Source organism: Fringilla coelebs, assembly GCF_963513975.1.
Source record: "Fringilla coelebs genome assembly, chromosome: 12".
In the NCBI taxonomy this organism is placed as follows: Eukaryota; Metazoa; Chordata; class Aves; order Passeriformes; family Fringillidae; genus Fringilla; species Fringilla coelebs.
In genome coordinates this window covers 20,786,238-20,857,190 of record NC_140038.1, presented here as the reverse complement: position 1 = coordinate 20,857,190, position 70,953 = coordinate 20,786,238, and the positions used below count along the sequence as shown (strand labels likewise).

Genomic DNA, 70,953 nt, shown 5'->3' with positions numbered 1-70,953 from the left:
CAGCTCAAAGCCACGACACTTCCCTGGGCTCCTCGGGTGAACCGCGGGGAGCTTGGATGTCTGCAGAACAAAAGCCCTGCACAAAGAATTCCTGCCCGACTTGAACGGCAGCCCCGGGTGCTGATACAGTCTCAAACGCAGTAATTATTGCTGGCTTTGAAGCCTAACGTGTGCAGAGTGCACTTTCCACACCTATTTCACCCAAACGACAGCACTTACCTCATCCCCGGCGTACCTGCTTCTCCAGAGCCCTTTGTAGTCCTGCCAGGGCCTCTCATTTGTGCTCTCAAATGCTGCTGCTCCTTCTGGAACAGAAGACAGGGACTTTATGCAGGGGAAAATGCAAAATTAAAAAAGGCTGCCCTGAATTACAGCTTGCATCTCCATGAGAAAGCCTTTATTATATTATTTTGACCCGCTTGATGAAGGGAAATTAAAGGATTAAGTTTTCAAATGGGTGTCTATTGTGCACAACTCCCACATGTCCAGCCCCGGCTCATCCTTGACCTGCCACCCTGAAGGACCTTTCACTCCCAGGCCTTCCCCCACGTCCTCCCCAACAAACCCTCTGTTCGCTTTGTCAGTGCCACTCAGATAAATCCAACCCAAGTCCTTGTGGAGATGGAGACCTCTTGCCATTTTACCATGGAAGAGGCAGATCCAGAGCAAAGCTGTAAATCCAAGGTGGGCTTTCCCAACATCAGCCTTGCAAGACAGCAGCCAGACACAGAAATCCCCCCTGCCAAACCCCCAAGGCGATAAGGAAGGTAAACTAACTCGGAGATAACATCAGAAAGCCCAAATAGCTCCGAGCTGGTGAAGAAGCAAAGCCTGTTTGCCCAAGAAAATGTTCCAAGGATATCCTAAGGATGGCCTCAGCCACGTGGAGCTGAGTGTCAGCAGTGGAAATAAGCTCAGCAGGGCAAGCCCACAGCACCGGGGAGCCAGAGCAGGGCTCAGCAGCCTCTGCACAGCAGCACAATCCAATTTCCCTTCCCAGAGTCTGGTCAGGGCCAGCTGATCTCACCACACTCTGCTCATCCCCACCCAGAGCACGTTCAGACACACAGGGTGGCCTTAGCAGACAAGGTACAAGAGATAAAACTCCTTCATCAGATAAAACAGGACAGATAAATTTGGTTTATCTCGTTCTCTAGGAGCTGGAAGAGTCCTTCACAAAAGACTTGGCACCCACACACATAGCCAGTGCCACCAGAAAGGGCAGGAGGTGACACACAGACCCTCCAGGAAGGAGAATTTTGGGATTCTGGTTAAAAAAAGAGCATCACACTGCCCACAGCTGGTGCTGGCAGAGGAGCTGCAGTGCCTGCCTGGCACGGGTGCAATGAACAATGTTGTGTCTGTAAAGCTCTGACAGCATTGGTGACAAAGGAAGCACACAACCCCTGCAAGCATTTCAGATTTTTTTCTGGCCCCACGGAGCCCTGGTTAGGGAATAAATCCCACAAAGGTTTTCCTTATCCAGGCTGATGCCTGGCAGAGCTGAGAGGTGCCCAAATGCTGCTTTGGGGCTGCACCAGCTACTCTGGTGGCGAGCACAGCAAATGTGCCAGGGCAGCTGTGCTCAGAGGGCCAGGACCCTGCAGGGCTCAGGCAAGCACAGAGGGCACAACACTCTTACCAAAAGCAAGGAAGGGAATTTGAGGGGAAAACCCATAAATCACTATTTAAAAGGAAAACACTCCATAGAGTTTGCTGGTTTTCCTTTGGTTTTTTTTCTACCCTGAGTTTTTTGAAGATGTTCAGAAGGGCAGAATCAATTGGGTTGGAAGGGACCTTAAAACTCTTCTCATTCCAAACCCTGCCAGGGGCAGGGGCACCTTCCATGAGCCCAAACCCCACCAACTCCCACAAATTATAAAGAAGAAAACAAAACAGATGCTCTTCAATATCATCATCTGTCCTCAGCAGTAACAGCTGCTGACGCATTATTGAGTCTAATTAACAGAAATGCTGCCCATCCACCACTACTCGGCTCTACATTTTCAAGTCCTCATTGATGTTTGGATTTTAGAGCATATTTAAAACCCCCTTCTAACTCCATACACCAAGCATAAAATGACTTATTCCAAGTAGAAAAATAGCTCTGAGGCACAGCTTGGTTTAACATTTTAGGGATGACACCTTGAGCTCTCAGAAGTCATCTCTGCTCCCCAAACCAGCTCCCATCCCTGCAGCTCTAATCCACAGAGACCAAAAAAATCCTCTAGGTGTCTATCAATACAATTTCAGCCTTAATTACAGAGCACTACTAAGTAACACTATTGTTCCCTGACAAAGCCTGTTGAGTTATTTATTAGGGAAGGATTTGGCAAATTGAGCCAAACTGCCAAACCTTTGATCAGCTGAACAATTCAGCCTCTTTGAACACTTTCAGTTATAAATTTCTCCCACCCCATCAGGGCAGAAATGCCTTTCCCCCTCAGCAAGTGCTGGGATGATGATGACATTCCTGAATGGAATCACTGGTGGTTGATGCACTCAGCGTCCCATGAGGAGTCCTACAGTAACTGTCAGGAAGACAAATGGGAAAGGCTGGATTTCCCTTCCTGCACTGCCCAGGACAGGGTGGACCCTGATGGGCAGCTCTGCTTCCACACAAGGAGCTGCTCTGCACTGCCAACAGCTAATTCCTAAGCAAATTCTTTTCAAATGTTAATTACAGTCCAACATGCTTGAATTTTACTGACCCCATCAAATTTGACAGGCAACTTCTCATGTTACCCAGAGCCACTTAAAAGCAAAATCAAGTTGAATATATCTTCAGGCTAAAATATTTGTTAGTCTAAAACCCTGCAAGCTTCAACCATAACCTTGCAATTTCCCTTGCATGTATCTCTGTTGATAACAGGTTCAGGACAGCAATTACTGGGCTTGTAAACACAGGCAAATCTCAGGTCTCAGGGCCAAAGGCTGGAACCAGAGCCTGTCTGGTGCTCAGAACACTGGAACTGATTGTGCTCAGTGACACACAGACAAAGGATTTCCCTCCTGGATCAAGGCAAAGTATGAGATAAGAAGTTGTCTGAAGATCAGGCAATAATATTTTTAAGAGGGTGCTCTTGGAGTCAAATCTTTGCTCTTTTAGGAGCCAAAACCCCACAGGATCAGGCACCTTCCCTCGAGGGCATGGAAGGGGCTGACAGAGCATCCTTTTGGGGTTGTACTTTTTAAACAAAAAGAGTAAAGTTAAAGCCCCAGCCACCTGCCCATTTACCACCAGCATCTCACTGGGCTGTGAAGACTCCATGGGACAAATCCTGCAGGAAATACAGGGGGTAACCAGGACCTAACAGTTCTGATATTTAAATCCATTAGCCTGCCCCAGGGACACTCCAGTGCTGTACAAACAGGACAAGAAGTCTCTCCCAGCCTGACAGCAGCAGGTGGCCCAGTCCAAACTGGTCCAGATGGGCCCGTCCCATTCCTCAGCACTGGCCACACAGGCAGCTCTCCCACCACAAGCCCCAGCATCACCCTACAAACCCCAAAATGCCTCCAGGAGTCCACTCACATGCCCACATTTGACACTCCTCCCACCTGCCAAACTGAGCGCCAGAATTTCCCTCCTCCTTTTCCCATCTTTGGAAGAAGCTGCTCTGTGCAACCACCCCAAAACCACCCTGTGACCCCGAGGCTCACCCAGAGCTCCCCACACGCTCTGGGGTGCCTCCAAAGCCTCTCCCCTGCTCAGGGTGCCAGATCAAATGCCAAAATCCCAACTGCAGACATGCCCTGTGCTTCACCCACATCTTTCACCCTTCCACAGGACAAAGGTCTCTGCTTGTCCCCTAAACCCCAATGATTCTGACAGATGCAATAAAACCCTGCCCAGTAAATCTGCCCCAGAGCAGCCCTGCAGCTGAAGTGAAGTGACAATTTCTCATGGAAATCCACAGCTGACAGAGGTGTGGGAGCAAACAGGACATGATATCCCTGGAAACAGCTTCTCTGACTGCCAGCTGCAGATCCCTCCATTCCCAGTTCTCCATCACTGGGGTTCATGTGACCTCCAGCCATGAGCTGCTGCCCCATTCCCAAGGCTCTCCCACCCCAAGGGCAGCACAGGGAAGCTTTTCCTGCTGCCATCCATCCTCACTTCTTTTCACTCCCATCTTCTGGGAGGTAACAGCTGCAGGTAACTTCCATGACCTTCATGAGTCTGGTTCCTCCTGGTGATGGGCAGAGCCCCAGCAAAGCTCCTGATCCCAGAGCCCAGGAATGCCCCTCTCCCAAAGGGAAAAGCACCAGCTTTTGTGAAATTGAGATTATCCCCCCCACACACCTATTCCCAAAGACTGCTGACCAACATCTGTCAGGAATCCCACCGGCTCCAGGCTGTGCAGCACAGCTCCTGCCAGAGCTCCCATCTCACCCTCCCCATCTGATCAGGAAGAATTCAAACCATCTGCACAGTCACTGGCTGTGAGCTAATGGCAACTGGCAGAACACGTTCCTGGTTTATCTCAGAGGCTTCTGGTCTCAATGTGAGGCGTTGGATCCATCATCAGAGCTTCCCACCGGGCTTCCTGCACTGTCACTGTACAGAAAAGCTTTTCCCACCAAAAAGGCAGCCCAGCCCCTCCCTCTGCACATTCCCCAGCCAGGCTTTGCTCTGCCCCCTCCACAGGGAGAGGTTTGGAAGCATCAGGCACTCACTGCTTTGCCTTCTGATCTCTCCAAAATCTAATCCCAGCCTAAAATTCCTCCAGGACCTAAAGGACAACTGATGACATCAGCCCAAACTGATTTAAATAAGTTATTGCAACTTGCACACGGAGGCGTGGCCTGAAAATGGCATTTTTGGCTTTCTGACAGGAAAAGGGAAATGCAAACCATGAGATGCCTTTTTTTGAAGCTTGATAGGAACGAATTTGGGAGTGGTTTATCAGACATATGCACGGCACGTGGCCTCTGGGTTTTCCCGTGGCTGAATCCTTTTTTGAGGTTTCTGGTTTGGGCTGAGCAGCCTTTGAAGCTGCTGGCTGAGGCTGCTCAGCAGGAGGAAACGTTCAGGACCCAGAACCTGGGGGAGCTGAACCCATTCTGTCAGGAGAAGCCACATCAGACACATCCCAAATGCCACTTCCATCATCCCTCCATCCTTCAGCACAGGATGTCTCTGCCACCAGCACAGGGAGCACTGTCCTTGTGCCAGAGTCCCTCTCTGTGCACTCAATGTCTTTATCCAAGCCTCCCCAAAGAGAGCAGGGTTTCCTCAAGTTCATTTCCAAAAGGTTTTTCAATGCTGACCACAAGTGAAACGGGCCAAGAACCCCCCAGATTTATACTGGCTGGTTTAAGTGTTCACTTCAGGCTCAAGCAAAAAAAAGGGAAAACTCCCAGAAATCTTTGAGAAATAATTCCACTCCGGAGTTTTCCCCTCTAGCCCCTGACTGACCTTTCTGGATTGTTACCCAGGTACCTTTTTTACCTCAAGCTGCAGCTTGGTTGTTCACATTCCATGTGAAAGTGCCAATCTTCACCCCAGCATCTTGATTTTCCATGGGGATCCCTAAACCCACCCAAACCAGAGGTCAGGAAGCAGAAGTGGCTCTGCCTCCTTCCAGTCTTGCTGTCACTGCTTTGCTTTTGACATTGCAGCCTCTCTGTACAAATAAACCCTGGTTCCACGCAGCTGAAATGTTTTGTAAACAGCTCCCAAGAGAAACAGAATGTTTTTGCTGCTGGTTTCATCGGAGCTGTTTGTACACGAGTGAGTTCCTGAGAACTGCAGAACTCTGCAGCCCTAAACAGCCCAGACTGCTCCTGTCACACCCACCAGCCTCAGTGAAATCACTCCAGGGATGACTTTGGTCCAGGAAGAAACATTTTAGACTGAATGTTTCAAAGCCAAGCCCAAACACCACCACGTTTGGGATTATCAAAGAAGAAATCCATATTAGAAAAGCCAGGTTTATGTCTCCAAAATTTTTTAAATTGGAAAAAGAGCTCCAAGATCATCAAGCCCAGCCATTCCTGAGCCTTGTGCTCTCAGATGACTCAAGGCTTCATTAATACTTTTATCTTGTATGAGATCACAAAAAACCTCAAAAAAATCGTAGAAGAGATTTCTGTAAAACACATCAGCTGCCTCATTTATAATGTCAGGCTTCAAAAAAAATCCCCATGGGGACAAGAAAAGTTGTGAACAATCCCATTGGCATACTGGGATTTCACCCTGAGCCACAAAAGTCAAGACACCACAGTTTTAGGCTCATTCACATTTGCTCAGCAGTCAATTTTGTCAACTCAGGTCGGGCCAGTTTTTGTTAATTTTGGAACAGCATTCTCTGTGAGGCTCCATTTTTATCACCCAGCTCCCAGCACGGATCCTGAGCCTCAGGAATCACCCCTGGGACAGTATCAGTGTCACAGCAAAGGCAAGTCCTGTGAGTGGTGACAAAGCTATAAATGAAAAAATCAAATCCAACAAAAACCAGGAGGTTTGTCCCGTGGAGTTACTACTCATGCAACATCCTCCAAGCCAGGAATCCTAAACCGAAGGTGACATCCTCAAAAAACCAAGCAGGACAGCATCTCTGCCTCACACAGGACAGCAACACCACCCTGACCAGGGGAAGAAGAACTTCTTGGGGATCCTTTCCCAAAATATGGAGAGAAATTGTTTCAAGCCTGCTGGGTCCATCCCAGCCCCTCATTCCCTTGAGACAAAGTTCCCCTCTCATTCTCTCAGTTCTCCCTCTCAAAGGTGAGTTCTGCCCCATCCCCTGACTTCCCAGATGGAAATCCAAGCTGCCCCTGGGCACCTACTGAGCTAAACAGGTTTGTAAAGGAAAAAAAAAAAAATTAAAAATCAGGATTTCAAGCCCAGCACTGCCACAGCTCAGGAGGTGAGATCCCAGCTCTCCTGTCCACACCCAAGAGCTCCATCAAAGCAGAGCTGGTGGGCAATAACCATGGTGCTTTTCACCAACCCTGCCCTGAACCACATCAATCTCCTGTCCCATTTATTCCATACCCAGTCTGCAATCAAACACCTTGAGGCACTCCTGCTATTCAAGGGTTAAAATATTTGCTGCTCACATACCTGATGAGGTTAAGACAGAGGCTTTGGTGCTGATTAATCATTAGCAGTTTCCTCAGCATTATTAAAAAAACCATTCACACCCAAGCAGCTGCTCTAAGAGCTTTTGTGGTGCTTTAAGTAGCAAAACATCACAAGAGCAAAAGGAGCTTTTGGGGGATAATTTAAACTGGATTAAATGCCCTGCAGGGCCACCTCAGGTACAGCAAAGTTCGGCTGAGATAATGCACCTTGCAGCACGTGGCTGTTTGCTCCAGGAGGGATTTTGCAGATGGATTCTCACGGTGATTTCTGCATAAACATGCTAAGAAATGTTTTTGGTTTGGTTTTTTTTTTTTTTTGCATTGATGTTGTTACCAATTGCTGGCAAATATTATTGTTATCAATAACAATACATGATATTTTTATATAATTGTTATATAATGTTATATATATTGTTATATATAGTATCAATAACAATAAATTATATTGCCAATTGATATTTTCAAACGCTGGGAAATGTCTTTTTGGCATTGTTATTGTTAGTATTTTGCCTTTTTTGTATTGATATTGTTACCAAGGACATTCCTGGCCTCCAAGTACAAACCTTGGCTCCAGAGGGGACCTTCAGCATCCCTGGAGGAGCAAAAGCATTTCAGTGGATTAATTCTCATGATGAAGCTCTATCAGCACTGGAGCTGAATTCCATGGGAGACTCTTTGCCGTTTTTAGCAGACAGATGGTTCTAAAAAAAAAAAAATTACTTTTAAAATCTCTTTGGATCATTAATACAACCTTACACTTCCTGGAGGCTTTTCTGGGGCACCTTCAGAGAGCTGTGTGGGTACATTGCAAACAAATGGGCTGGAAAGTTGGGTGTAACCTCCATCCTGGCAGGGATGGTTCTACAAAAAGGGCACTTTGCTCCTCCAATGCCACAGGCTGCACACCAGGACAGAGCTGGAACATTTACCTGTCCCTACAGGCACAGGGAAAAGGAGGTGACTGATCTTATGAAATCTGCTAATTAATGTTTGTGATGATTCCGAGATGAGAGTCCCGAATTATTTCACAGCACACCCAGTTCTTTATCAAGGGACCTGCTCATAACCCCACAGCCCAGAATGCTGCTCTGCTTTCATCCAGCCCTTTTCCAGCCCAATTTGGGAGTGCCCAGGCTGGTGTAGTGCAGAACATGATTCAGCCAAGGCCTTGAAGAACAAATCAGGGTTTTAGAGCCCAGCCTAGGCAGGAAGAGAAAACCAAATTCAAAATGCAAGATATGCTCTCCATGAAGAGAGCTGGGACCACATAACCTCACTAATCCCATCCAAACCCAGCAAACTCCTGCACAGCCCTTTTCTTTCCAGTGTCACTGATTAAAATTGTGACAAGTTAGGTTCAATTCAATTCACTTGAGCCTGGGTAGTCTCCAGTTTTCTTCTCGAGCTGCCCAAGCACAGGGAAAAGAGAAGCCCACTCATCATTTCACAGAATGACCAGGTGGGAAGAGACCTTTGAGAGCATTGAGTCCAACCCATGCCCCAACACCTGAACTAAACCATGGCACTGAGTGCCACATCCAGTCTGTTTTTATCCCCAGCCAGCTGCAGCCTGGTGGGACTGGTAGCAATTCCATTGGGGTGCCTGCCCTGGCATCCCTGGAGAACCTGCCCAGCTCCAACCCCAGCTGTTCCAGCTCAGCTCCAGAGGGTCCCACAGGGACAGAGCCCATCGTGCCTGGCATCTGCTGGAGCTGCCAAGGGCGGAGGGCAGCGAGCAGGATCCTGCCCAGGGAACATCACAGGTGGGCTCCCAACCTTCTCCATGCTCTGTGAACATGGGACACACACCCTGGGATGGACACAGCAGCCAGGTGCTTTTGAGGGGAAGGTGGTTGCTCAGGTGAAGTTCCTAATTCCCAATTAATTTTTCTTGCACTGCTCAGAACACCTCTCCCTCTGCTCTTGGGAAAAAAGGCAGCATCAAATTTTCCAGCAGGACAAGCCCTGTGTGTCAGGAACATTTTCTTTCAGCAGTGTGCTAAAGAAGTGCAAAGGGTCACGGGAGCTCTGGGATGACATCAGCCTCTTTACTATTAATCCTGTGTTGAATATTATCCAGGAGAGAGTAATTTTTAATGGGGCCCTGGTTCTTCTTGTTTAAACTTGCACATACCTGAGCTACTTTTAGGCCTAAACACACTGAAAAGAAAATAATGCAGCTTGGCTTTAGTGCAAGCAAGAGAAGTGCTAATTCCACCTTCTTTTATCTCCACATTTACTCAGTAGTACAGAGTAAATAGACCAAAATGGAGATTGTTACATTAAGGCACACCTAATAATACTACACCGTCCTTAATGCCAATTAACTCTGGGGCCTTTCAACATTGCACTCACTCAGAGCACCCTTCAGATAACACAGCTGATAGATAGAGGAGGTGAAAAAAGTGGTGTGATCAGCAGCAGTGGGGAAGGCTGAGCTTCCAGGAGCAGAATGAAAGCCTTTCTCCTGGCAGCACTCAGAATTTTTTGTCCGGCAGGTCTCAAGGGCTTTATCAATCTCTAACCCATTTCCAACCCCTCCATGATGTTATTAAATACAAGAGATGAGCCCCAAGCTGCAGGAAAGGGATTCAGGAACCCAGTTTTGGTGCTAATCCCAGATTTACAAATAAAGCTGGGTGCAAAGGAGCTGAGCACCTGTGCTGGGCTTGCCCAGAGTCACAGAATCACAGCATGGTTTGGGGTGGAGGGGACCTCAGGAATCAGCTCATTGCACTCCCCTGCCATGGGCAGGGACACTTCCACTGCCCCAGCTGCTCCAAGCCCTGACCAGCCTGGCCTCTCAGCTGGCAGTGAGGAAAGGAGGGAATCAGGCATCCTGTCCCCAGCACAGCCCAGAGTTCTCTTATTCCACAGCAGCAGAAACTGCCAAAGGAGCCACAACCCTTTGTGTGAGCAAGGCACCAAACTCCAGACACCAGAAATGGGTTTTCCCTGCCAGGATGGAGGTTACACCCAACTTTCCAGCCCATTTGTTTGCAATGTACCCACACAGCTCTCTGAAGGTGCCCCAGAAAAGCCTCCAGGAAGTGTAAGGTTGTATTAATGATCCAAAGAGATTTTAAAAGTAATTTTTTTTTTTAGAACCATCTGTCTGCTAAAAATGGCAGAGTCTCCCATGGAATTCAGCTCTAGCACTGATGCCCAGTGACACAGCTGGACACCAGCAGCAGTGCCAGCAGAGGAGACCCTGGTCCCCATGGCTCCTTCCAGACCTTCCTGCTCCCAGATAAGCCCAGGATGCCCAGAGCTGACCAAGAGGAACCCCCAGCCAAGTGGGGAAATCAGAGCTGACAAGGAGAAGGCTGCAGGGCCTGAATGCTCCTCAGTCAGAGAGGGAGTTTTTAATTTTCATGCTCTAAATTAAGTCATCATCGGTTATTCCTGAGATGGAAGGTATGATCTCCCTTTCTAAATATACACCTGGAAGGCTGCCAGGGGAACACAGCCTCCAAAACCAACAGGCAAGCCAGCCTGGAGGAGAGAAGCCCTTGGAGACCTCGGGAGCTGCTGGAAAGGTTTTCCACAGCAGGGAGAGGAAGCCTTGGTTGGATTGTGGACCAGGAGAGCCCGTGGTCCTGATGAGAGGAGCAGCCCTGAAGCTCAAAGGAGCTGCAGAGCCCTTGGTGCAGAGGGCTCCTGGCATGGCGGGACACTCCTGAGGAGGACAGGAGGAGTTGGAGCTGCTCCTGAGGAGGACAGGAGGAGTTGGAGCTGCTCCTGAGGAGGGCAGGAGGAGTTGGAGCTGCTCCTGCCTCACATGGGGTGAGCTCAGCTCCTTTCAGAGCTGCTCATGGCAAGGCCACAGCTGGCACTGGCTCCCCAGGGGGACAGGAGCTGTCTGACAGGCTCCAGGCTGGGACAGAACCCAGGGGAGGCAGACCCAGGATCCTCCCAAGGGTGGGATGTTCCAGGTGCCACCACACCAGGGGCAAGGCAGTGCTGTGGGCACTGCAGGTGGCCCTCCAAAACAAAACTCCCAACTTCTTCCTTGCTCATCTAGCCCAAAGAGTGATTAATTAGGGTAATGATCACTAATGGCACCCCCCTACAAGGACTCTGAAATTCTAAATATCACTTTCATTTTACAGCTCCTTAAAAGGAAGGGACTTGCCTGAAACCAGATTTTGGATTTGGACCATAGTCCATTATTTCCCAGTTAACCAAACTGGGGCATGGCTCACTCCAGATTTCCTATCACAGCAGCTCCCCCCATTCTGTGCTGCCAAAAAGCTTCTCCTCCACACTTGCAAGTGAATTAATGTAACGAATAATGCATCTATATTTCCATTTTAAGAACGATTCTTCCAAATGATGGCTGGATTTCTAAAACTGCCCCAAACCTAGGTAAGAGACAGGGCCACTCCAGCTCCCTGCTAACAGGGTGTTAAATGATCCCAATTACAAGCGCTGCAATGTCACATCTTTAGCTCCATAACAAGCAGCAAAATCTTGGCAGGGCTTTTGGCCAAAGGCAATTGCTTATCAAAGCCAGTGCCAGAGAAGAATGATTACTATTTCCTAATGCATCAGAGGAATGCTGCAGTGGGATGCAGAGCTTCATTAACCAGAGACAAGCCCATTGTGGTGGCGTGGCTTCCACCGTGGCAGGGAGGTCTGCGGGAAGAGGCTCCTGTTGGAAGGAGAGGAGCAGAGCCCAGCCAGGGCCACTGGGCCATGTAAATTCACTCCCTGCTCCTCCTGATTTGTTTAGAAAGCTCAGGGGTTTGTGTTCACCGAGCTGAATTCAGAGAGAGGCCAGCAGCAGCACGGAGAGGATTGCTGAGTGGAGGATTTATGGAATTATGGAATCCTTTAGGCTGGAAAAGGCCCCTAAGGTCAAGTCCAACCATTAACAAACACCACCAAAAGCAGCCTGGCTGCAGGAGGAGCCAGCCAAGCTGGGACGAGGGTCCCAAGGGCTGTTGTCTTCAGCATCAAGCTCAGCCCCACCTGGAAAAGGAGGGATAGATATCTGCTACCCTGAGTAACACCCAGACCTTTGCAGGATACACAGCACAGCAACTGATCCTGTTTGGAGGGCCAGGAGCACATCAGGATTGCTCTAAGTGCCACAGACTCCCAGATGTAGGTTAGACTTGTCTGGAAATCCTGCAGCACTCAGGCAGCCCTGCATCCCAGTCCTGCTGGAACCTGGATGAGCAGAGCTTGCACTGAAGGGAAAAATAACACGGGGGGAGGAAGAAAGTCAGCTGAACTTTGTTTAACCCCACAACGAGTGCAAAGGGATTTCTTATTTTCTTCCCTCTGGTTTGTCCATCCCTAATTAGTATCTCAGAGAAAGCCATGTTGGAGTTGTGTAACCCCACCAGAGCAGGGAGGCTTGGCCAGGACTGCCTGGGGTTGCAGAAATTCAGAGTTTTTGCTCTGTCCTCCCAGCACTTCTCCCAGGCCAGACCATGGGGTGTGCCAGGGACCAAACTACCAGACACCACAGCACTCTCTGGCCCAGAAAGTCCTCAAAGGGTGACCAAAATTGGAATGTCTGGGAGGCTGGAGCTCCCTGGCCTGAAGCCAGCTCTGGGAACACGCTGGATTGGAACAGGCAGGAGGGAAAAGGAAAGGGTGGCCCAGAAAAGATGTAACTACAGCCTGCAGCTCCCAGTGGGGACAATTCCCCCATGTTTTGTCCATTTAATCTCAGGTTTGCACCCACCTCAGGCACAGCTCCTTGAGGGGCAGGAGACTGAGACGGAATGGGAAGGATGCAACCCCCTCTCCATCCCAACCCCAGGGCCAGCAGCTGTCTCAGGAGATGCAAATATCAACTATCAACCACCAAAAGTCTGGATTTCTCACCCCAGTGGGTATTTATGGGTGCTTCCCAGGAGCACTGAGGCAGGGAACCATAGACATTGCCTGGAAAGCTCAGGGAAGGCTGAAGCACTCTGAGCTGCAGTTGGATTTTAAAGGCTATTTCCTGGCACTGGGTGTGTCAGGAATATTCATTCATAACAGCCAATTCACACCAAAAATCCCAGACTTGCCATTAGATATCCACAACAGAAGTCAGGTCTAAGAGCACAACCAGGCCAGGGAAAAAAGTCAGTGCTGAATGATCCATTATCCAGCCAAGGGAGTTAAATAAAACCACCGTGACTTCCTAACAAGCCAAAATATGAGACTGCTTACACAGAAACCTTTGATCCTGGAGGACAACAAGTGCTTAAAAGGAATCTTATCCATTCACCAATTCCTCCCACTCATGGGCTACCAAACCTGGCCAGAACATTCCTTTGTGGAGAGATGAAGATTTTACACCAGATGTTGGAGACTGAGCTTCAGGGCCCCACAGAGCCTGGTTCACTAGGACTTGGTGCTGCCTGGAAGGTTCCAGGGGTGTCCCCACCCCACATCACCCCCCCAGAGCACATCCACCACAGCAGGGCTCACAGCTGGCTGCTCCTAGAGCCACCAACAGCCAGAGGAGGGGGCTCCTTGGGAGGGATTTACTCCAAAGGAGACACATCCTTCCTGATAATGTGTTCCAGCTTCCTTTTCCCTGTTCACATCTGGGCTGTATTTCTAGGTAGCCAATTTAGCTCCGTGGTTCCACACATGGCACTGCAGCATCGCCCTCCCCACTCAGAGAAAACCCTTCCTCTGCTGAGAAACAACCCCCAGCAGCTCCTAAAGCTCGACAAGGAGTGGCCAACATGAAGAAACAACAGAGCAGGGGGGAGGAAAAAGGAATAAAACACAGAATAAAGCGGTGTGACAGCTCTGGAAAAAAGCAAGCAGCAATGATCCCGTTTGTATAAGATATTCCGAGAGCCGGTGTCAGTCCACCATGGTTTGTATTAAAGCCAGATGGAGATCATCTCCTCTTCAAAGAGAAGTGCCTGTAGTTGTTACAGTCGGCCAGCTGGTTCTGAGCTCCCCTTTTCCCTGCAGTGTAATATATCCCGTGCTCGTTGGAGCTCACGTCCCATGGAATATCTGTGCAATTTGTAACCAGCACACAATGCGGCTCAGCTGCAATTCCATAAATCACCCCGCAGCCTCCGTTTGAGAATAAATCTTCTGATGGCTCTGCCTTGCAAAGGACCAAGCAAAGGTTTGAAAGGGTTTGGGGTTTTGGTTTTTTTTTTTCCCCTCGCCTTCCGAAGAGGAAAAGAGATTCAAAGACATTTGCAAAATCCACAAGGGGTCAGTGTCTTGGCAGAAATCCTCCTCCAGCGCTGAGGAACACAGGCATGGCCCCAGCTCCAGGATGTTTTTAATACTCCGAGACAAGGGAAGGATTTGTGGGGGCAGGGGGTTGATTTTGATGTTTCTCCCTGCCTCCTTTTTTAATGAAAAAAAGCAACTCAAGCAGCAATTCTGCTTTGCTGCACTGTTTTTCTGCTTCGGCACGAGTGACCTCTGAGGAGTGGGAGAGCCCTGGGGGGGATGCTGACCTTGGACCTGCCCTGCTCAGCCAGGGGGATGCTGGGGCCGGGCAGGGAGGGGGCCCAGCCCCAGCATCTTTCCCAGGGCTCAGAAACATCCCCTGTGGGACCGGGGTGGTGCCCCAAAGGGACAGCGGGGTCACTGGGCAAGCTCAGGGTGCTCCAGTGCAGTGGTGTCACCCCCACCGTGCCTGGGGACAGCACCCAGGCAGGACAGAGCAAGGTGAGGCTGCACAGCAAAGTGAAAAGGGTCAGTAACACTCCAAAGCTCAGACCAAACCCACATCCCATCATGGGGCTGGTGTTGCACTGAACTTGTGCACACACAAAGCCTCAGAACCCTAAAGAAAACCTGGTCCCTAAATCCTTCCCTCTCCTGATCCACCTGAGGGGTCTGATACCAAAAGCAGGTCTAGAGGAGGGACGGAAACTCCAGCACCCTCAAGGTCCTTTCCAACCCAACCCATCCTTGGGGGAGCACAGAGCATTTCCCTTCTCTAAACAATGGCCCCAGAGGTGTTTCTAAAATAAAGAACATGTCCAGTGTTGCTGCTGAAGTCAATTCATGACCACATAAGAAGTAGGCTGAGCTTCCCAAGCCCATCTGCTGCATTTTGCTGCCCACATGGAGGATTCAGGGCTGTTTTGCTGATTTTCCCCTGACTCAGAGGCTGCTGCTCCAAGAGGTGATACCCAGGGGCTCACAAACCTTGACTTGGTCTCCCTTCCTCAGGTGTGTGGCACCAGATCTGCCCAAAGGCACAGGAGGGGTCTCTGAGGGGGGCTGTAGGTTGGTGAGAGAGGAAGGATTGCCCAAGTCTTACTCAAGGAGCAGCTCTGACCTCCCACCCTCCCTCCACATACCACCACTTACTTATCTTGGAGGAAACATTTCACAACATCACATTAAAAAAAAAAAATTACATTTAATAAACCAAAGTTTATGACCACTAAGCTGCTATCAAAAGCCTTCTGGAAATCTCAGCTTGTCTAATTTCAGGCTAAAAAGCTCCAATCATGTTGGTTAGCTCCAAAAATCACCACAAACCCCCTTTCATCTTGCTTGATCCCAGTTCACGTGCACATTTTTGTGAGAGGTTTCCTAAGCAGGAATTCAAGGCTATCAAGGGATTTTTTAAAAAGGGAAAACCAAAGCTGAGCTCAGTTTCCATCAGGGCACCTCACATGAAGCCACCTCAGGTGCTGGGAGGCTCCTGCCCGAGTTCCTACAGCTGCACCGCAACCCCACAGGTTACTGATCCCAACAGCAGCAAAAATCCTGCTCATTTAACCCCAGCTGGGCCATATCTCCAATTTCAGGGATTGATAAAACCAGGAAGCAGAGAGGAAGAAAGCTCTGCCATCATGTTGCTACAAATGGAGGGCGATGTCAGATGCTTCCTCCAGCCTTTCTGGAGAGCTGAGCTTGGATCCTACCGGGGATTTTTCTGCCAACACAACCAGCTGGAGGAGGGGAGGATTTGCCCTCATGAAACAGCAGAAGCCACGCACAGATGGGATCTCATGCAGCAGAAACACAACTCAGCAGGGACTTTCCTGTGGGAGGCTCAGAAAAGCACAACAGCCTTTGTTACTGACCATCCTCATGTACCTGCACCTTCAGATCCAGCAGCAAACCTCACACCCAGAAATCCACACCTTGGGCAGTTCCCAGAAACAATAATGGGTTAATTATGGACTTGCCAAGGCTATTTTTAACTGCTGCTGTGACAGAAGAGCTGCAGAAGCTGCTCCAGCACCAGCTTCCCTGGGCTGATGTTCCCACTCCGTCCCCACCATGAGAGCTGCACCAAGGGCTGGCTCAGAGTCCTCAGAAGAAAGAGAAAAACATGCTGAATTCCCCAGCATTTGAATCACGGAAGTGTTTGCCAAGAATGGGCCTCCCTCGTTCCAGTTTCATAATTCCTCAACGCTCTCAGCCCCACTCAGACCCCGTTTGGGTAATAATTAACTGTTCCCAGCACAGCTCCATCTTGGCACACAGACCTTCCAAATTAACAGCACTGAGGAGTTTATTTCTGTTAATTACACTGTTTTGGAAGGAGAAGAGGAAGGAAAGCAATTTCCAGAGACGTGTGGGGGTTTTCTTCTCACCCTTCCCCCCGGCATCCTTTGGGAGAAGGCGCTTCACGCCCACCATGGAGCTTCCCCAGCAATGGGCTGTGGTTTCAGTCCTGCATCCCCAAAGCAAACACAGATCCCTGCTGCCAGGGTAGGAGGCCCAGCCCTGCTCCACACACAGCCCTCAGGGGGTGGTGGTGATTCAGTTCCCTTCCTGGAAGGGTTTGTGCCACCAGCCTGGAGAGCCTGGTGTCCCAAATGCCACCCATGACCCAACTTGCCCAGTGCTGGGACCAGCAGAGATGGACAAGGACAGAGGATGGTGGATGGACGAGACCAGCAGGGACCAAGCAGAATCTTCTCCCTCCAAAACCTGCCAGGAAAGCCCTGGGGACTCTTCCCTTTGCTCCCATCCCTGTTCTCTCCCACTGCCCATGCTTGTCCCTGGGATGCCAGGTTGGAGGGCACACCATGGGGACAGAGCCAGGCTGTGACCTGCTGCCACCGTGACTGAATCACACAGGCAGGTCATAAAAAATGGTTTTTGGCCACTTCATTTGGTTCCTGCCCCACCATGGGGTGCAGAGACACTGGGGGACCCAGCAAGTGCCACTGTCTCCTGCCCCACTATCACACATTTTATGGCAATGGAAAATCCATCCTGGATATTCTGGGAAGAGGCAAGAGGTCAAAGACACTTTATTATTTAAAAAAAATTAAAATTAATCAATAAAGAAGCTTCTGTGAGTGTTTCATAGGAGAAAACAATCTCATTTCCTCTTCCCTGTGGCATAAGCTGGTGCCCACTCTCTGTCAGCGCAGTGGAGTCCCCAGACAGTCCCACCACCCCTGGCACAAGGCCACCAGCTTGTCACCCAACCCAAAGTGGCAGCTGGAGGGTGCTGACGCTCCCAGCACTGCCAGGGCTGTGGAGGGAAGGAGCTGGGAAGCACCAACCTCTGAGGAAACTGCTGGCAGCAGTTTGAGAGCAGCAAGGAAACCCTGAGCTCTGGGGCTCCTCTCTGACCACAGCACAGGGAGATGCCACCAGCCCATGGCCCTGGCATTCCCAGAGCAGCTCCCAGTGCCAACCCCTCCCACAGATGCGATCATACCAAGCACAATCCCATAAACAGCATCCAGATGTGCTTTGGGAGGCTCCATAAACCTTCTTGATCTCCTGACAATGGTGCCCAGAAGGACTTGGAAAGCTGACAGAATGCTTTGAAGTTCTATGTGACGTGCTTTGGACATCTACAGCAACAGCTCCATGGTCCCCATCCCACCAGGCTGAGCACCCTTCCCACCTCCCCAGACGCTGCTGGGGCAGGAAACACGAGCCTGACACTGGCTGGATTCAGGAACTGGAGAGCCTAGAGGCTGCTCCACCCTTCTTCTCCACCATGGGGGTCTGGAAATCACTCTGGCATCACTCGAGGAAAGCAGCACTTAGGACACTTCCTCTGCTTCCCTGTCCAGGCTGAAAATACTGTGAGAAAAAATATTTCCAGGGAGAAATTTGGTATTTCCAAGCAGTGAGCAGAAATTGAGAGGCAGGAGAAGCAGAGGAGCAGCACTTCCCAAATCCAGAGGGAAGCTGGAGGGGGGATGTAATTTTCAGCCAAGTTTCCCAAGAAAACATGGGAATGAGCCACCCTGCCTGTCCATCCCCACAATTCCTGAACCACTGACTTGCTTTTAACCACAGCTGTGTGAGGATGAGCCCTTGCCAAAGCCATTCCTTGGGGTCTGACGTGCCAGCCCACAGCCCCTCCTGTCCCTGCAGGGAAACAGCACCAAAATCCTGCTTCAGTGAGGAACCACCAGCCTCAAAGCCACAACCAGAGCTGCATCTTCTCAGGCAAGCAGGAAAATCCAACCCCCAGATGCAATTCCACAGCAGCTGGAGCCCCTCAAGGCCCTCCTCAACAAACTCCTTTATTTTCTCCAAAGCTTTGCCTCTCCACCAGTCCCCACAAGTGTGGTGCACTTCCCACCACCCTCCCACAGCTCCATGCCACTCCCCAAGGTCCATTTGCAGCTTTGTCCCCCTCAGCCCCATGGCAGGGCTGGAGGAAGCCTGGGAGAGTCACATTTCCCCAAGAAATTCCAGGAAAAGCACTCCTGCTTTTAATGAGAAGACTTTTTTTCCCCCCTCTGCTCTCTTCCATAGCCAAGCTAATAAAAATGGAAAGCACTAAGAAATTCCAGCAGAAGGGAGGTGTGGGGGAGGAGCAAAGGGAAGATCCCACTCGTTTAAACCTATCCTAAGCAGAAGATAATTAGCCACATATATCCCAGAAAGAATAGCAACAGTATATGCAATTATTGGGAATGCACACTTTAAGAGCATTTGCCAAAAATGCCTGTTTTTATTAAAAAGGAATGGTTTCACAAAGGCCCAACTGTAAGAAAGGTTGTAATTTGCCCAAATAAAACTTAATTTGATCCATGAAATAGCTGTGGTTTATTGTGTAATATATGTGCTATGTGTTTTAATTTAATAGAATCCAATATAATTGTAAGCCAGTCGAGTTTCAGAGCAATTTTGGGTTGTTCCCACAGTGTGCAGAGCACAGATGCCACTTTGTGCATCACACTAGCACATCCATAAATCAGGACTATAGGAAGGATTATCCACAAAGCAGCAAGAAATGCTTCATCACACCCCAGACAGAAAATAAGACCTTTGAGGGGAGCAAAAGGAGTTATTCACAGGAAATATCTCGGGATGCTCTGCACTCAGCCAGACTCCTGGATGCAGTTTTGGGGTGCTGGACCAGCCCCAGGTATCACCCAGCAGCCAGTGATGCCATGGGCCCCCTTGCAGAGCCCCCCCAGCCCACCCCAGGTGAGGAGAGATGGAGGTGAATCCTTATTTTTGCTTTCTAGCAAGGTCGTGGTCCCTGCTGGACACTCCCAAGAGCAGATCCTGTTCTCCCACCAGGCAGCTCAGGACACACGGAAGGGGAGGTACAGGATCTCTCCTCCCCAGCACAGCTCTGCAACACCCAGCTCCCATTTCCTCCAAAGCTGAGCTTAAACCAGCCAGGGAGCAGCAGATTCACCACCAGCATCTCCCCAAGCCCCCAGCAATGCCCTGCACCAGCAGCAGTTCCCCACAGCCCTGTCCCCTCACCAGCTCCCTCCACAAGGCATTTGGATGGATGAGAGACACATTTGATTTTTTTGTCCTGGGGTTTGTCAGGGAAAACCCCACAACCCCCCTCTGGCTCCTGAGGATCATCCCACACCCCTGAGAGGCACCAGCAGCTCCATCCTCTGAGCCAGCACCACCCTGGGCAGCTGTTAAAGCTCTTCCTGCACCTCAGTGCTAACCCAGAGCAGGCAGAGCCCCAGCCTGGAGCATCCAGGGCTTTGGGAAGCACAGGTTGGTGTGTGAGCAGCTCTGCTAAAAGCATTAACCCACATCCCAAAGAGCTGGAGACCTTCCACCACTCACAGCCCATGAAGCCAAGCAGCATCACACCCCAAACCAAACCTCAGCTCCCTATTCTGCCCCGAAATTGATTTTTGTCCTCTCCCTTGGTAGCTTACACAGACCCCTGAATTTGAATTCCAGCTCTGAATTATGCATTGAATAAGCCCCCCCAACTTCCACTGTGGAGATAAAGCCCTGAGAAGGAGGGTTATGGCCCAAAGACTGGCAGCCCCCATAAAACTGTGGCCAAATCTGTGCCACAAAGGGCTCTCGGCCTCTTTTTCATGAGAGCTGAGAGTGGATGAATTTAGCAATAATTTCTTTTCCATTCTGGCTGCTGAAAAGCATTTCTCAGTCATAGCAGCAATGAAGTCAAGGACTGGGATGATGAATGTCTGCTCACAGGAGGAGCAGCAGCCTCTGGGACCCACTGGGAGCAACTGGCTGCTCCTCCCCAGCCCAGCGCAGAGTTTTAAACCCCATTATTGCTAAATTAAGAGGATCCTATCAAATAAACACAGCCCACACACCAAAGCCCGCAAGGACTCAGGTCCAATACGAGAATTAGTAATTCAGGACTTCCACTACAGTGGACTTGGGGTACGCCCACAACACCAGGAGAACCCAGCTGGTGCCTCCAGCCAAGCTTTGACACTCACAGAAAAACTGCCCAGTGAGTTTCACTGCTCAGACACCAGCTCAGAACATCTCCCTGTCCCACCACCCCCTCATGTGACCCATGAAGAGCCAGGTGAGCCACACCACCCACCCCAGGCTCTGCCTGCTCCCTGCCAAGGCCGTGCCCTGGGGCAGCTCCACCCAAGGATTCACAGCCTTGGAGGGGGGACGGCCACCAGCTGAGGCACCAAACCCACCCAACAGCCCTGTCCTGCGATAAAACCATCCCCTCTCACCCATAAAGCAGAGCGGCTCTGGGTCAGTGCTCAGCTGGGCCCTCAGCACCAGGACAAAGCTGTGTTTCCTCAGGGATCACTGTCCCAGGCCTGGGCCTGAGGGCTGCCCCGGGATCCCGGCCCGGCGATCCCTGCCCCGAGGGGCTGCCCCGGGATCCCGGCCCCGAGGGGCTGCCCGGGGATCCCGGCCCCGGGATCCCTGCCCTGAGGGCTGCCCCGGGATCCCGGCCCCGAGGGGCTGCCCGGTGATCCTGGCCCGGAGGGGCTGCCCCGCGATCCCGGCCCGGAGGGGCTGCCCCGCGATCCCGGCCCTGAGGGGCTGCCCCGCGATCCCGGCCCTGAGGGGCTGCCCCACGATCCCTGTCCTGAGGGGCTGCCCCGGGATCCCGGCCCCGAGGGGCTGCCCCGGGATCCCAGACCCCGGCCTCGAGCCTGAGGGCTGCCCCGGGACCCCGGCCTTGGCACCACAACAGCAGGGGCAGCTCCCTGAGCTCAGTGTGACCCCTGCATGGGAAAAACCCTCTCATTTCCCCACTGCACTGCCCCAAATAGGCCCCTGGTGATTTGTAAGCACAGGGGGTGTCCCAGCAGCCTCCTCAGGACAAAGCTGAGCCAGCTCCAGCCCCAAAGGAGCCACAGAGACCCCACAGATCAGGCCAAGCACAGGCCAGCACCTCCTGTGAGGGGGCTCTTTAATTTCTACCCTTAAAATGCTCTAACACCACACAGACCCAACAACAGGGAATGTTCCACTTACCTCGGGTGCTGGGAGAGCACAATTCCTGCAGGAAGGAGGAAAATCCCTCTCGGAGAAGCTCAGGAGGCGGCTCAGAAAGGAGCAGGGTACGGAGCCATCCCGCTCCCATGGGGCTGGGGCAATCGGCAGCAGCTGTGGGCGCTGCACAGCAGGATCCCATCAGCTGCTCCTGCGAACCTGGCAGGGAATGAACGCCTCCCTTCCCACAGCCACCCCAGGGCTGCTCCAGGTGACAATTCCCAGCCCCAGGTCCAACCCCACTGTGGGGAAGGCTCCAGCTGAGCTCTGAGAGGGTCCAGTGTGGAGCTCAATGGCTTTGAAGTCCTAAAGCTCACATAAAGAGTCCTAAGTTTCAATGATTATAAGGTATTAAAGGGCCAAAATGAGACAGAAAAGGACACTTGATGTCTTATTTCGTTGCCTCACCATTAAATCCTTTTTTATTCCCTTTAAAGCCCCGCTGTCAACTGAAATAAAACTCCAGATTTATTCCTGGGGAAGTGCATGAGTAATGAAAAAAACTAGAATTAAGCACCATCAGTGGATTGCACAAGGATTGTGGATTGCCCAGTTAACCCTCAAATCCATCCTTGGTGCTGTTTTGTCCAAAATTATGGATGAAGTGGGTAGAAAGTGGAAAATGGTGGCACTGCTCCACAAGGAGAACAGGGAGCAAAGGTGTGAATGTGGTGTGGGAAATGCTGGGAAAAAGAAAACAAAACAGGGAAAGCAATTTTTGCTGGTGATTCCCAGGTAAAATGAGGACAGTATTGAGAAAAATCTCTTTTAAAAGCCCCCAAAACATAAAAATGGCCTCTTGATAGACTTGTGTGAAAGTGATACAGCAAGGGAGGTGGATGGTTTGGCAGGACCCACCAAACCTAAGCCAAAGGGATAAAAAAACCCCTGCAAAGCTCTTGAAAGCTGCTTTAAATGAGCGTGACATGTTTTGACACTGTTCCCTAAGAATGGCTGTAACACAAACAAAAATTAATGATGTCAAGTATTAATACTGATGCTGCAGGAATTCAACCAATGTGGTCCCAATTAAACATCAAATATGGTTATAATTTGAAAAATGACTGCGGGAATGTCATTGCAACATTCCCTGCTCAGATCTCTCCAGCATCCACTCAGGTTCCTGTGGGATGCAGCCCCCACCTTCCTCCATCCCTGGAAGTGTCCAGGGCCAGGCTGGATGGGGCTTGGAGCACCCTGGGATAGTGGGAGGTGTGCAACAGGATGACATTTCAGGTCTCCTCCAACCCAAACCATTCCAGGATTCCACAATTCTGTGATTCCCCATCCTCAGGAACATCAGGGCAAGGTGCTAAAATGCAGGACCCTGCTGAGGCTTTGGAGTGGTAAATTCAGGCCCTATTTAACTCTTTAAGGTCTCATTGCATCTTTTTCTCTGCAAATATGAAGGTGACAGAAACATCCTCTGCAACCTTGAAAGCTTCCCAGTCACTGGGCTCCAGAGGCTGGGATTTTATGGAAATCAAAGGCACAGATTGGAAATTGTAGCAGAACTCCAGGACCTGGCAGAGCTACTCCCTGGCAATAAATAACTTCCCTGACCAAGCAAAGCCCGTGTCCAAGCTGCCCCTGCCAGGCCCAGCACAAGTCAGAGCAAAGGAGCTGATTTTATCCAGGATTTCCAGGCAGAGTAAATCAGCTGAGACAGGCACATCTGACCAGGACATTTTTTTGGCTGCAGCTGCTCCTCAGAGTAAATATATTCCTCCCTAACACTCCTGGATCATTTATTGCCGGGATGACAGACTGGGAGATCTACGGGACAAAGCTGCTCATGGCTCCTCCGAGGCACTGGAGACATTTCCAAAATCCAGGCCATGCTCCAGTGGAGGATCCACCCAACCATGAGTTGTCCAAAACCTCCGTTTGTTTCTCAACCATCAAACACGTCTGGGACGTGCAGGGCTCACAGACAACCCCTGGGTAAGGCCAGAAATCCAAACTGGTCCTGCTGGGCAGCTTTGTGGCCATGCAATATTCTGCTTTTCTCCAAGACCTACTGATTAGCACTGATGAAGAATAATCTGCACAAATATGTATGTGCACCCTTGTCCTCACCATGTTCTGTGTTATCAGAGAGGTCAGACAGCCCTGGGTGAGAAGAGCTACAGATCTTCCTTTCACCTCCTCCCAAGTGCTCCCTGGCTCTCCAACTGCCCTCACTCACCCTCCTCTTGGAGCCAGGTGCAGCCTTCCAACTCATTTATTGCTTTTCCAGGGTCCTGGCTGAGATGGGAGACAGCAGCTGCCCTCTGGAACCCCCCTGACTGCTGCCAACTTCAGCTGGGGGGGGGGGGAAGAAAAAAGACAAATCCCCCCCCATAATGCGAATACTTTATTATCAATGAGTGACTGGTATTAGCTTTTTGTCTGGGTATTAATAATATTTCAAAAAACCATACATCAAAATTAGGGCTTTCTCCTATTTTTGCTGTATAATTTTTGTTGTTTTTTTTCTTTTTTTTTAAAAATCTGTATTGAAAGAATTATATAAGCCAAAGTGCATTTTCTGTTTTTTGTCCATATACACATTGCACCATACATAAATAATTACATTGTAAAAATGACTCCATAATTACAAGTATAATATATATTTTCATATAATATATAAAACTTTATATTAAATCTAGGTAGATGATATTTGGGATAGTCTGTGTCTTTTTTTTTTTTTTTCTTTTTTTTTTCTTTTTGTGTGTGTGTGTTTTGCTGCTGTTGATGTTTTCCTTTCCTCGGAGGGTTACCGGTTGTTGCTGAGTAAGATCTCCAGCCAACACGGACACGACGTGATGAACTGTCTGGAATAACAGGGCCCCCAGCCCTTGGCGAAGCTGATCCGGACGCTGTTGGGGTCGTAGGGCCCGTCTGCATAATCCAGCTCGGCCGTGTGCTGCAGCAGGCAGGACTTCTCGTAGTCAAACACCTTGATGGAGTAGCCCGGCATCACCTTGCGCACGATCAGAGTCCTGCAGTTGGGGATGTCCAGTGTCGGGGAGTTGACGAAGATGGGATGCTCGCTGCGGTTGTAGGCCCACACCCCGTCCGGTTCCTTGCTCAGTAAAATCCCGTAGCCGATTTTACTTCGAGTCCTTCTCACAGTCTCGCTCCTGTTGTCCAGGTTTAGCTGTCCGAGGCAGAAGCCGTTTCCTTGAGGTAGGTCGTAGAAGATACTGACAGACTGTTCGTACACTGTGTAGAGGCGGCCCACGCGCGTCCGGTGCTCCCAGTAGGCCACGTTGCACCAATGGCTCCTCTTCACGGCATCGGGCGACGTGCTGGCGTCTGTGGGGACAGAGAGGGGGTCAGGAGTGCTGGGATCACCTGGAAACCGCAGGGATAGAGCCTGGGAAACAGCTCCTCACACCCCTCAGCTCTGCTCAGTGAGAACTTGAACCTGTGCTCAGCCCAGCCCTTGCGTCCAACAAAAATCTCATGTTCAACCAAAAGACGGTGCTTGACCCAAAACTTGTGTTCAACGCAAATTTGATGGTATGGTCTTCCCAAAAGTGGTGTTCAACCCCAGATTTGCGTTCAACACAAATTTAATGCTTTTCCCAAATCTGTGTTCAACCCAAAGATGGTGCTTGACCCAAAACTTGTGTTCACCACAAATTTCACACTCAACTCAAAACTTGTGCTCAAGCCAAAACTGGAATTTAACTTGAAGTTCATGCTGAGCCTAAAACTTGTGTTCAACACAAACTCTGTGTTCAACACAAACTCCATATTCAACCCAAACTTGTATTTAACCTGAAGTTCATGCTCAGCCCAAAATCTGTGCTTAACCCAAAACTTGTGTTCAACACAAACTTCACGTTCAACCCCTATTTGCATTCAACCCAAACTTGTATTTAACTCAAAATTTGTTTTCACCTCCAAAGTTCTGTTTAACCCAAAGTCCATCTTGAACCCAAAGCTTGTGCTCAACACAAATCCTGTCTTCAATTACATCAAATGCCACCAAGACTGGTGGCTCAAGCCCAGGCTGGAGAGCCCACAGGATGCCACTATCTCCCACGAGCTCAGCCCATCTCTCTCTCCATTCAGTGTCCAACCCTGCATCCACAGCTGGGCCTGCATGTCCCCAGGATATTTGCGTTCCTCCCAGAGGATCCAGTACAGACACTGTCCTGGTATCCTGAGCCTGGTGGCTCCCCAGCACCCCTGCAACCCCACCTTCCAAGCCCAGCTTGTGCTGAGCTGAGCCCTGGGGATGTCCAGGATGTGCCTGGATGAGTGACCCGCCGGGTGTCTCCTCAGTGTAATATTCTCTGACAGCGACGCTGATGTTCCCACGGGGAACATGAAATCTGAGGAAGTGTTTCATGCCAAGGGGGAGTAGCTGCTATGAACTACACAAGTCCTTCTAAAAACCCACTGGAACTCTCCAGACAATGAGAGACGTCTCTTCTTTCTAGGAATTACACTCAGAGAAGACGGGAGGGATGCAGGCTGCCAGAAATCTGTTTAATCTATGATGCCTCCAGAATTTATGACGTCTCCAGAAGGAAGACAGGAAAAGAAGGAGCCCCAAAGAGGGCAAATTAACCACTTGCTGAACATCATTCCTGCTCCTACCGCACCGGTTAAGGGAAAACTGCCGTGGAATTTCCAGCGAGGAGCTCTGCTCCGGGCCAGCCGCTCCGTGGCCGGCATTAAGCTCCCTGACAATCCCTCACGTGCCCGCGGCCTGCTGACCCCGGTGCCTCCGTGCCATCATGTCCCATTAACTCGCCCGCGGGGTGATGCCATTATTTTGCTCCAGAGCCCCCATTGACACACCGGATTTCAGGCCCAGCCCTCCAGCCCCGCTTCTTTTCAGGCTCAAATTACCCCGGAGGAGAGCGGGCTCCCCTCCCCATTAACCAGCTTTGAATTAAGCGGCTTTGTTGGAGTTTAACCGGAGTTGTAACTATACAAATTTAAGGGGCGGGCTGTGGGGGCGGGGGGGACGGGGCAGGCAGCAGGATGCCCTTTGCTGTGGGCAATGCTCATCAGACTGAAGCAGCCCCTTCACCCACCACAGGTCGCATTTTGGGGGAACCATCTCAGTCTCTTCCCCTTTACCCACCACAGGTCGCATTTCTGGGGACACCATCTCAGTCTGCCTCTGCCATCAACTGGGACAACTTCCACTAAACTAGGCTGCTAAGAGACCCATCCATCTTCCACAGCATCCAGTTTCCACAGTCATTTTTCCCCCAGGACATCCTACAGATGCTCCCAATCCCTTCCCAAAGCTCTCCCCAAACACTGAACTTTGCTGTTGTCCCACTCAAGTGTTCTGGGGGCTACACACCAGCTCAGGGCCTTTCATGTGCCGGAGCTGGAGGCTGGTAGCAATTACTGAGCTCTGCATCTGTTTAACCTCCCAACCTCCTCAAAGCCCTCCATGCCCATTAGCTATGTTGGTTTTGTTATTACATTTTTGAGAAACTACTGCTCAGCCCCTGCATTTCCCTTACAGATTAAGGATGGGACAACTTCAAACCTCCAGTGTCCCCAGCAGCTCCATTAATCAGGGGAACAGTCAGAAATAAACATTTAAATAGGAGTTTCTCATGGTTTAATGCAAATTAATATACAAGGGGGGGAAAGTAAAGCTGGAGGAAAACAGCGCCTATCCTACAAAAATATTTTGCTGGAGATGCCAACAGCCCTGGTGCCATCTCTGCTTTCCGGGAACTGGGAAATATCTAAGCAAAATCATCCATGAAAACATAGATGACTTTCACATGCATTTGAAATAGCTTTATTAAAAGCATTTCCATGCAACTTAAGGCAGGAACTTCCCTCCACCCACCCATGAATGCACCCCCCTGCCAGCGAGCTCCTCATCCCTGCCATCCCAGCCTCTGCCTGGCAGTGCCAGCTCTGCCAGCTCACAGCACTCCTGGAGAAGTCCTGTGCTCCTTCAAGCAGGTGACGACGTGAGTTTCAGGTAACTGCACCTCAAGAAAGGATAAGTTTCCTTTCAACCCACTTTTTCTGGCTAAGGGAGAGGAAAGTCATTAAAATCCAAGAAAAGCAACCCACGGGGAAGTAACCCCTGGAAGGGGACGGCTCAAGGCTCATCTGAGCAGCCTCTGCCCGCAGGAAGCTGTCGCAGGGTCCCTCTCCCAGCGCTCCCCGTGCTGCGCTGGGTTCCTCTCCCTCCTTTTATCTCCCAGTGCACTCAACCAATTCCTGCAAAGATGAACTCATCCCGCAGCCCTGACATAAAACAAGCACTTCAGCAAGCCCCCAAATCAGGGGGGCCTGTGCTGTGTCTCATCCCCTGCCAAGTATTAGTTTCGCCTCCAGCTATTAGCCACTACCACTCTGCAGAGAGCAGGGGCGGCCGGCACACCACCACCTCCTCCTCTGCCTTTTAAATAAATATTCCACTTTTCCCTCCTCTTTTTTCCATGCTGCCCTTTATGCACAGACAAGAAAATCCACTTTTTGTTCTGTTTTTTTCCCCCCTCCCACTTCTGCTGAAACAGAGGCGGGCTTGTTAGCGTTCTTTTTGAAGAAAGGAAAATATTTGAGTCCCGCAGTGGTACAGGAGGGGTTTTTAACAACTATCATTGTAGGCAGCTACAACTTGTAGCAGCTCCAGAGGGGCTGGCGTCAGGGCTATCTCCTCCATCAAAGCCACCTTCATCCATCAGATGGAGGGGCTGAAACTCTGCCTCGTGTTTACTCCTTCCTCCACCACTGCTCCTCCACAAAGTGATGCCTCACAGCACATCCTGAAGTGAATTCAAACAATTAGAGATAAAGGAACAAGATAGGAGAATCCAACCCAGAATTTAAAGGGAAAAGGCTCCTGCGTGGCTCAAGCAAAAGGAATCTGGCTCTGGGAATAAATGCAGAGAGCAAACACTGTAAATCCTCCCGGCGTTAGCAGCACTGCTGCTGTCGCTCCCTGCAGTGTGGAGGTAAAGAAAATAACTTGAGGTTTGAGACTATTTGTGATTTGACAGCGTTTTACGCCAGTAAAGTTCAAAGGAGTGCTTTAAAAGAGAAAAGAAAGATGCTTTTTTCCAAAACAAAACGCTGCACAGTCCCACTGCTTGATGTTGCACTTGAAAGCAGGATGGAAAACATGGGCAGATCACGAAGCACATGAAACAAACGGCTCTGATTCACTCTTTGGCCTTTCCAAAGCCACCAAACCTCCTCCCAGCAGGTCAAATGGCCCCCTCAATACATGGCTGCAAGGAAGAACTTCTCAAAACACACTGAAGAGGTGCCCATAGGAAGACCACGCACATGAAAAATAAATCACTGCACTCTCCAGATGTGACGGGGACTTAACGCACATCTGGGCAACCTGGAAATGAAGCAGGATATTCAAAAGTCCTCCCACCACAGAGCCCACTCCCCATTTCCATGTCCCTCCCTCCTGTACTCCTGAGTCACAGGGCAGCCTCACACTCCACTGGCCATGGAGCTCAGTTACATCCTCCCTTAACACCTTTCCATTCACTTTTACTCCACTTTTGGACTATCAGACCCATACTCAGTCTTTTTCCTCTCCTCTGCCACAGCACAGATCTATATTTACACTGCCCAAAACACAGGAGAGGAGAAGCAGGAAGGTTACAGCCATACACAGGTCACTGTGAACACGGTCCAGATAAAAAGTCCAGCACAAAGAACACACACATTTCCCCAAAATCTATTAACAGTTCACTGGGGAGCCATCAGTTAAAATAATCCCCCATTAATACCCCTGGAAACAAGCACCAGGGTAAGGAAGGGGTTAAAACTTTCCACAGCAGAAATGGAATTTTTATGGCCCTGGAAAAAAAAAAAAAAAAAAGGAAAAAAAAGAAAAGAAATTAATTGTCAATCTGCCCCAGCAAAGCTCACAACCATTTTCTTTAAGCCAATATACTTAAAATACCTCTGCCTTACAAGTTTCAGCTGGAATGCATCACCGTGCCCCCAGAGCCCCCCTGCCACCAGCACCAACCCCGGCACGGCCCCTTGGGCTGGGGAGAGGCTGGAGCTGTCCCCAGCACGGGGGCCCCCTCAGGGGACACAAACCAGCCCCTCCTGGCTGCCCATCCTCAGAGGAGCCGTGGGTGGCACCCAAGGACACCTCGGAGGGGTTGGCTGGGGACCCCGTCTCGGTGCCACCACGGGAGAACCCCAGTGTTGGGCACACTGTTGTATTTAGGGCAAGGTCCCAGTCCCAGCAGGGAACAGACACAGGAGGCTGGGGAGGAGCTTCTCCAGGTGAAAATCCTGGTGAGGACAGGAGAGTTCGGTCCCCTTCCCCAAGTGCTCCTTGGTTTCTCCAGGTAAGCTGCTGATACAGGAGGACAGCGGGCTCCTGAGGGGAAAAGGCAGGTGGGTAATTTTTGCCCATTATCGCAGCATTTAGAGAATCCCCCTGCAAAAACCCTGAAGAATAACTGGGTGTAAAACCAGGGTTGGATAATTTTCCAGAAATACATTCACAAAGCTCACACAAATTCCCACTTTGGGTATTTTTTGCCCATTATTGCAGCATTTCACACTGTTTCTGACGGGGCTGTGGATGATGTGGAAGCCTCATCGTCCAACCCCACTCTTACATGGTACAAACAGATATTGGTGTTATAAACTCTGTCAAGCTGCAGGATGGGCAGCCCTGGTTTTCCTCCTGGACGTTTTCCTTAAAGCCCAGCATCAACAGAGGATCCTTTACTGTCCCAGCTTTCACCAAGAAAAGCTTCTCCCTCGTTCACAGAGGCCCTGAGAAGCATTCAGCAGCTGCCCAGCCGATGGCCAAGGGCAGCCCCAGGGACAGCCAGCTGCACCTCCCCATGCTGCACAGCACCAAACTCCCTCCCAGCCTTCTGCTTTACTGCACTGAACGTACGGATTCAGCCCAGCTCCCATCTCAACTGCAAAACAAGAATGTGATTTTATGTCGTCAATAATCTGGTGTCAGCACTGTCACTGTGGGGTCCCAACCCCTCCTCCCCCACAAGGCACGTTCCTCGTGCTGGTGGGCAACCATGGACTCAGTTCAGCTCAATTATCCCAAAAAACCACGGGAGGACAGCTGAGAAGAGCCCTGCCCACCGCCATGCCCACCATCCTCTTCCTCCAGGCCTTCCCTTGGAGCAGAGCTCTGCTGCTCCCCAGCCTCCTCCTCCAGCAGATTTAATTTGTTAACCCAGGAGATGATTAACTCCGAGGAACACTTGCGCTGGGTTAATTAATTAAATTAGTTCAAAAAAAAGGGTCTGACGAGCACCAGAGCCGGTGCAAGAGGTGTGTGGAGAGGCCTGGGGGGAAAGGGGGACATTTCCATGGCAGCCCAAGAAACAAAAGCAACACAGGACAAGCAGCCAATGCCAAGAATGAGGATGAAAACAATTTTCTCTGCATAAAAGAAACCACTCTGCAAAATCATCAGCTCATGCTAATTTTTTTTATATCCTTCAAAGCAAAACACATGCCATGTTTAGTTCTGCCCGGAAATTTGGAAGTCATCATCAGTTAGCTTATTTTTAAGCTAAACTCAAGGAGTTTGCTTCTAATGGACCTTCCCTGGCCATTAAATCCACAATCCAGAACATGATTTTAAGGTATTTTTGCGTTGTTTTTCTCCCCAGCTCCCCTGTTTTAGAAAGGGCTTTTCAGCCAAGGGTGAAAACTGGAAAAACCCAACTCGGGTATTTTTCCCTGACATTTTTATGTGTTCCTTCTGAACGCCAAAGTTTTCAGAGATTTAGGTGATGTTTTTAAAACGTTTCTGAGTCCAACAGTCTCCATTAACCTCAGCCTGTCTTGCTCAGAGCTTTCAGGCACATCCATGGCTGTTCCAGCTCCAGGTACCTGCGTTACACCTGGCACGTCCGAGGGAACACAACAATGTAAATACAGCTTCAAAAGGAGCCCCGAACGTCACCGCCCACGCTGGCTGCAACTTCTGAAACATCAGAGCTGTCATCAACCACAGCCTGCCTGGGACTTCTGCCCTCTTGGAAACCAGCCCTGGATAAACCCAAACCCAGCAAAATTCTGGGGTCGTGCTTGGCATCTCTGTGAGCATCCACCCCTGTGCCCCAACCAGCTGGAAAATGGGGAGAAAAACGAGCTGGTGAAAAGCACAGGGGAAAGGCTGGGCGAGGGAAGGTCCCCACTGTTTGATTTGCTGTAAAATCCAGAGGTTTGATGAAAATCTTCCGAGCATCGTCTGGTTGGGATTGGCTTTTTCTTCTGCCTGCTCCTGGCAAGACAGCAGCTCCACTCATAGGGGAGAAGGTCCATTCCCAAAAGTGCCCTCTGCAGCAGGGTGAGGGAAGCCAGGACAAAAATGGGGGGAAACCCCCCCTTTTTTTCCACTTTTACATCGAGAACTCGCACATTTTCAGGTCCTCCACCCAACCATGTGCGCAGTCCCTTTTTTGTTCCCCCAGAGCCTGAAAAACGCTGAGAATCTGGGAGAAATCACCCCATAAATCACAGGATGGCAGAACTCCCTTCCAGCCACAGCTGTGATGTCCAAGGCTCCTTTCCCCACGCCGCTCCCGCTGCTCATCCATCCGGGGGCTGCAATCCCAGCCACATCCCAGTGGGATGGGCATGGACTGGGCTGGCCCAATGGGATCTCCTGGGCTCCCAGCTGCCTTTGGAAGCCGTTCTGGCTTGGCAGAGCAGCTGTGGGTGCTGTCAGCCTCCCCTGGGGCAGCGGGATAATCCGCCCAGCGGCCGGAGCCGCGGCGCATCCCGCGGTGGGGCCGGGGCACTGGGAAATGGGATAAATATAAATAATCATAGTTTTCGTTCCCAGAGAAGTTTCGGCTGAGCGCTTCAAAGCCTTTTAAAAGCAGAAACTAATTAGTAGGTCCCTCAGAAGAGAAACAGGAATAACACCCCTTCCCGCCTCCATCGCGCCGCTCGCGAAGAGCACGTTGGGCGCTGGAGCCCAGCCTGGGAATCTCCTCAGCGGAGGGGGACGGGCCAGAAGCTTTGGCTGCACCAAACCAAACCCTGCTGGTTCACACCAGCACTAATCCTCAATCCTTAACGAAGGAAAACACCTCCAAGGAAGGGGTTTCTCCCATGGTGGAGGGGGCACTGAGTGCTGGAGCTGTTTTTGAAGCCAGAGGCCGAGTTGGTGAAGATGTCATGAGGAGGCTGCAGAGATGCTGCTTGAGCCTCCTCATTTCCCACACTTCCCAAGAACATCAGGGTGTCCCCAGCAGCAGCAGGACCACTGACCCAGCACTGGCTGCTTTTTACATCCAGTTGTTGGATAATCCATGGGCACTGAGCTCCTCCAAACCAGGAAGGCTGTCCTGCAAAGGCCAGGCAGCCCATCACCACCTCCTTGCACAGCCCAACCCCAAATTACAGCTCAGCTCCCTCCAGGAACAACCCAAATTTGCCATTTCCAGAGGAGAATGCTCAGCTTCCCCTTCATGAGGCCTCCTTCAGATGTCCCAGCTGATCACAGAAAATCCACTTCCCAAAACACCAGGGAAATGGGAAATTTGGGCTTTGCAGCTCACACAGGACACAGGACCCTGAGCAGGATGTGGCTGCAGCAGATTTTTAGTTTCCTAACCAGAAATGAGTGGAGCTGCTTCCCTGGGAGGAAAGCCAAAGCAATACCAAACAAAACACCATCACCAGAAGTATTTTGAGACCCTGCACCACGCTCCAGTCCCAGCCATTCCCTTTGGAGCAAGAGCCTCTCCCTGCCCTCACACCTCTGTGGGATTTACTCCTGAGAACAAGCTGATGTCTTCCAGAGGTGACGTGAGGAGCAGCAAAAGGGCTGAAAAAACCCAAGGCCACCCTGATTACTCCACATCCACAGCGACACCTTCGAGGGCAGACCAAGTGTTGGCTCCGTGTGAGTATCAAGGACTGAGAAACCATCAAGGACTTTGGAAACCATCCCCGACCTGGAAAACAACCTGTGACAGAGGAGGCTCCTTGAGGGGGCCACAAGCAGCAGCCCAACAAATACTTTTCTCCATCCAACCTGGGAATGAGCTGCTTTGCTCTTCCTTGGCCGGCTGGGTGTAGAGTCTGGGCTGGGCAGACATGAGACCTCAGCTTGGGAACTCTGCCTCTCAACCCAACCCTGTGCCAGAAGGTTCATCCCAGACCCCAGACCAGCTGTGGGTTCTCTATTCCAACCCAACCCTGTCTCCAAAAGGGCTCCACCTGAAGCCTCCCCATATCTGATGATTCTTCCCCGGCAACCCCAAAAGAAGGTGCTTTTCCCCAGCACGGTATCAGTGCCCTCACATATATGGGAAGCAGACAGGGGCTGTGAGAAGAATGGGAATTCAGGCTTTGCTCTCCCTGGCCAGAAGCCAAGATCCTGCTCCTGATAAAGCTCTCCCGAGCCTCTCTGTCTGCGCAGGCACCTCGCGAGGGAGCCGGGGCTGCGGGGCTGCCACCGCGTGTCACAACGCCCACGGCTCCTGCAAGTCCCCGCTCGTAGAGGATTTGCTGGGGTTTTACAGGGAATTAAAGGATTTTGGGTGCCAGCCTGGCCTTTGCAAGGAAACAAATCCCTCTGGTGTGCTGGCCAACCTGGTCATGCTGAAAGGCTAAACCTGTACGGGGAGGTCGCGGGCTCCTGCCTGATGGAGGGATTGAAAGGGCTGGGATGGGATTGGGGTGAGCAGGGATGAGAAGGGCCTGGTGCAGGAATCCCACCAGGAGAGCTGGAAGGGAGCACAGGGATGGTTCCTGCCCTCCTACAACGTGCCCAGGGCTGCGTGGGCACCCCCACACGCCAGATTTTCTGATAGCTGCTCCATGTATTGTGTGTAAACATCTGCTGGGGCCACCCAGCCCTCGCTCCAAGCAGGCAGCTGGTCCACTCACAACTGCTCGTGGCCAGCATCCACGGGCTCTGACTCCCACTTCAAGCAAAGACTAAACAATGACTTCAGCAACTCGGGATTTAAGGCCCAGGGTTGGTCCCTGACATGCACAGTGGAGCAGGGAGGATGCTGTGCTGGCATCTCCAGCAGGATCTGCAGCACCGTGAGCGTCACAAACACAGCCCCTGTGCCATCTGTGAGCCATGGAGGGGCCCTTCTTCTGCCAAATCCAAAACCAGCAGCCCAGAGTGCATGCACAGAGCACCCATTTCTGCAAACCTGGGACAAGACCATCCCTGAAGATCAAACAAATCTTTTCTAAGAATTGTAGAATTGTTATAGCTGTAACTCTAAAATTATTGAGTCCCATTGTCACATTTTTATACTCCCTGGAACAGTGCTGTAAAACCTGTTAAAGTGCAGATAAACGAGCAAGAAAATTGGTGGGGGATGAAAATCAATGTATTTGCATGAAACCCACAACACTGAGAGCATCACTGCAGCCCAGACCTCTGCAAGTCCCCATCTCCCAGTGTCATCTCCCAAATTCCTCACCCTGTACTTGCCCACAGAGACTGGAGGTGACTCACAGCAATTACCCTCCCTGGCCAAGAAGGTCTTGTTTTCATTTCTACAAACCACAGATTCTTAAAAAAAAAAAAAAAGAGGGGGGGGAAATAGGAAAATGCCAAAATACACAGAGAACTCCATGGAATACATCCTGTTCTGCTGCACTAATACGAATCCCAGACAACTCCAGCTTTCCTTGGGATATTCTAGGAGAAAAGGATTAGTGAGTTACCACAAAATCCCAGACTGGTTTGGGTTGGAAGGGACCTTTTAGCTCATCCCATTCCACCCTCTGCCATGGCAGGGACACCTTCCACCATCCCAGGCTGCTCCAGCCCCAGTGTCCAGCCTCGCCTTGGGCACTTGCAGGGATCCAGGGGCAGCCCCAGCTGCTCTGGGCACCTGTGCCAGGGCCTGCCCACGCTCAGAGTGAAGAATTTCTCCCCAGTATCCCATCTAACCCTGCCCTCTGGCAGTGGGAGCCATTCCCCATATCCTGTCCCTCCGTGCTGTGAGTTACAGCAAGGACACAGCCAGTGGAACTGCATTTTCAAGCTAAAAAAATAATCTTTTCAGGATTGGTCTCTGCAGGGCTTGTGGCTGCAACTCCTCCACGAGCTGTTGTGGGGCTGAAAGCAAAGGCTGAACTCAGAAAGTGCAGAAGAAGCACCAAAGAAATGACCTTCCCATGGAGAGGAAAAGGGAAGGAGAGGAAGGGGAGCAGGTCGGGCTCTTTGTCCGTCAAGGCCAGGGAGATTAAGGGAGCACGTGAAGGCATCCTTAGGGATAATGAGTTCAACACTGCACTCCCTCAGCTCAGCACTGCAGGAGAAATATCAGATTCCTCCCCTCCCTCTGGGGAAATCTGTTCTAAAAAATAAAGTGAGGAATACTGGGGGAAACACCAGGCATTACACATTAAAAAGGCAGCTTGTCACCAGCCTAAACCAGACCCATTTTTTTTCCCCTCATTCCATATATATCACACATATAAAGAATCCATATGGATTTAGAGAATCCCCCTGCAAAAACCCTGAAGAATAACTGGGTGTAAAACCAGGGTTGGATAATTTTCCAGAAATACATTCACAAAGCTCACACAAATTCCCACTTTGGGTATTTTTTGCCCATTATTGCAGCATTTCACACTGTTTCTGACGGGGCTGTGGATGATGTGGAAGCCTCATCGTCCAACCCCACTCTTACATAGTACAAACAGATATTGGTGTTATAAACTCTGTCAAGTCCTGCACTAGAATATTTAAATTGGTAAAAATAGGAAAGAAACTGCACAGTTCACATATTTTATAAAGCTGGGTTAAATCAACATCTGCAAAAAATATCCCCCTTAAACGAAATAGCAGGATTTCATTAAATAAATTGCAAGTTGGCAAAAATTCTGAAAGAAAGGGAAAAAGCCACAGCCAGGCCTGTAATTTAAACCTTATTTTAACTGTGACAGCATGGCTGTGAGAGGCTGCATTTCCAAAGGAAAAAATAAAATGAAGTTTCAAAAAAAGTACCTGTTCCCCCTGTACCTCACCTCAGTGTCTGCAGTCGTCACTCAGACGAGTTTTTCCACAGGGAGATGAAGAGGGAGCAGGATGTTCTGCCACCTCTGCATCCTCTGTGTCAGACCTACCAACCCTGCACCCTGGACGCTGGTGGGTGATGGTGTCTGCAAATCCCTCAGAGCCAAGAGGGCTCAGGGACACCCCAGGGAGGCTGCAGCCCCCCTCCCACCCCCTTCCCTGGGAGCTGAGCAGCTGAAACCCAGGCTGAGATGGCTGCAGAGCTGTGAAACAGCTCGGTCTGGGTGACACTTCATCACTTGGGGTGTTCTAACCACAACCTGCTCCCCTGCACGAGCCCTGGGGATGCCACAGGAGTGCCAGGAATTGTGCTCCTGGCTCGTGTGCCCCAGAGAAACCCCCGAGGGCACAGGGCTCACCCCAGGAGCTCTCCTGGCTCTCCTCTGGGATGGCTGCTTTAGGGTGGTCGTGGCCCCGTTTTCCCACCTGGAGGGTGCAGCTTTGGGGCAAGGCTGAGCCCTGGGGCAGGCAGGGAGTTTCCAGCTGCTTTTCCCAACCTGCTGAGCCTTTCCCTGCCCGGGGTGACTCAGGCAGGCTGGGCTGGGCTGCGTGGGGAAGCCGAGCTCTTCCCACAGCCCCGGCCAAGGGCCCTGCAGGAGCCATCCCTGCAGGAGCAGGGACAGGGACAGGACACCCTGAGGGCACCGCTCAGGGCCACCTCCTCCAGGCCAACACCCAGCACCCGGGGTCCAGATTTCAGCTCCAGTAACTCCAACTTCCCACCCAAAAGCTCTGTGTGTCCCAGGGGAATCACCTGGAAGCAGCACTCTGGGATCACTAAAACCCATCTGGCACACACTGGATCTGTTTGCTTTGAGAAGAATTGCAAAACCTCAAAACAAAACGTGAAAAGAGCAGCTCTGATCTGCAAACTTGGAGCTGAAGAGGAGCCCTCTCACAAAAAGGCCAATTATTTGCTTACAAGGTTTTGGCTTCGCTGTTTTTCCTGGCACTTACGCCACTGGAGTTATTTTGAAGGGCTGTTTGCTCCAGGAGGAGCCGAGCAAACAGCAATCCCATTTCCTTTCGGATCTAAACATCCGTTTGCCGTGCGAGCGGGAGGAAAAAACCCAACCCCGAGTGCCTCAGGAAGCACAGGGGAAGGGGAGGTGGGTGCTGCTGGGGAGGGGAGCACAGCACCCACCCAGCCAAGGGGTTCCCATTCCCTGCTGGCCTGAAACCAGAGGGAAAGGTCACCCGAGGGGTCTGGGATGCTCCCCTTGGAGCAGACCAAGCAAAGCTCCAGTGGCTGCGCCCTCCCACCTTCCTCAACACATCCTCGGGGGCTGGACTTGATGATCCTCACAGGTCCCTTCCCACCCAAACCAGTCCAGGATTCCACCCTTACAGTGGGATGGGGCAGCTCCTGAGGGGGGAATTCCAGGCGATTTCACAGCCTGGTGCTGGACAAAGCAAGAAATAAAAGGGGTCTGCACGGGCCCTCGGAGCTCCCTGGAGATGCAGCACTGCTGGAGCCTTGCAAGAGGAAATTTGGGAGCAGAAGCAAGGTGGTTGTGCTGGGGCAAGTGCAAGGCAAAGGACATGGAGCTGCTGGAGCAATTCCAGGGGAGGCCATGGAGATGCTCCAAGGGCTGGAGCCCCTCTGGTGCCTGGCTGGGAGAGCTGGGAATGTTCACCTGGAGAAGACAAGGCTCCAGGAAAGCTCAGAGCCCCTGGCAGGGCCTAAAGGGGCTCCAGGAGAGCTCAGAGGGACTGGGGACAAGGGATGGAGGGACAGGACACAGGGAATGGCTCCCACTGCCAGAGGGCAGGGACAGGTGGGATACTGGGAAGGAATCCTCCCAGCTATGCTTTCCACCCTTCAGTGAGCAAAGGGCCGGCTCGCCGGCGTGTTCCTAAATTTCCTGGCTTTTGAGGATACAAGCCAGGTCATTAACATTATTTATAGGTTCCTGTGTATGAGTTTCCATTTGTTTGCCTGCTTAAAACCAGTTAGGTGGAAAAAAAAAGCAATTCCTGGAGGTCAGACAGTTAAAAAACCCTCATGTCCATGGTCTGATGGACCCAAAAGATCAGCAGCTCCTTTAGAGGCATAACTGTTTCCTTAAATGCTTATTGTGTAAATATTTAAGCTACTTTATAAAACTTTTACAATGTACTTAGGAAGCATAAATCTCCCCAGCGGAGCACGGCAGGCCCTGGCCGTGCACGCTCAGGAACACAAACAGGGACATTTCCAATGCTAATGCTGCACCCAAGGGGCCCTGAGGTCACAATCCCAGGAAAATCATTACTAAGCTGATCCCCTGGGCTCACCCCAAAAGGGAGCGTGGTTACGTGCACTGAGTCATTGCTACGGGGTGACTTCAGCGTGGCTGCCCTTGAAAACAATCAGGGATTGATGGCTGGTGGGTGGTGGTGTGCATGGAGCCCTGAGGTTTTTCCTCTTCAAAGCACAGCTCTTACACTCCAGAATTATGTAATTCAAAAACAATCCACTAATGTTCATCCGTTTTAAGAATGAAATGATTTTTTTTTTCGGTGCCTGTGGAAGGTTTGAAGTCAAGCCCAACTCGTCAGAGCCCACTGCTGCATCCCTCACCAGTCCAAACCAGTGCCACCCACCCATGGCAGCCTCTCTCCTGGTGCTTTTTGGGGAGCTGAACTTCCCAGAGGTGAATATTCCCTTGCACTGGGAAAGAAGCCCCATGTGCTGATGGACACATCTGTATCCAGGCTGGTTTCCACAGGGAAACTGCAGCTTTATGGGATTTGCTCGGACACAGCACTCACCAGCTCCAATTCTTCAAAGAAATGAGACCTTATTTAACATAGGAAATCACATGTTTAGGATTTTTTCCCCAGAACAGCTTCTCTACTGTAATTTAGGTGCGTTTGAGGCAACAACAACAAACGGAATCAGGGGACTGGAAGTTTATTCTCTCTGCAAAGCACAGCTTGCTGCTGTATATGATGAAGTACATAGAAAGTCTGGAAAAAACTTGGATGGGAGTTCAAACACTGATGTTTTAAAGATGAAAGCGTGTTCTGCGATTAAATGTTTAAATAAAGTTTTCTGGTACTAAATCATTTAAACATTTTCACATTCCTCACATTTCTAGAAGTGCCGTTGGCTTTTATTTATTGTCATAACCCAGTGCCCTCAGCAAGCCACCAGGGCCACTTGAGGCAACCTGCTTTCCAAAGGGAAAGTTCTTTCCGGATGGTAAAAAGTCAGGAAGAACAAGGGAGCCTGAGCCTTATTCTCCACCCCCCATTTATTCTCCAACCCCCGTCATACTTTCCTCTCTTTTTTTACAAATAAATCCTCCCATGCTGCACATGGGCACAGGCAGGTTCTGCTCCAAATATTGACCAGAAATTCAGAGTAACTCCACTGACTTCACCATGGTTGTATTTAGACAGCTGGAAATCAACAGAAATTGGCCTGGGTGTTCAAATTGTATTTTTTAGCAGCCCTCAGGCTGCTCCAGGGTGCTGTCAGTGATGAAGTCAGAATTGCCCATGGGAACACAGAGCAAGGCTCCACCACCAGTGCCTCAGACAGCCCCAGGAAGAGGAAAACCTGAAGTCCTCGAGCTTTTTAGGAAGGTACAACTCATGAAACCACCAAGCCCAACGCTCCAGCCCAGCAATGCAAGGAAGCTCTGACCTGGCCTCTCCCAGCCCTGCCACAAAGCTTCGAGGAACTGCAGAGAGATCCAGGAAAAACGGGGCTAAACCTGTTATGAGCCAATTAAAAGTGGAAATGCTGGCGAGGTTTTTCCTGCAGGACAACGCAGCAGTAGCAGAGGAACGAAAATCTGAATTTCTCCTACGACAGAGCTCGATAAACAAAACGTGGTTTCCAAAGGCAGAAGATAACTGGGCTCAGTCACCCAGCACGCTGCTGCCGACCCTGATGTCCCCATTTCCTTGTAAATCCATCATTAAGGACTAAAAACAACCGCCCAGGCTCAAGGGGACATTGATGAGTCGCGAGCCCTGCCCGCGCTCCGGGGTCCCTGATGGTTCCATCCCTGCTGCTCTGCACTGAAACTCTCCCCAGGAGCTCCCAGGGCTGTTTGGCTAACACGGCCCAGGATAAAACTCCCTATTTATTTTGGCTCCCTTCACTCTGAAGGCCCTAAAACCCAAATAAAGTCCGTTCCCCTCTGTGTGTATCTCCAGCTATTGACACTGCTCGGGACCAATTTGCAAATCCAAACAAATGCACTGTTGTGTAATGGGGCTGGAAAAACAATCAGGAAGGGGCTGGGGGTGTGCTCACAGGTTCCTGCTGAGGGAGGGCTGGAAGGGCCGGCAGCCCAGGCAGAGATTACAAGAAATTCAACTTTTACTCTGATAACAACGGGGCTATTTTCTGCCCATGACATCACGCTCCCAACCCGCCACGAAGCAGCGGAGATGGCGCTGGGGGAAGTCACGGAGGACTTTGCTGGTTGTTCCAGTGGCCAACATCCTGCAGTTCCCTCTTTTAAAAATAGTGATTTTTTTCTTTCATTCCCAGTGCCTCACAGTCACCTAAATCCTCTCTGCTGCCTCAGCTGATCTGAGGATAAATCACAGCACCCCAAACCCATGTGAACAAGCCCAGACCCTCCAACCTGCACTCCCCAGCAGGGAACGATGGGGGCACAACTCATCTGCCCTGTTTTAGGCCTGTTCTGTAGAGAGAAGATGAATTGTGCCCTTCAACTGGCTCTTCCTCCCTGTTGGCTGCAGTTAAGTATCTTAAAACAACATCTCAGACATGGACTTCTGTATTATTCTGAGATTAAGTGCAAGAATTGCTACCCAAACACCATCAAGATGGTCCAAAACATTATTAGCTCTTTAATCACATGCAAAAGCAACATCTCACTAAGGGAATTCAAATCTTAGGGGCAATGTGTCATTGCCTGGATGACTCTGGATAGGAAATGGAGCTGGAAATGGATTGTGAGAATAAATACATGGGTGTGTTCTACCTGCAGACACAGAACTGATGTATAAGTGGTGGCATTAAGCTACACCTACATAACTGAAGGATGTCAGGGGCTGGAAAAGCACAATGCTGGGTTGTGAAGTTAAAACTCTTATTCATGAGCCCATTATTTCAGAATCAATGGTTGAAATTAAGAGCTGCCACAAACTTCTCCTGCAGTTTCGAGGACAAACCCAGAGCTCCATCCCAGCCACCACAGGGGCTCTGCTCAGCAGAAAAAGGGTCTGCTTTCAATGCAATGGAGAAGGCAGAGCAACAGCTCTATTTTAGCCCTGTTGCTATGAAATGTCTACAAAAATAAGTCCTGGTTGTGCCCTCCCTGAGGCACATCCCTGTCCTGCTCCTCCTCGCAGCCCTGTCCCAGCCAGAGCCTGGCCTTGGCCAAACTCACCTGGTTTCAGGTTTCCTGACAAACCCCGAAACATAAATACATCCCTAATTCTGCTGGGCAAGCTGAGCCAAGTTTCTGGCAGGGCTGTGCTTGGGATTGAAACAAGGGGGGGAACAAAATCACAGCGGTTTTGACCCAAAACCAAGATCCCCCCCCCCAAACTTGGCACTTCCCACTAATTTTTATTTTGACTCAAAACTCAGGGCTCCAATGCCCCGCTTGGGGAAGGGGCATTTTCAGAGCCCTGCAGGACATCCAGCTCCCTGCCTGACACTGGATATCTTGATGGAAGCGTGCTGCAGCTCTCCAGTGCCACGATGAGGAAATCCCAGCTTCCACTGCAGCAGAAAACCCAAAACACGGGGGGCTGTTCCTAAGCCCTCCCTGCAAATCCCATCCATGCCCAGAGCCCGGCACTTGGAGGCTGCACACAAACAGAGCTGCAGGCATCCTTCTGAGTTTAAAAGCAGGATGTTTGGCTGAGCTGCTCTTCCCTCAAATAAACACCCAGGACCTCACTCAAACAGAGAGGCACCGCTCTGGGAGCGCTGGAGTCGCTGCATTTCCAAAGAGCCAGCCTTGATTCCCCCCCTGCCCTGGGAGTGCCACCAGCCTGGGTGGCACCTGGGGAAGGCAGCCATGGCCACAGCTCTCCAGGGGCCACGCTGGAATTCTGACACATGCAGGGAAGTGTTTTCTCATCCCCCCTTTCTCACGGACCTGCTGGGTTGAGTTAGTCAGAAAAACTCTGCTCTGGAAGCTGTGAAATGCTGAATTGGTGAGAATTTCTTTCTGCATCACAGTCTGCTGCATCACAGCTGAGGGAATGAATCCAAGGTATCCAAGCTGATGCTGCCAGGCTGGGAGTGGATCTGCATTCAACACTCACTGCTGACTTTGTAGTTTGGAGACCACCAAACCTCCAGTGTGTGCAACTGCACCGCTCCCAGCAGGAGCCAGAGTCTCACTCCTGTGCCACCACTAATCCAGGATAAAGACACAGCACTTTGGAAAAACATTTCTGCTGCCTGCTCTTCACACACCCTACACACTGCTTCAGTTCATTCATGTGACATTAAGCACAACTTCAAAGGAGAAATAAGGAACAGAAGCTCCAAGATAAGCCTGTGCTGTTTCCCTCAGGTGGCTGCACTGCAGAAATGCTCCTTCCCTCTGTTAAACCAGCCTGTGCCCACCCTCATCACTGTCCTGTGCCACTGAAGGCTGGATGTGAGGAGTTTGGTACCTACTGCAGCTGGCACATTGAGTTACTAATGCCTGAACCAATTTCAGTCACTTGCCTGCCTTGGAAGCACCCCCTGAATCCCTGAAACCTTCCTGGGTGTTTGAACAGGGTGGGAAACATTACTCCAAATCCCAGGAGGTGCTTCCTGTGCTCAACACACACCTAACACTCAGCCCCAGGGACGTGCACCGAGGCAGCCTGACCCACAGAAACAAGAGAGAGACAAATGAAGCCAAATTTTAACAGCCTCTCATCCAAGCAGGGCTGTGCTGTGATGGCTGGAGGTGGCAGGGCCATGGCACATCCCAAACCTGGGTGCTCCCTGTGCCCCACCCCAGGATGCTCCAAGGTGGGATGGCTCCAAAGGCAGCCCCAGATGCCAGGAGTACCAACAGCACTGAGAGAGGACAGAGGCAGCAGGAAAAGCTCTGGGGGCTGGGGGAGAGCCAGGCAGCCAGGACCCACCCAGTGCCAGGGGAGAGGGCTCTGGGAGGCAGCTGGTTCTCATTGAGAGCCTCTGAGCCTGCCTGGGGGGAGACAGCCTGCAGGGAAGGGCACAGCCAGGAGGAGGAGGGGCGACAGGATGGGGATTAAAATAATATTGTGTCGAAATCTCAATGAGAGGGAGCAAAGGGGGAAGAGCAGAGCAAGCAGCGCCAGCGATCCGGCCCGAGGCTGAGCTGGGATCATCTGCTGGCTCCAGCAATGTCCTGGTGCTGCTTGGTTTGTCCTCATTTCAACCTGGCTTGGTCCTACTGCACACACCCAGCCAGGGCAGCTCCTTCCTCCAGCCCAAGGCTCCCACAGTGGACAATGCACTCACAAAAACCTTCCACAGCTTGGTCTGGGCAGACAGCCCCTCTCTGGGACAGCCCTTCCATTAGCACCTTCTATTTTATGGGGTTTTTTTTACACTGTTTCTGTGTTTCAAAGTGAGCAGTTCCACAGTGCAGCCCGCTGGGATGTGCATGGATACTCCAGGCTGGAGGGGAAAGGGCTCCAGCCCCACTCCAACACAATCTGTTTGGTGACAGACCTGATCCTGATCTGAACATGCACAAGTCCAGGATGTGAGACAGGTTCTCCCATTTTCCCTTCTGAGTCTTTGGGAAAAAAAAAAACAACAAACCAAACAGATTTCAAGCCAAGAATCAGGAAATTTCACAATATTATTTTTACTGTTTACCTTTGTTTGAATACTAGCTCTCGTCCAACTCAATCTCTTGTCTTTGGTTCTCACTGCCAAGATCTCAGCTGAATTTTCTGGGACCAACAATCCCCAATTCTCCAAACACACACAGGTTTTCCCTCACCCACAGGGAAGGGCCATGGAGAGAACCATTCTTGGGGCCACAGCAATGGCACACACCAGCACAGGCAGCTCCAGCACCCGTTTCCTACAGGAATAAGCCCTGGGCATCCAGTTTCCTTGAAAGCTTTGAAAAGCCACGCTCAGCTTTTCCTTCCTGCAGGTTTAACATGAGCTGACACTTCCCAGCGAGGCAGCAGAGCTCGGGGGACTGCAGAGCTCAGCACATAAAACACCCAGAGCTGCTGCCTTTGAAGCAGAGCCCTTCAAAGACAGGCACATACCAAATCTACTGAGGTTTTCTACACAAACAAATTCAGCATGGCAAGAGCAAAACTAATTTGCAAAGATCTTTTAATGTTGGAAGTCTCAAATGACCGACCCTTTCAAGCACAGCTGAATTCAATCCTGCTCTGAAGGTCTGCACTGGCGATTCAACATGGAAAAGACACAGAGATTTCAAAATATGTGCCTGTAATTACTGGGGAATAAAGAATGACTCCAATTTTCTTGTTCCAGCAATGAAGAAGATGCCCAATGTGCTCTTACTCTGTAACCTGTGAAGTGAGTGACTTTTTTTTTTTTTTAAATATAATTCTGCTGACATTTCCCTTCCATTCAAATAACTCAGCAATGGGGGAAGAGCAGCTCCATGAACTCACAGGATCTTTACCTTAGTTTGTACTCTCCCAGGAATTTCCTTGTTCTGCTGGGGGTGGAAGTTCCCTCAGTCACACACATCCCTTTGTGCAAGCACTGAACAGGCCTGCTGCAAAGGGAAGAGTCAGATGAATTCCCGTGCTGGGAACCCCTGTGGCATTTAAAGGTGAGCCAAAGCAGAACCGGGCTCGTTCTGGGGTCTGGCCTCCACACAAGCCAGCTCCTGACTCCTGGGACACCATCCTGTCCCCACCAGAGACAGGAGCAATCCCAGAATGGGTAAGGCTGGAAAAGCCCTCTATGATCAGCAGCTCCAACCATTCCACTTGTCCCCAGGTGCCACAGCCACATGGCTTTCACATCCCTCCAGGCATGGTGACTCCACAACTGCCCTGAGCAGCTGTGCCAGGGCTGGACAGCCCTTGTGGGGACAAAATTTTCATAAATATCCATTCTAAACCTCTGCTGGCACAACACCCAACAGCATCCAACACCTCTGAACTGGCACAGCCACGCTGGCCCAGCTCTTCCCCTGGATCAGCTCCAGGAGCAGATCCAACATCCCACCAATACAACTCCCGTCCCATGTCCTCACCTGCACCCTGCAAACCCACAGGAACCCGCCTGAGATGGAGCAGAGAGCCCCCAGGCAGGGCTTGCAAACTGCAGAGCTGCCACCCAGCTCAGGCCCCAGCCATAAAAAGAGCTCCACAATAGTGTTATTTATTTTTTTGGAGTCACAAATGATTTCCAGCAGCAGGAGGGTGAGGGATGCGGCGCTGGACCCGGCACCCGGCCAGTCTCATAAATGGTTGGCAGCCAGCAGAGCAGCAAACCCATTTCCATTGAAATCAGCTTGTTACTACTAATTTTTACTGGCTTCCTGGTCGATTCATAAAGTTTTGTTGGGGTTTTTTTTTGTGTTCTGTTGGGGTTTTTTTGCAGATCTCAGAAAGCAACTCCGCGACGCTTGAGGGAAACTGAGCCCTGGCCTCGCCACCAAGGACTGCTCTGCACCCAGCCAGCACCCACAGCCTCTCTGCAAACACTGCTGGGCTTCCAGGGCTTCACAAAACCTCAGCAGAAAGAGTTCTCCAGAACAGGCCACAATCAAAACCTGCTGGGTTCAGTTTTACAGCGATGGGAGCTGTGGCAGAGCAGCCTGAGCCCTCGGTGGCAGCTGCAGACATACAATTTTATAGGGCAGGACTGGCTCTGAGACATTAAACTGCCCATTTTCACATCTGCCCCTTCTCCCCACAGCTGGATACCCCAACCAGACCTAACCTTGGAGCCTGAGCTTTTCATAAGCACCAGTGACTGTTTGCTGTGAGACTTGGCAAAGCTTTGGGTCACAGAACCATGGAATGGTTGGGGTTGGAAGAGACCTTTAAGATCATCCTGTTCCACCCCCTTGCATGGGCAGGGATTCCTCCCACCACACCAGGCTGCTCAGAGCTCCATCCAACCTGGCCTTAAACACTGCCAGGCTGAGAGCTCCTGTCGGGCTATATCACCACTCCTCTGCATTTTAAGAAGAATGCTGGAAAAAAAACTACAGATTTTTGACCTATAGCTTCGATACCTTTTTTGAACTATAGTTCATTTTTACCTACAGCTCTCACTGTAGGGTTTAAAGAGCAACAAATAACAAAAAAATAAACAGGCAAAAAATCAGGACACAATGACTGCGTTTGCCACAGGGCTGAGGGGAAGATGCAGCAGTGCCTCCAAAGGAGCAACATTTATTCAGGACTAAGGGAAAGCAGAACCCTGGGAGTTCCCAGCCAGCACAGCCCGTGTTTGCCTTCCCTGTGGAGGACAGGGATGCTCCCAGACCCCACAGCCTCACGCAGGGGGGGATGAATCAAGTGCCTCATTCTTCCCCGTGGACAAACTTGGCTTTTCCCGGCGCGGGCTCGCACAAACGGGGCCTTGTGTGAGCTCCACGCTCAGGAACAGCAACAGGCCAGGCTCTGGAGCAGCCAGGAGGGCAAAAGAAAGAGGAAAGGGAAGAAAAGGGATGTGCTCTGCACAGCACGTCCATCCCAGCAGGAGCCTCTGCAGACAGGTGGGAGAAAACTGAAGTTCTCATCAGAGCAACAGAACGGGTTGGGTTGGGTTGGGAGGGCTCAGCTCATCCCACCTTCCAGGAGACCAGGCTGCTCCAAGCCCAATCCAACACTTCCAGGGATGGGGCAGCCACAGTTTCTCTGGGCAGCCTGTGCCAGGGCCTTACCCAGCACTCCTCACCCAGCCCCTGCTGCTGCAGCTCCAGGTGCCTTCCCTGATAAAGCAGACAGCTTTGCATCACTCTGTGTGAAAGCACAAAGCAGCTGGCACTTTTTTCTTTTCAAGTCTTTAACATTCTTTGGCTTCTCTCATGGAAAAATCTTAGCAAATGAGACCTTAATAAATGGAAAGAGCTGAAAAATGGCCTTTCTGCTGGCAGGTTCTGCTCCTGCTCATGGAATACACAGATAAAAGCAGCACAGTTGTGTCTCCCGCCCTTCCGTGGAGCCACTGTGTGAAATCCTGCCCAAGTAACCTTGGCATCAAGAGATGCCCCTGCAGCAGCTGAAGACTCCAACTTCTCCAGCCTGGAGGAATGGGCAGCCTGATCCTTCTGCCACGAGCACTTAGGAGGAGGAACATCTCCAAAGCCATAAACCAAACACAGGCACAGGAAGGGGAGGGCAGCTCTTCCAAGCCCAGGTGGGGACGTGGCCAAGCTGCAGTGGGGCCAGCAGAGCAGCAGTGTCCAGCTGGGACAGCAAATGTGACACCAGGGCACTTCCAGGAGTCGCCAGTGGGAAGGGAGGGATGGCTTTGGTCCAGCTTTTGCTCCGGGAATGCACTTGGAGTGGGTGGGGGATGCTGCAGGGCAGGAGCACGTGGGCTCCTCGAGCCCTCAGCAAAGACCTCCTGCATCCCCCCAGGAACACAGAACTGCTGTGAAGGGCAAAACAAACTCTCCACACATCCCTCTCTCTTGCACTGCTGGGAATTTGACTTTTTGGCAGGTTTCATACATGGGCTTGTATAACCTGAAAGGCAAAATGCTGAGGGCAGGGAGCAGCATCCCAGCCTGAGCCCGTTCCCTGCCAGGGACTGCATCCCTGTGGGGAGGCAGGGACAGGCTGTATTTTGTGAGGGTTTTCAGGCCTGGACATCAGAGGCAATTCTTAGCCATTTAAAGAATAAAACTAGGAAAATACAAAAAGAAAAAAGAGGGGGAAACCTGGGGCGTGGGGCTGATCAAGGAGGTGCAGGGGCAGGAGAGGAGCTTTGGGTTTAATTCTGCTTATATCCTCTGATGCTGGTGGCTTTTCCCCCAAGTATTTTCCCATATCCAAAGCCTGGGATGAGGAACCAGCTTCTCCCTGAGGGAGAAGCTTCTCTGGGAAAGGGTGGTGGGACAGCAGCACAGTCCAGCACTTCCATGCCAGAGCTGTTTGATCCCTGCTCCAGCCCCAGGAGCTGCAAAGGCCATTACCACTCAGCATCAGCAGCCCTGCCAGAGGTCAGCCAAGACAGGCATTTCCATGTGAAATGTTTTTGTTCTTACACAAAAAACACACCCAAACAGGAATCCAACAGTCCTGAGCAGCCCAAGCCCAGACCCCAGCGCTGCACCCCTTCCCCTCTCCACTCTCCCAGCACTGCCCTGGGGTGATGCTTTTTTCCAGCTAAGCACCCATTTTCTGGGGCCACAAGAAACCTGCAGAAGGACTTTTTGACAAGGTGGGCAGCTGGCACAGGTTTCCCAGAGCAGCTGGGGCTGCCCCTGGATCCCTGGAAGTGTCCAAGGCCAGGTTGGACCAGGAACACCCTGGGATGGTGGGAGGTGTCCCTGTCCAAGGCAGGGGTGAGCAGGGTGAGCTTTAAGCTCCCTCCTAACCCAAACCAGGATTTGATGAATCACCCAAATGAAAGGCACAGAGCAGGGGCAGAGCAAGAGCTGGGACAACCCCAAAGCCCCAGGAGCCAGGTGGGAGCTCAGTGAGCCAATGTCCCCCCTCCTGCACCAGCAGCCAAGAGCAGGAGCCTGGGGCAGAGCTGGAATCCCAGCCCCACCAGCCAGCCCCGGGCTCTCGGGAAGCACAAAGAGCTGAGTCTCCTTTGCCAGTAACTGAACCTGGGCTTCCAGGGGCTCAGGACACTTCAAAGCCCTCAGCAGCACTGAAGGGATGGACTTTTCAGCTGTGGAGCAGAGAAGTAAAATCCACACAAACAAGCAGTGTTCCAGAAAACCAGGTTTAACCATCAGCAGCTCCCAGCGACAGGGGGGATGTTTTTCCTGAGGGTTTTTTTTTCCCCTCCTCCTTCCAGTTTGCCTTTTTTAAAAATTTCTTACTAAAAGCCAGCTCAAGCTCCCACACCACACAGCCCTTTTGGGTCTGAGCATCCTCCAGAGGTAAAATGCTGAGTTAGACCTTGGAGCCCAGGGAAGGAGGTGCCTTTGATGAAGAGCAAATCTCCAGACTTCAATGGCTCCGGTGAGCGCCACACATTTAATAAGTTATTTCCGTGGAAAACCTTGGTAACTCAGTTATGAATCAAGCCTATAAACACCTCTCACTCATCAAAGTGCCACAAAAAAATCTATTACTGGGACTGTGAACACAAGCCTCTCTCTACAGGTCCCCTATAAGAAGCCAAAATTCCTCCTTCAAAACATTCACCGTTTTCAAAGGTCATAAATACACTGTGTCCAGTATTCAGCAAATCCCTTTAAAAAGCAAAACACAGGCACAGGGAAAAAGGAAAGTTCAAACAAAGCTGGATCCATGGGATCCATGCTGCTTAAAGGACACAACCAGAGCTACATCAAAGGAACTTTTACTACCTAGAAAGTCGTATCCAACCCCTAATAGGGTGCAAGAATGTAACGTTTAGGCTACAAAGATTAAACTAATTTACTTTTAAGTAACTTGCTTACTTCCTGATGTTTCTTTTTTTAAAGAGTGATGCCTAGGTGCTCAGAGAAGTGAGGGATGTGATTATTCTGTGATTCCAGGCCAAGCATCATAACTACTCAATGAACCACAGACAAAAACACATTTTATCTGGGTCTTGTACTTTCTCCAAGAACTTCTAGGTTGCAAGCATCCAGGCTAGCTGTGAAAATCCATCCCAGTTCTAGGTAACAGAGGGAGAAAAAGCAACTTTCTCCTTCTCTGTTGGAATATACTGAGGACTTCAGAGTCTTGCCTCCAAGGGAACCATGCTCCCCAAACACTGCCCGTGAAACCTTCCCTTCAGGGCATCATCCTGCCTGAGTCCCTGGTGGAAAATTCTCCTCTGGGGCTCTGGATCTGTGTGTACACACAAACACAGAGGCATCATCTGCAGAGCAGCTTTCATCTCTGCATCAGGCACAGGGTTTTACCAATATTGGTCAGACCAACCTTCTCCCACCCTTGTGCAGCCTGTGCCACTCCAGGCAGATGGTCCCCAGGCTCTGGCAGCCAGTTTGGGTTTTCCCCTTCCTTTTCTGAACAAGGCCCAACTCCAGCTGCCCAGATTTTTTAGGGGCAGCTCTGACTGTGCTCATTTCTAAAGTGAGACTGTTGGGTGGTTTTAGCAACAAAGGGACAAAGGGACATTCTCCACCTCCCAGGCCAGGAGACACCTGCCCTCCTGCCAGGCTGGTTTGGGAGGCTGCTGCTCCTTGCTGCACAGGATGCAAAACCTCAGAGGAACCTTGATGCCCCTCCTCAGGAGACCTTCAGCACAAACCACCCCTTCCCACCTCCAGCAAATTCCTCAGTGATTCCTCAGCCTGTATGAAATTAATTTCCCCTCCCCACATCGCAGTCCTGGCTGAGCCCTGCACGACAGGCCCGTAACCTGTGGGGTATTTTGTACCAACAGCTGCCACTGGCTTTAGGAACACCTCTGCAGCTGCACAGGCACTGCCAGGGCCCCATGCCCTGCACAGATGGAGCCACCTCTCCACACAAGACACGGGGTATGTGGCACCACAAAGGTCCAGTGCCACCAAGGCATGGCCACCCAGCAGCTCTGGGACAGCTCAGGGCTCCAGCTCTTGGTTTGGTGGCCCAACATGAGTTATCCCACAGGGTTTTAATGGAAAAACAACCACATGCAGGTAATATCTCCCTCCAGCCTTGATGTAGGGTGCTTCTCTTCCACTGGCAAGTCATGTAACTTCTTAAAAAAATTTCTTAAATTGCTGCTTGCTCAATGCTCTAAACAGCTCCTTCATCTGCTCATGATTTTCTCAGGCAGAATACTCTCTGCTACCACCAGGATTTGGACACAATGAGGAGCCCAGCTGGCCCCAGAATCAATGATCCCTTCACCTTCTGCTCCAAAGGAAGGGCAGAACTCCAGGAGCTGCCACCTGAGCCCCCCTCCATGGCAAGCACAAACGGGATGTGGAAAAACCCCCGGCCCTCCATAAAGCCACAGGCTGCAGGGGGTTCATCACCACCCCAGACAGACATCTTTATGGAAAAGAAAGGAGCACTCCTCTGTCAGAGGGACAGCCCTGAAAGCCCAGGGAGCAGCTCCCAGAGCTTCCCCATCTTCCCCTTCAGGGATTAATCCATGATTCACCCCCCAGCTGGAGAAGCTGCCTTTGATGCCAGCCCCAGGCATGGCCAGAAGCTGAAGCCCCAGGGAGGGCAGGCTGCTGCTCTGAGGCTCTCCCATGGGGGTTCCAACATCCATGGCCATCCACAGCCAAGTGGGAAAAGCCTCCAGAGCGAGCAGAGAATTCCTCTCTGAAGCACACTGGAAAATAGATGCACTTTATTTCCCGTTGGCAAAGTGAAACTATGGAGGAAAGCTGTTTAATATAAAAACATCTGACAAAGCACCTCCAGGATGTATTTTTTTGCATCAAAGAAGTAGCTCTTGGCAACAGGCTCGTTCCTCCGACCAGGAGAGGTTTTTAGCCAAACCCTGATTGTTCTAGACTGCACAGGGAAAGACAAGCCAGCAAACCTACAGTTAAATATGAAAGAAAAAAGAAACCAAAACCATTACTGGCCCAAACAAACATCTGGCTGTGATTAAACTGGACGCACAGATATGTTGTGTCTTTTTAAAAGGATTTGTTTCTGCAGGAAGGGAGGGGGGAAGGGATGAAAAGGCTCCAGGGTGGTGCTGGGTCAGACCCAGCCCCCAGCCCAAAGCTGTCACTGAGCCTGTCCTCAAAACCCAACATTTCCCCCCAGAAGAAACTGCTGTCCCATTGCTGACAAAAATGCCCTTTTTTCTATTAACAGGTAATTCCAGAACCTCTCCCCCAGCCCGGAAAGGGCAATGTTTGCCCAGTTGCCACACACATCCGCCTGACAGATTTAATGGGCTTCTTTTTTTTTTTTTTCCTACTCCTAACACACAGGATCTTCATAAATTTCCTTGTTAGCATAAATCCTGCAGCCTGTTATTTCTGGGGGGGAGAGGAAGGGAGACGTTCACTTTCTCCATTCAGTGGGTTTTAAAATATGCTTCCTTAAGTTCATCCTAAATATTGCTGGAAGCAGAAAAAATCCTCTGGCTCTCGCCTGGAGCTGTGGCATCACCTCAGCAGGGCTGAGTCACCAGCTGGGAGGGATGCTCCTGCCTTCTTCCTCCCTTTGGTGGTACAGGGACCCTGCTCCCCAAATCCAATGCCCCCAGCCTCACCACTGCCCTGCAAAAACTGCCCCATCTTAAAAAGAAAAAACAATCAGAAATAATTTAAATAAGCTCCTGCCCATTCAGTCTGTTTTTCCTCTCTGTTAATTCTCAGCTTTTCTCCACCATCATCAGTCACCAAGCACAGGTCATCTCCACATGGAGCTCAGCACCTTCTGGACATCAGCAGAGCTGCTGGGAATAAATTCATGCCTGTGCTTCCACTTCCAGGTGGAAAACACCTTCCTGCTGCTTTGGAGCACAGACAGAATTCATCCCTCCTCCAGCAAACCACCAACTCAACATTTCTTCTTTAGGATGCCCATTTTCAGCTACACCCAGGTTCACCAGAGCTGAAACTCTTGGAGAATTTTAGCACATGGGAAAGTGATTTCAAAATTTTTTAAAAAACCAAAACAACTATTTTTGGAAAAAACAAACCAGCATCTTCCCTGGGGATGGTCAAGTCAGCACAGAGACCTACAGATGCAAGGCCACCTTTGCTCTCCCACCTGCCCTCCCCTATTTAAAGCCACCACTAACAAGAACTTTGCCCAACGCTCATCATGGGGCTTTTTCAACAGGAATGGGGCTATTCTATGGGTTTTAAGAAAAAGTCCTTCCCAGGGCCAGTGTGGGAGAGCCCTGTGTGGTTCAGAGGAAGGCAGGCAATCCCAGAGGCAGCTGCTCCATCCCACCCCATCCCCTGCAGAGGCTCAGCCCTCCACACGCCTGGCAAGTCTAACGGGTACAGCAGCTTCTTGGCATGTGCTGGAGGAGCCAAGTCTGAGGGGAAGGGAATAAAAAATTACTACAAATGTTCCACCAATTATGAGTCACGAGGCTGAGCTTTTGTTCCTGCCTTGCTGGATTTTGCCCTTTCCCTGGTATTTCCCCAGCCCCGCCGGGAGCCGCGGGGACGCCAGGACTGGCCAAGGCTCTGCTGGCTCCCAGGGGACAGACAGGCTCAGCCCAGGCCAGGGAACCACCTGGGCTTCAAATACAATCCCCAACCAGCAGGTTCTGCTCAGCTCTGCTCCCCAGGCAGAAATGAATCTAAGGAGGAAAAGATGGAGCCCCTCTTTGTGCTGAACGTGGCACTCACTGCCTGAGCTCAGGGGGAGGAAACTGCGGGGTCAGACTCCTCCGAGTGCCTTTTCCCACCAACCCAAATCTTCCCAGGCTGTTGCACCTCACTGGGAAAACAGGAGCACCCCCATTCCAAGGGAGAAGCTGTGGCTGGACACTGACCCTTGCACAAACAACTTTGTTCCAAGACCCAAATGCCCTGAACAGGAGATGAAGAGGGCTCTGGGGCATCATCCAGGGATCCAGGTCACATCCACCCAACCACCCACAGCTTGTGCTTCTGTTAGCACTGACTGCTCCTCTGAACTTTACAGTGAGCCTGCTACTTCTCTGAACACTTTCCCTCTTTTTAAGGGCAATATTATAGCCATGGAAGGAAGGTTCTACTTCAAAAAGAGGGTTTGTTATTTTTTTCAATTAACACATACGACAGAGATCATCTTTTGCCTTCACTCTAAAACCTCCTACTTAGAAGTTGATCAAGTAAAGGAGAAACAGGAGAAGAATGGTTCTCTTTGTTACACAAAATTGAATTTTGTGGCTTTAGTAGGAAAAGCCCTTTTGATGATCAAAGCTAGACCAATAAATAGCAGTGGCTTGATGCTAGACCCAAAATGTACTTGTTTTTGGAAGACAAGTTAAATGCACACTGAGTACACAAGAGGAAGCAGGGAAGACCATGTGCTTTGTGTATCACTCCCACAGACCTACACTTCAAGCAGAGCTATTAAATGAGTTGAAATGGAGAATAAACAAACTGAAATGTGGCAGGTAGACTGGAGCCTAAGTGGGTTTTTCCCTTGTACTTCCCCGTGATGACATGTATGGGTTAACTTCAGCAGGGCTCTTATCCTCTTTCAGCAATCCTGAGCACTGGGGAAAAATAAATCACCCAGCCCCAGACTCTTATTAAAAGTTACACCATTGGAAACAGCACAGGGGGAGAGGAGGGATCTGGTTTCAGCACAATCTCGGTCACATGTTATCATTATATTGTTCAAGGAAAAGTTAAAATCTCTCTTCTTTCCAGCAAACCCACCAGATGTCCCATAAAGACTGAGCCATGAGGGAAGCTAAACCATTACATCTTCAGGAACACCACTTTTCCAACTTAGCTGCTGTAATTAATGCCAATTATCAAGTTACAACAAAAGCCACGGGCACGGGGAGCTTTAGGGATGTGCATCCAGCCCTAGGAATGTTTGTGAGGAATTGCAAACACAAATTTATTAGAGCACAGGCTGAATGATCCCAGTCCTGCTATCAATTGTTCTCCTGCTCTGGACACTTGGCAGCACAACAAAAGCAGTGGGCCCAGCCACAGGGACACCTGAAAGGAGAAGGGGAAGGGAAAATCCCCTGAGGGCAGTGTGCCACCCTGCCATGATACAGACCCTGTGCTGGCTGAACACCCTCTGGGGCTGGGATCAGCCTAAGCATCCTGAGGAAAGCCCAAGTTCCACCAAACTGACCATGGACAAGGAAAGAAAATGAAGAGAAATGCCACAACCAAGGGACCAGCACCCCAAAGGTCCCCTCCAGCACCTCCCTTGAATCAGAGCATCCCCAAGTGAGCAGCACATCCCATCCACATGCTCAGCAATCCAGCCAGGAGCCTCAGAGTGTCCAAGCCCCACCCAGCTGCTGAAGGAGGCACGTGGGGCTCCACCAAACCCCACGTTTGTCTGCCTACATCCCAGCTCTCAGACCACGAACCAGGCAAAGAGATTAAACCTGGTCCTACAGCCAGGCCCCTCCTGTCACACACAGCCAGCCCCCAGCCCGGGGTGGGACAGAGATGTGGGATGTGCTGAGCCAAGGACAGCCCCAGCTCTACCTGCTGTCAGGAAAAACCACCCCAGGCCTTGCAGAGCCCCATTAAGTGAATGAAAGGTTGCAGGGTGGGGCAGAGCAAAAACCAGGACCTAATTAAGCCAAGCTTTGTTCGGGATCTTCAATGGCTCGGGAGCTGGGAGCCTGCTCATGAAAGCAGGGAGTGCAGCCCGGGGCCAGGGCCCAACAGGTAACACCAGCCCGACGGTCCCAGCAAGAACCTCCCCAGAGCAGCAGCTCTGCAAGGGCCCCGCTGCTCTGCCCTGGAAATGGGGAGGGCCACAGCCCCACAGCCTGGGATTCATCCTGGTGGCCTCCACACGGGACACACGTGGCCCTGTGGCCACCTCCAAACGTCCCCGCTCCCCCCACAAACAGCATCTTATCACAACACGCAGAGCACAGACTTCTCTGAAAAACCAACTCAGTAACTGCTCTTTGTCCTCCTCGCACAAGCCAAGAGCAGGAGCAGGACCCCGTCCCCTCCTGCTGTCCTGCCCCACCACCAGCCCCCCACGGAGGGGTGAAAGCACCAAGAGCCGCCAACCTGAGAAATCTCCGGGCGTGACGTTGGGAGAGTTTGTAGCCTCTGTTTCAGTGTAAGACAACGTGGAATCTGATAGATCTGGGGGGAAGAGAAAAAAAACAAAAAAACAAGCACTTTTAGTCCCGCTGCATTTGCCAGTGCTACGTGAGCACCCGTGGCTGCTGGGCTTCCCACCACCTCCCCAAGAGAGAAACTCCCCACAGAGCCAGAAAGCAGCCATTAACTTTGTAGCTCCACCAGGCAAATGCAAAGTTTGAATTGCCTCGACCACAAAAATAACTCCAGTTAAGTTGATCAAACAAGTAGGAACTTGGTGCTTACTGGATAAAGTTACATTAAGCCTCTAAACAAGTCAGAGTTACTATACTTAATTATCACCATTAAAATTCTTGAAGCTGTTTATTCTTGCTTCCTTCCTTCCTCTTTGCTGAAGCGAAGGAAACTTTGTTTTAACAAGTTAAGAGTCTTTGTTATTCTCTCTTGCTTACACCCCTCTAATTAAGTGCTCAACTGTTTGCTCACAGATTAACTATTATTTTTCCAATCAAACAAGCCAGTGAAGCAAATTTCAACCCCTGGCTGTTGTTTTAATAAAGTCACGTGTCGCTCACTATCATCTCTCCCTGCAGCACAAGCAGTTTCTAAAAGGAATTAACTTGGAAGGGGGAATGCAGGGAGGGACAACTCCTTTTTTTTTTTTTTTGCCTCCACACCTAACAAAAGAAAAAAAAGCCACCAGCAGCCAAGTTGGCCTTGGAGGCTGCTCTGGTCACAGCCCTGTGGCGATGAAGGAGCCGGGCACGGGGTGCACACACGGCTGAGCTGCTCCCAGGCCTTGGCAGGGGCAGCTCCTGCCTTCCCCCGGGGCTGGGTGGGACAGGCAGGCACTGCTGTCCCCTCCTACCCCTGCCAAACCCCGTCTGTCTCCTCTCTGTCCCTGCCCCATGGCAGCAAAAGCAGCTCCCCCCGGGCATTAACCCCAGTAAATCACTGACCACGGGATGAAGGCAGAAAGGCCCCAGCTGCACCAATCCCAGCAAGAGTGCCAAGAGGGATCTGGGATTCCTCCCTTCCCTCCCATGCTCCCAGGTCTCTGCTTCCCATTTAACTGCACAAGAAGCAGGGCTGAGAAAGGATGGTGAGGATGGCAGCTCAAAGCACCTCCAGGCCAGTGTGCAGCACACAGGACCAGGATCCAAGGCTGCCAGCACCCAGCATCCTGCACTCCACACCCAGCCTAGCCATCCCAAAGCTGCTCTCACCAACCCTGCCTGGAAAACCTCTTATAATTCCCCAGGAGAGGTGACACCCCGCTCAGAAATGACACAGCATCGAGTTTCAAAGACTTTCCATCTCTTTGTAAGGAGCGGAGGAAGGATAATAGCTGGTTCCTCCTTGGAGCAGCACAGCCAGGCCTTTATGGAAATGGCACCCAGGAGCTCCCACTCCCGCAGATTACACACGCAGACAAAACATGACGTCTGGTAACCTTTCATTACGCCTTCATTAAAAATAGAGCTTCATATTATTTTGGAAAATATGCATGTGTCTACACGGTAATTTGGTAGGATAAACTGGCATCCATTTACTTCTTAAAACTTGTCAGCTGATGCTTGCTCAGAAATAATGAGCAGCCATAAAACCCCGACTTGTTGGCTTTTGCCTGGCGTGCCAGGCAGGGCTGTCTCAGAACCAGCACCGGGGCTGCACCATGAAAGAGCTCCCCGGAGATCAAGAGACAAAACACGTACCCAGTGGCTTTTGCTCATCATTAGGAGACAGCCGAGAGTAGGGAGGTGGTGGAGACTCTGGAAAAACAAAACTTCAGGTTAGTGCTGTGTTCAGTTTATCAACAAACCCTCTCGCTTTCTCTTTTGGGGTAGGAGGAACTCTTTCAAGGTTATAAACACCCAGTGGAAAACAAAACACTTGGAAGCGACTGGAGACCAGGGTTTCCCTTATTTTTGAACAATGGGAGTGCTGCACCCCTCTGCCCCACAACTGTGCCTGGACACCCACAGAATGAGTCGCACAAAACACCAAATTGCTCCCCAGGAACCCCATTTCCATCATCTGCACTGTGAGACAACCTTCCACGGGTGACTCCAACACACAGGGCTTGACAAGTGCTCCCCAAACACTTCACAAGCACTGGAAAGAAGGATTGGGTGGTGAGAAGGCTCCTCTTGGCACACAGGGCTGGCACCAGAGCCGGGCTGGCTTCAGCCACCAAGCCACCCCAAAAGGCTTCGGCACTAAAGTGGCTCAGGAGCAGAGACCACCATGATCCCCCTCACCCTGAATCCACCCCACAAAGCTCCCGAGCTCGGCTTTAAGCAGCAGGATTGAGCAGCCACGTGCTCCAAGTCCAGCAGGTCCTCAGAGGTGCTTTGCTGGACCAGGTCATTCAACCATTCTCACTGTTCTTGGAAGGGTCAAGACCACAGGGAAACTCCAGGCCCTGATTACAGGGGTTTCTTTTCCCCCCTCCATAGTAGGGCAGTGATGTTTCTTGAATTGTAATTTGCCAAAACCGAGTGTGCAGTCAGCTGGGCTGTATCAGCATTGAGCAGGCACGGACTCCAGTGAGAAATTGCTCTGTGAAGTCCATCAGTGGCACCAACCGACCCCAGAGCAGGGAAACACGGGAGGGCTCCTCAGCCCCCACCCAGACGTGGGAGCACCCAGCAGCAAGTGCAGCTCAGCCCGGCTGGGCTCCCCAAAAAGCACAAAAGCAGCTCAGCATCCCCCGTGTGATGGTTCTGGGGTCACCTACTGCTTCTCACAAAAGCTTCCCCATTCCCCCTAAGGGAGCAGGGTGCTCTTCTCACAGGGTGCTATAAATCCTAAAATACATAAAAATAAAGGTGCTGATGTGCCCATGTGGAGGTAACCGCCAGACCTGGCTGTGCTGGTCCCACTCCAGACCTGCTGTCACCAGGGACTCGTTGGAAGCACCCCAGAACTTTCACACCCCACAGCAAGCCGGGTGGGAAACGCCAACAGGATGATCCCTGTAGGGAGCCACTTGTGGAAAAAGGGCATCAAGGCTTTCTCCTGGCTCCTGTTACCAGCGCCCAGCCGGCGCGGGTGGGGTCCTGGCACAGTCACCCGTTATCAAGGTGATAAGAGCCACTTGATAACAGCTCTGCTTTCTACTACTCCCAGCACAGGGCTGGCAGCCGCTCACCGCTGGGAAAACCACCACGGCTGCAGGAAAGACACGGGGAAACTTCTCCCGTTTCTACAAGAAATGCCCCGTTCCTAAAAACGCAGCTCAGCTCCAGCTGGAGTAAAAAAGCTGCCTCCAGCCTCTAGCGACCTTCGGGAGAAGCACGCCCAGAATAGAAGTTTCTTTGAAAGAAGTGATGCAAAGCGAGGCAGGAGCCCAGATTGCAACAGAAATAATAAAATCAAAGTTCTTGCCAAAAAAAGGGACAGTCAGCATAGAATCATACGATGGTTTGGGTAGGAAGGGACCTTAAAAATCATCTCATTCCACCTCTGCCAGGGGCAGGGACACCTTCAGCTATCCCAGGCTGCTCAAAGCCCCATCCAGGCTGGCCTTGGGCACTTCCAGGGATCCAGGGGCAGCCCCAGCTTCTCCGGGCACCCTGCGCCAGGGCCTGCCCACCCTCCCAGGAAAGAATTCCTGCCCAATATCCCACCTAACCCTGCCCTCTGGCAGTGGGAATCCAGCTGTCCATTTTCATTACAGTTTTTGTACAGCCTATTAAATATTATTTCCATTTCTGCACCTCAGACTCCAACATGTCTCTGCTCCATGTAACCATTCCCTGCTGACATGGACACACGATCGAGTATTGCTGGAAAAAAACCAAAAAACCCTCAACAAGCCCAAACCCACGCCTTGAAAACGCTCATCTCTGCCCACCGTAAAATAAAAGAAAAAAAAAGAAGCCCTCGAGAATTGCAAGAGCCCCCGATATCCCCGCGGGTCCGGGGATGCCCGCGGCGGGGACATCCCCGCAGCCCCCCCGAAGCGCCTGCGGCTTTAAGCCGGCGGCGGTGACCGCCCGGCTCCGATACGAGCGAGCCAGGCTGGCGCCAGCGGGATGGAGCCGCCGATTATCGCCCGTCCGGCTCCCGGAGAGCGGGGAAACTCCGCGGGAAGGGGAAAAAACCAATAAAGAGAAAGGGCTTTTTACGCACAACTGGAACCGCTGGTTCCCAGGGAGGGGGGATGCCCGCCGGGGACCCCGGAGCAGGCGCGTCCCCCCGGGGCATCCCCGCAACACCGCGGGGCCGGGGCAGCGCTGCCCACGAGGGTTCGGATAAACCCGGCAAGGGGTCAGAAACCCCGAACCCCCAAATCTGTGCGTGTTTGTACCGGGGGGGGGACCCAACTCGCCGCTGCTCACCTGGCCCACAGAGGCGGCTGAAGTGGTAGGGGTTGCAGCAGACCGTGGGTCCGTCGGCGACGCCGAAGCTCTGGCACTCGCACAGGGGCTTCAGCTCGGCGGGGTGCTGCAGGTCGGGCCAGCGGAACAGCTTGCCCAGGAGGAGGTGCGGGGGCGCCGCCAGGCCCCCCAGGCGCACCTCGGTGCGGGCCACCAGGACGCAGCCGCCGGGCATCCCCCCGCGGGACTCCACCGCCTCCAGCAGGCTGTCCAGCGAGCGCTCCTTCAGCCGCTTCAGCAGCGAGTAGGTGACGGCCTTCAGCTCCTGCTCCAGCAGCAGCAGCCGCGCCCGCGCCTCCCGGCCCCGCCGCTCCGGGGAGCCGCCGTCGGCCGCGCCGTCGGGGCCGGGGGCGGCGGCGGCGGGAGGTTGGGGGCCGCCCGGCTCCCGCTCCGAGAAGAGGCAGCAGGTCACGGTCCGGCCGTCGCTCTCCGGCGCGGAGCCGGGGGCGCGGAGCCGGGCCCCGCGCCGCTCCGCCATGGGGTCCCCGCGCGGCGCCGCCTCGCCCGCCGCCTCGCGCCGCTCCTCCGCCTCCCGCAGCAGCAGGCTGCGCGCTACCGCGCGGAGCTCCACCGAGGGGCTTTTCTCCGCGATCTTGCAGCTGCCGGTGGCTCCGAGGTCGTGGCCGCTCCTGGCGCTCCCATCTCCGCCGTCCCTGTCCGGAATGACGCGGCTCCTCCAAAGTCGCCGCACCAGCCCTGAGCGTTTGGACCTGAACATACGACCCGCGGGCGGCCGGGGGTCGCGTCGCTCTCCGCCGCCCCCCGCCCTCCTCCGCGGGGCTCCTCGCTCCGCCGCCGGCTCTATCTCATCGCAGCCCCGGAGCAGCCCGGACTCCCCGCGGCGCTGCTGCCCAGCGGATCTCCGACGGCCCGCGGCGGGGCCGCACCATGGGGGGGGCGGCGGGGCGGCGCGGGCATAGACGGCGCCGCGGGGGCCGCTCCCGTGGCGGCGCTGGGGCTCGGGCGCGCCGCGCCGTGCCCTACATCGGCTGCCAACGCGGGGCCGGGCGGGGAGCGGCGGGGGCGAGGGCCGGGGGGAGCCCGGGGCAGCGCTCGGCTGCGCCCCGCGGCCGCTCCACCATACAAGGTGGGGAGGAGCGGGGAAGCGCGCTCGGCGCGGGGGTGCCGCCCGGCGGGGAACCGGCGCCGGGGGCCGCTCGGAGGCGTCGGATCCCTTCAGCCAAAAATAGTATTAAAAAAAAAAATTATTAAAAAAAAAAAGAGAAAAAAAATTAAATCAGGCGAAGAAGCAGCAGCAGCAGAGCCCGCAGCGCAGGCCGGTTGTCAGCGCGTCCCTTGTCCGCATCGCAGGGCGCGGCCCCGGTCCGGCGGGTCCCCGCGCTCCGTGCGCGGCTCCCGGGGCCGCCGCCGCCGCCCGCTCGCGCCCGCCCGCCCCTCGCCGGCTTTTGTGTGGCCGGGGCGCGCGCGCGGGGCCCCTCGCGAGCGGCGCCGCCATTGGCTGCCGCCCATCATGTGCCAGTCTAGACACTCCGGCGGCTCCGCGCGGCACCGGCCCTTGCGCAAACACCGGCTCGGGTTTCCGACCGCTTAAAGCGCCCCGCGCCCCGCGCCGCCCCGCGCCCGCCCGCCGCCGGCTCCGCGCGGGCCCGCGCTGCCGGCGGGCGGGATGAGGGGGGGGTCGTCCCGCGGGGAGCGGCGGAGCGGGGCGGGGGGGGTGGGCGAGCGCGGCGCGGTGAAAGTAGGTCACGGCAGCGCGGGGGTTAACGCGCCCCCCCGCGGGCCGCGCGCCGGACACACCCCCGCGATGTATCAACTTGTCCGCCGTGGCAAAAGTTCAGGCCCGGCGCGCTCCCATTGGCCCGCGGCCGCGTGACGCGCGGCGCCGCCGCCTCCCATTGGCCGGCGCGCGGCGCGGGCCCCGCCCCGCCCGCAGCCCGGCGCGGCCGTGAATGAACGGCGGCCCCGGGGCCGCGCGGTCCCCGCGCCCGCCGCCGCCACCGCGGGGCCGGGGAGCGGGGAACGAACGGGGAACGAACGGGGGAACGAGGGCACGGGGACCGCCCGGGCCACCAGCAGCGCTGCTGGGACCGGGGGGAGCTGCGGCATCGTGTCCCGCCCCACGGCGACACCGTGCCCGTGGGGAGCGGCACCCCGGGTTTGGGACCCACCCCAAATAACCCTTCCCCGAATACAGAATAAATAAATAATTCCCTATAAAACTGCCATTCCCGCACGCCCAGGGAAGCGAGTCCCGGGAGCAGGACGGCTTTGCCCATCCTCGCTCCATCCCAGGGATGCGGGAAAGTTTCCCCACCCTGGGATGGATCGGTGGGAACCTGCCGGAGGAAAAGCTTGGGGGCAGCCTGAAGGCTTCGCTAATGAGCAAAAATTAATCTGGGTAATTAATTCCCCAACAGTTGATCAGTTAAGGGAAAAACACCCAAAACCAAGTAAATGAAATTATTTCTACCAACAGAACAGGCAACCTGAATGTTCATAGCTTTTCTCTTGAACTCTTTTTGGTGGCTTTTTCCATACCCGAAGGCTTCTGTCCAAATTTCTGTCCACATTTCTCCAAAGCTGCCCTAATCCACACAAGAACATAATTTTAATCTACTGGATGAAGACTACCTTTTTCTTTTTTTTTTTTTTTTTTTTTTACAGCATACCTAATCAGTGCAGGATCCAATACTCCATTTAAAATCCATAGCTGTGTGCCACCAATGTTTGTCCCAATATAAGCACAGAATGTAAATAGGTATTTTGATTTTGGGGTCACTTCTGCCCCTTCTGACCTGTAGGACCAGGGGCAAAGCTGCTTTTCCCCTGCCATTTTGGGGTGGGGTTTAGGAAATGTGCAGCTTGCTTGGTTAAGGATGCAAAAACTCCTACAAAACCGGTGAGGGACTTGCTGCCATGTTTCACACCTGAGCCATGGTTTGGGCTGAAGTCACCCAACACCCCACTGTGGGAGGGAAATGCCTTTTTTTCACAGTGAAAAGGCACAAAAGAGGTAAAAAAAAAAAAAAAAAAAAAAATCAGCTTCAGACATTGAAGTAGAAACTGGGATTTCCTGGATCTCATGGAATCATGGTTTGGGTTGGAAGGGACCTTAAAACCCATTTGGTTTCACCCCTTACCCATTTGGTTTCACCCCTTACCATGGGCAGGGACACCTTCCACTGTTCCAGGTTGCTCCAAGCCCTCTCCAACCTGGTTTTGGACACTTTCAGGGATGGATCTCCAACCCTGGTGGGATCCCTGCCCATCCTGAGGCTGCTCCAGAGAGGTCCCAACCCTTGTCTGAGATCCCCACGGATCACCCTGCCCTGTGTGACCCCAGGATTCACCTCCCTAAATGCAGCTGATGCTTTTCTTCCCACCACTGTCTTTCCAAGCTGTCACCCAAATTACAATATGTCCCAAATGTGCAATTACCAGCATTTAAATACATATAAATCTTAAATATAGCACTGCTAGAGCTAAGAATAGGTTATTATTGCAACCAGCGACGTCTCAGTGCTCATCCAAGCTCTGTAATCACGGAGTGTGCAATATGGCAGCAAGAACAATGGGGCTTTGATGGGCTCAGGAGCAGCCCAGCATCTCCACGGGCACAGGTATGCAGGAGCAGCCCCATCGCACGGGAATGCCATCCATCCCAGCCCTCAACAACAGCACATTGTTCCTCTTCCTGCCCCGACGTGGGCAGCCACAACAGAGCCCTCGATTGTGCCCGCCACAATGCACCTACAATTGATAGTAATGGTGGTCATTAAAGGATTGCTAGTGATTAACAGCAATGTCCTCTCTCACTGGCTTTTATTTTAAACCCCCCCCCCCCTTTTTTTTTTTTGCCTGTCATAATAACAAACATTCCTGGGAGATGCTCTGGAACACATCCTATAGGTCTTGGCAGGGAAGCTGGAGAGAAGCTTTTGAAAGCCTGCCAGTGTTATCTGACATGAATCTCCCAGGTATGACAGAAAGCCAAATCCTCCTGGGTCCAAGAGGACTGTGGGTGGCCAGGAGGGCACCAACCTCTTCCCAAAGCCAAACTGCAGCTGGGATGGGGAAAAAAGGGGAACAGGACCAGCCCTGACATTGCCAGCCCCCTCAAAAGAATTAGCAGAGCCCAAACCCTGACTGTGGAACTCCAGGTGTTCCATAAGGAAAATTAATATCATCGCTTTCTGCTTCTTTTTTTATTAATCTCGAGTATTTGATGCATTCCTGATCAAAAAGAAGAACACAGGGGCTAAAACACAAAATGAAGAATTGACACTTAAATAATGTTGTAGGAGTTCGACTTGTAGGTTGTTTAAATGCCTTGAAAATGGGGGGCAGATGGGGACCCCCACGGGGTGGGGAGGGTTGGGGGACAGATTGAACCCTCTTTTTCCCCCAGGAATGGGGGCTCAGAGTGTCTGAGCCCAACCAGAGAAAGCACCACAAACCTGCTGCGCCAGAGCCAGGGGCTCTGCCAAAAACTAAAATGCCTCATAAAATCCTGCTGGTTTTTCTGGAAGCTGATTTTGAAAGGAACCAGAGAAAAAAGGTTTTGACAACATCAGAATGTCCCGTTTCCTTTGTTTTCATGACATTGCCATGATTTTCCAGCTCAAACTGACTTTTCATTTTGCTCTTGCAAATGTTATACCCTGTGTGGTAACACACTGTGATAGGACCTTGGCCCCTCTTCAAAATGGAAAAAGCTAAAATCAAAATGAGGCATTTTGATAAATCCAAAGTATTAAAAAATTGATGTTTGAAGAGTTTTCCTCCACAGAGAACTTCCCAACTGCTGGACTTCACACTCCCAGACCCCCCTGCTATCTTGAAACCCTTTGTGCACAGATGTGATCTCACCTCAGCACCTCAGGATGTGCCCCCAACCTGGAGGAGCAGCAGCCTTGGCAAAACACTTCCCATGGGATGTAACCACACTTTCCCAACCCTCCTGGGGCATAAAATCCTGCAATGGTTTGGTTTGGAAGGGACATTAAAGCTCATCCAGTGTCACCCCTGCCATGGCAGGGACCCTTCCACTGTCCCAGCTGCTCCCAGCCCCATCCAGCCTGGCCTTGGGCACTGCCAGGGATCCAGGGGCAGCCACAGCTGCTCTGGGCACCCTGTGCCAGGGCCTGCCCACCCTGCCAGGGAACAATTCCTAATTCCCAATATCCCATCCATCCCTGCCCTCTGGCTGTGGGAGCCATTCCCTGGGTTCTGTCCCTCTGTCCCTTGTCCCCAGTCCCTCTCCATCTCTCCTGGAGCCCCTTCAGGCTCTGGAAGGGTCTCTAAGATTTCCCTGGAGCCTTCTCTTCTCCAGGTGAACATTCCCAGCTCTCCCAGCCTGGCTCTGGAGCAGAGGTGCAGCATCACCCTCAGCCTTGTCCTGATGTGTGGGGACATCAGTGCAGGAGCCTCTGCCTGGCCAGGGAATGCCCAGGTGGGTGCACTGACATCCCAGCCCAGCGGCCAGCTCTGCTCTGGCACCTTTCCTCCAAGTGGGATCCAAGTTTCTCCATCCATCCATCCATCCATCCATCCATCCATCCATCCATCCATCCATGCATGCATCCATCCATCATCCATCCATCCATCCATCCATCCATCCATCCATCCATCCATCCCTCCATCCATGCATGCATGCATGCATCCATCCATCATCCATCCATCCATCCATCCATCCATCCATCATCCATCCCTCCATCCATCCATCATCCATCCCTCCATCCATCCATCCATCCATCCATCCATCCATCCATCCATCCATCCCTCCATCCATCATCCATCCATCCATCATCCATCCATCCATCCATCCATCCATCATCCATCCATCCATCCATCCATCCATCCATCATCCATCCATCATCCATCCATCCATCATCCATCCATCCATCCATCCATCCATCCATCCATCCATCCATCCATCATCCATCCATCATCCATCCATCCATCATCCATCCATCCATCCATCCATCCATCCATCCATCCATCCATCCATCCCTCCATCCATCCATCCATCCATCCATCCATCCATCCATCATCCATCCCTCCATCCATCCATCATCCATCCATCCCATCCAAATCCCACCATGGCCCTATGCTGGGGCTGCATCTGCTGCCCGTGGGGGTGAATTGGGGCCAAATCAGCCAAATTGCTTAGGGAGGGACTGAAATTAAATATCCTCCAATATTCATCACCATTGGGAAGAAGAAAAAAGAGGCAGAATCTGTCAGGACGTGGCCAAAGGCTGCGTTTCAGCAGGGATCCATGTGAACGGGTTAATGGGAGCTGCACAAGGCAGGAGCTGCTGAGTTTCCAGGCTTTTCAAGGCCCTTCCCACGAGTATCTGCTGTGGGTGGGGACAAGCTGACTCACAGTTTCCAGGGCTGTAGTAACATTTCAACACCCCGGCGCTCCAGCCTTGGGGACTGATGGCAAAGAGCACATTCCCAGCAGAGTGGTTGGGAAGCTTTATGACAAAATGTTTTCTTGGGTCAGAAAATGTCACTTTGGCAAAACCAGAATTTTTTTTTTTTTTTTTGCTTTTTGGTAGCAAAGTACCAGTTTCCACGAAATGTTGCTTGGAATGGTTTTCTGGGAGCAAGCCTGGATTTCTAGTCAATCCCACAGAGGTAAAGTCATCTCCCCAGAGGTCCTCGGGGTGGGTGGTGGCATCCATCCGTGGTGGTCCCCATCCCAGGAAAGGTCCCTTGCTTGCAGCAGGGACGTGGATTCTTTAAATCCCTTCTAGGTGGAGGGAGGCCAAATTGTAAAAACTAATTAAGCAGTTACTGAGGGAGAAAGAGTCTGACTTTAGCACTGGAGATGAGAGGCCTGATCTGAGATAGGAGAATTGGGTTCAGTTCCCTGGTTTGGCTCATGACAAACAAGGATTGAACCACAAGTCAGGCCAGTGCCACGAGTACAGGATTATCCCCTGTGCTGCTGCTTTCATTTTTAGGAAAACAAACTCAAGGCATCCCAGAAAAGCCCTGCTGCAGTCCAAGGAAAGCATTGGTGTCTCCGGTTTTGCAGCACAGGAAGAGTGAGTGCCTCCATCCAAACACAATGCCAGCCTCCACAGAGAGAAAAGGGGGGCTTTTCTCCTCAATAAAACATTCATTTCCATTTTTCCCATGGCAGAAGGAGCCAGAGGCACTTTGTGGCTCTTGGTCAGTCACAGGGTGAAACAGGAAGCAGGAGAAGCATCTCCTGTCATTCCCAGAGGTGCTGAAAATCCCCTCTGGGAAGTGCAATCCTCTCTGGGCAGCCTTGGATTCCTTCAGAAAATGCAGAGTCAGCTCAGCAAAGCAGAGAAGGGCGAGGGGCTCCTGAAGCGTGCCCAGGCTTGCCTTTGGCAGTGCCATGGGGAGATGACCTCTGAGCACAGGGCTGCCATCAGGGCCCCTCCTGCTGCCCCTGACTGGGATCCTCCGTGCCCTTTGAACTGATGAGCTCAGAAAATGAAGCGTGTGGTAGAAGAGGAGGAAGGCATCGATTGCTGAGCCTCCAGCTGGGCTTCATCCAGGAGCACTCCCCACCTGGTGGTGCACTGGGAGCTAGAGTGGGTCCCACAGTGGTGGGAGCACGAGGAGGGGAAGGTGTCCCTGCCCAGACAAGAGAAGATTTAAGATCCCTTCCAACACAAACCATTCTGGGATTCTGTCAGATGAAGAAGGGCATGGGGAGGAAAAGTCACCTTCAGCACCTCCAAAAATGGTGCACAGGAGGACAGAGGGGCACATGCTGAGTCCAGCCCCTGCCTGCAAGGCAGTTTGGGAATCTGGGCCATCTGCCTCAGCCTCAATCCTTCCCTCCCCAGCCTCGGAGGGACCAGCAGCCCCTAAACCCCTCCTGTCCTGCTCTGGCTGCAGGAGCCCAGCTCTGTCACATGAACCAGCTGTCCTGCTCGGATGGGAAGGGAATTACAACCAGAGGACATCCAGAAATCACACCCTCCTAACAAACACCAGCAGTTTGTCCTTCTATCAGCTCTTATTCAGCAGCTTGTGGAGACAGTCTGCCTTTCTGGAGCCCTTTCCAGGCAGATAACACCCAGTTCTGAAACTGCCCTTGACGTTCTTGTTGGCTTGGCTTTGGTGAATTGTCATTTTTGAGCTGGAAAGGGACTATTTGAGTAAGAAAAACAGCTCTGTGTGCTGCCACCACGCTGATCCAGCAACAAACTGTGTAACATGCCAAGCCCAGTGTCCTTAAAAAAAATAAATCTACCCCTCTCCATGTTTACCCATACAACTTGCAAACACAAAACTGGAAGTTCCCCAGGGGGATAGGATTAAAAAAGGATTATTCTATTTGGAGCTGGTCCAGAGAGCAAAGGGAGTATATATAAGTGTATATGTTTATGTCCCAAATGAACTTTAATTGAGGTTTGTTGTGAACAGTGGTGCTCTGCTAGAAGCAGGAGCTAAAAACACGGTGGGTCTGGAGGAATAGGAAGGTTGAGGAGGACACCAAAGCAGATCTGAGAAAGGTCAGCCCTAAATGGCAACCTGTCCATTTCTGCAGTAGTTTGCTCTCCTATTTATGATGGCATTTTCTGGGAAGAGCTGGCCAGAGCCAACTAGGGCAGGCTTGTAAAAAGATAATTTTTCTCCCTTAGAAAACACAAAGACAGACAGACTGGGCTGCTGGCTTTTCTCCCTGCCCAAGATCTGCTGCCCTGGGCAATTTGTTCTGTTGCAGCAGCTCTTTGCTGGAGTGAGTGGCGTCTGGGCAGCCTCAGAGCAGACGCCAGTCACTCCAGCAGAGAGCTGCTTAGCACAGCTTTGTAAATATTTTCTGCAGCGCTGCAGCAGCATCACAGAGCAGCACTGTTATTTCACAGGCATCTCCAATAATAACTCGGAGAGGAGAGGCCACAAGACATTAGCAATAGCTGCTGCCACTGACCAAAACTTTGGAGAAGCAGGAACAGAAGTGGGAAGAGAATAGAAATAGGGACTGAGTCACTGGCTGGAGAGGCAGCAAGGGAAAATTGAAAAAGGCTTCTGAAGCTGGTCTGGGACACGGCTGCGGGACCAGCACACGCTGATGCTTCCCCAGATTTTTCACAGCCTCTAAATGGGGACATGAAAATCATTATGGGAAAAGGAGAATATTGGCTTCCCTGTTTTGAGTCCAGACCAAAGGTAGCCAGAGGCACTCATTGCTGAAGTACCACAGCTCCATCTCCTTTTGTGCTGAAACTGCGTTTTGAGTGTCCCTGCTGGCAGCTGGCTGCTGGACCTCCAGGGCTGCTTGTCCGACAGAAAGCAGGATTAGGGAGGAAAGGAGCTGACCCCGGAGTCATTGGCCCCGCTGGGTGTTACTGAGAGCAAATCACCCTTACACAGACACCAGGACACAGTCTGGTCCAGCAAACACCCAGCTCCCACACCCAGCACAGGAGCAGGCTTTGCTGAGAGGGCAGATGGGGGTTGGAAGCCAGTCAAGTCTCCAGGGGATCCTCTCCATTCCATTGCCACACCATGGAATGAGAAAATCCCTCTCTGAGCTGGCACCCAGGGCTTGGCCCTTCTGTTCCTCAAACTGCTGAGAACCCGTGTCTGTCCAGGAAAACGCTGGCTCTGACATTCCAGGCTGCTGGGAGAGGATCAGGAGCAGCAGCTCCTTCCCCAGGGGGTGCCAGCAGCACCTCTCCCTGCTGCACAGGATCCTGGCTGCCAGCACAGGCACCCCTGGCCATGCCCTGGGGTGCAGGTGCCCTCTGCAGTCCCCTTTCCATCCTCTTGGAGCCAGGACTGGGGTTTTCCATAGCTGGACGTGCATTTCTGACACTAAAGCCTGGTGTTTTGGGGAGCCAAGCCCTGGTGTAGCACCTGTCACCTACTCCAGACAGGTCCCAGCCAAATTCTGACCCTGATTTCCCTCCTGAGGTGGCCATGGCCTGGAACAGCCCCCTGCCCAGCCTCACCTGGCACACTGGCTCTTGCCCACCCTTCCCAAAATCCAGCCTGGCTCAGGATGCAAAGCTGACCTGCTGTGTGCAGCGAGGGGATGCCTGGCTGGAGCAGGCACTCCACAGAAAACTGATTTTATAGAAATGAGGGGGGGTTAGCTCCTGGCCTCTTTGTATTCAGCTGG

At 51.8% G+C, this 70,953-nt stretch overlaps 1 protein-coding gene across 1 annotated transcript; it reads right to left on the bottom strand.

The window, feature by feature from the left end:
- Window positions 1-24,334: 24,334 nt before the first annotated feature.
- SMAD6 (SMAD family member 6) lies at window positions 24,335-61,591 on the bottom strand. The gene is made up of 4 exons (XM_084213597.1): window positions 60,834-61,591; window positions 58,203-58,259; window positions 56,452-56,529; window positions 24,335-25,038 (listed from the first exon to the last, which is right to left on the bottom strand). Exons 1-4 carry the CDS (start codon window positions 61,588-61,590, stop codon window positions 24,497-24,499), a joined length of 1,434 nt encoding a protein of 477 aa, XP_084069723.1. The 5' UTR covers window position 61,591; the 3' UTR covers window positions 24,335-24,496.
- Between the last annotated feature and the right edge of the window lie 9,362 nt (window positions 61,592-70,953).

What these genes read in the sequence shown, in the direction of transcription:
- SMAD6 (XM_084213597.1), bottom strand. Translation starts at nt 61,590, where the DNA reads ATGTTCAGGTCCAAACGCTCAGGGCTGGTGCGGCGACTTTGGAGGAGC. An exon ending in CAGCCGCCTCTGTGGGCCAG is followed by an intron (nt 58,260 to 60,833) that starts GTGAGCAGCGGC and finishes TTGTTTTTCCAG; the next exon opens with AGTCTCCACCACCTCCCTAC. An exon ending in TGATGAGCAAAAGCCACTGG is followed by an intron (nt 56,530 to 58,202) that starts GTACGTGTTTTG and finishes TCTTCCCCCCAG; the next exon opens with ATCTATCAGATTCCACGTTG.